This window comes from Prunus persica, chromosome G7 (assembly GCF_000346465.2).
Source record: "Prunus persica cultivar Lovell chromosome G7, Prunus_persica_NCBIv2, whole genome shotgun sequence".
Lineage (NCBI taxonomy): Eukaryota > Viridiplantae > Streptophyta > Magnoliopsida > Rosales > Rosaceae > Prunus > Prunus persica.
Window position 1 is genome coordinate 16001615 of NC_034015.1, and position 69699 is coordinate 16071313.

General features: G+C 36.8%; 12 protein-coding genes across 16 annotated transcripts in view; 6 read left to right on the forward strand and 6 right to left on the reverse strand.

The window, feature by feature from the left end:
- LOC18771302 (protein DA1-related 1) lies at nt 7076–12742 on the forward strand. Of its 4 annotated transcripts, none has more exons than XM_020568260.1 (12): nt 7076–7690; nt 8304–8445; nt 8675–8744; nt 9131–9380; nt 9878–10001; nt 10155–10238; nt 10942–11061; nt 11247–11459; nt 11559–11621; nt 11730–11848; nt 11933–11991; nt 12072–12742. In XM_020568260.1, the coding sequence occupies exons 2-12, from the start codon at nt 8344–8346 to the stop codon at nt 12401–12403; spliced, it is 1536 nt and encodes a 511-aa protein (XP_020423849.1). In that variant the 5' UTR covers nt 7076–7690; nt 8304–8343; the 3' UTR covers nt 12404–12742. The 4 variants fall into 4 exon arrangements, with proteins under 4 accessions (XP_020423849.1, XP_020423848.1, XP_020423847.1 ...); XM_020568259.1 differs by having other exon boundaries at nt 7078–7690; nt 8310–8445; nt 9080–9380; XM_020568258.1 differs by having other exon boundaries at nt 7079–7690; nt 9080–9380.
- On the forward strand, nt 12988–15485 carry LOC18769041 (pentatricopeptide repeat-containing protein At5g66631). The gene has a single exon (XM_020568257.1). It carries the CDS (start codon nt 13237–13239, stop codon nt 15196–15198), a length of 1962 nt encoding a protein of 653 aa, XP_020423846.1. The 5' UTR covers nt 12988–13236; the 3' UTR covers nt 15199–15485.
- LOC18770214 (serine/threonine receptor-like kinase NFP) lies at nt 16276–18353 on the forward strand. The gene has a single exon (XM_007204161.2). The coding sequence runs from the start codon at nt 16286–16288 to the stop codon at nt 18143–18145; it is 1860 nt and encodes a 619-aa protein (XP_007204223.1). The 5' UTR covers nt 16276–16285; the 3' UTR covers nt 18146–18353.
- Nucleotides 23281–24356, forward strand: LOC109950408 (serine/threonine receptor-like kinase NFP). Its single transcript, XM_020569008.1, has 2 exons — nt 23281–23294; nt 23384–24356. The coding sequence occupies exons 1-2, from the start codon at nt 23281–23283 to the stop codon at nt 24354–24356; spliced, it is 987 nt and encodes a 328-aa protein (XP_020424597.1).
- Nucleotides 24515–26577, reverse strand: LOC18771243 (lysM domain receptor-like kinase 4). The gene has a single exon (XM_020568687.1). The coding sequence runs from the start codon at nt 26513–26515 to the stop codon at nt 24605–24607; it is 1911 nt and encodes a 636-aa protein (XP_020424276.1). The 5' UTR covers nt 26516–26577; the 3' UTR covers nt 24515–24604.
- Nucleotides 27124–32140, reverse strand: LOC18769286 (lysM domain receptor-like kinase 4). 2 transcript variants are annotated; one of them, XM_007202588.2, is made up of 5 exons: nt 31893–32140; nt 30970–31077; nt 30822–30892; nt 30272–30728; nt 27124–29154 (listed from the first exon to the last, which is right to left on the reverse strand). In XM_007202588.2, exons 4-5 carry the CDS (start codon nt 30328–30330, stop codon nt 27321–27323), a joined length of 1893 nt encoding a protein of 630 aa, XP_007202650.2. In that variant the 5' UTR covers nt 30331–30728; nt 30822–30892; nt 30970–31077; nt 31893–32140; the 3' UTR covers nt 27124–27320. The 2 variants fall into 2 exon arrangements, with proteins under 2 accessions (XP_007202650.2, XP_007202207.1); XM_007202145.2 differs by lacking the exons at nt 30272–30728; nt 30822–30892; nt 30970–31077; nt 31893–32140 and having other exon boundaries at nt 27124–30248.
- LOC18769696 (probable calcium-binding protein CML41) lies at nt 37268–38275 on the reverse strand. The gene has a single exon (XM_007202844.2). The coding sequence runs from the start codon at nt 37987–37989 to the stop codon at nt 37414–37416; it is 576 nt and encodes a 191-aa protein (XP_007202906.1). The 5' UTR covers nt 37990–38275; the 3' UTR covers nt 37268–37413.
- Nucleotides 43335–47046, forward strand: LOC18769939 (probable vacuolar amino acid transporter YPQ1). Its single transcript, XM_007204333.2, has 12 exons — nt 43335–43780; nt 43927–43969; nt 44180–44206; nt 44652–44750; nt 44913–45019; nt 45162–45333; nt 45654–45758; nt 45845–45940; nt 46163–46183; nt 46299–46357; nt 46435–46525; nt 46629–47046. Exons 1-12 carry the CDS (start codon nt 43557–43559, stop codon nt 46731–46733), a joined length of 1149 nt encoding a protein of 382 aa, XP_007204395.1. The 5' UTR covers nt 43335–43556; the 3' UTR covers nt 46734–47046.
- Nucleotides 50851–52493, reverse strand: LOC18771408 (probable galacturonosyltransferase-like 1). The gene has a single exon (XM_007202203.2). The coding sequence runs from the start codon at nt 52231–52233 to the stop codon at nt 51163–51165; it is 1071 nt and encodes a 356-aa protein (XP_007202265.1). The 5' UTR covers nt 52234–52493; the 3' UTR covers nt 50851–51162.
- LOC18769344 (E3 ubiquitin-protein ligase RNF185) lies at nt 58413–60143 on the reverse strand. Its single transcript, XM_007202475.2, has 2 exons — nt 59929–60143; nt 58413–59317 (listed from the first exon to the last, which is right to left on the reverse strand). Exon 2 carries the CDS (start codon nt 59282–59284, stop codon nt 58607–58609), a length of 678 nt encoding a protein of 225 aa, XP_007202537.1. The 5' UTR covers nt 59285–59317; nt 59929–60143; the 3' UTR covers nt 58413–58606.
- LOC18769597 (elongation of fatty acids protein 3-like) lies at nt 63378–65157 on the forward strand. The gene has a single exon (XM_007202218.2). The coding sequence runs from the start codon at nt 63897–63899 to the stop codon at nt 64830–64832; it is 936 nt and encodes a 311-aa protein (XP_007202280.1). The 5' UTR covers nt 63378–63896; the 3' UTR covers nt 64833–65157.
- Nucleotides 69276–69699, reverse strand: part of LOC18769359 (calcium uniporter protein 2, mitochondrial) — a 2659-nt gene continuing 2235 nt past the window's right edge. The window contains exon 2 of the mRNA XM_007202057.2: nt 69276–69699. This exon is cut by the window's right edge and continues 357 nt beyond it. Coding sequence (XP_007202119.1) covers nt 69553–69699 — 147 coding nt within the window. The 3' untranslated portion in view covers nt 69276–69552.

A 69699-nucleotide genomic window follows, 5' to 3' on the forward strand; every position in this document is an offset into this window, starting at 1 on the left:
TTTGTGTGAAACCGGCTATTCTCAATCAATCACAATAGATTATTATGTAAAAAAGTTATCACACGTGACATGTTGTGTTTCACACAAGTGTAGGAACTTTATGCCGTCTTGAGGCACAAAATCTATGTTGCCAACCAAAAAAACCTACTAATTTTTGTATTTATTATAGTCTAATCAAATTGGAGATGTACCCTAGCTGCTTGTTTGTTCATTTTCAATCAAAAATAAATTTGTTGGAAATTGAAGTTTTAAAAAAGGGAGCAACCCTTACCTAATGATGTTATGCCCCAACCAACATTTTCCTTAATTCCTTAAACCCTTGGACATTTTTGCTTAAAAATTAAGCCTCGTGACTCACTCACTCCACCAAACCACGGCATTACTATTTTTAATGTTTCTGTTGTTTCTCCCATTGGCCCAATAAGTTGAATCAATTAACGTTAAAACGTATATTAAGATTAGATTAGTGTCAAAAGCTGTCTATTTCAAAGGTGTCATTCATGTCACACGTAAGTTTTTGAAGATTTGGGTTTATTTTAGAGAAAGAAACAAGCAAATAGTGTAAATTTAGAGAGAGAAAGGTGAGCAACATAAGAAATGCTATTAAATTGTTGATCACCACCTTCTTATAGTCCAAATTTTTTTTCCAAGCTATTAAATATTATTGATGAATGGATATGATTGTGGACTGAGTAAAACAATTGAATTAAAACCTTAATTGAAGTATGAACAGATGGGGACACATTTTGAGCACTCTTATTTTTCTACTTTCCTAGTCACTAGAGATAGGAAACCTATAATATATAGTCCATAATAAAATATATGCTTCACTACTTTTTTGGCAAAGGCAAGAGTAGACTCCAATTGAATGAAACAAGAGTGAGCTTGGATGTCACCATATTCTAGCTACTCTCTCTGTATATATATCAAAACTTTACTTTAATATATCGAGGTTAATGTTCGAATTCCCACGGTATTATAGTGTGTGTATTTATGTAAGAAATTCCTCTTTCCTATAGTTTAGACTATACTTGTGCTAAAAAAAAAACTTGAAATATTTGTGTTCATTTTAATAGGCCCTAGTGGGAAACTAGGCAAGATTAGAAAAGGCTAATCAAACAATTAGTATATGGGGTATTTTAGAATTTGATGGGTTGGTGCTTGCTTTTCGTGTTCTTCTTGGGACTTGGGACTTGGGACTTGAGAAGAAAACAGCAAAAGTCCTTCTCAAGTGGGTCACTTCACAAAGGGACCAACATTCTCATGGTATGTTGCTCAAACGAGCCTCCCTCCACTCTTTTCAAGATCATAGTAATTTTACTATCTCCTTAAGCTTTTTTAATTGTCTTTACTTTTCTGTTCCATTCATTCCTTCACTCACAATGTCACATGCATGTGATTGAAATTTCGAAGACAAAAAAATAAAGATGATGAAATATAAATGATGAAAATAGAGATTTTTTTTAAAAAAAAGGGGAAAGGAAAAGACAGAAAAGTAATAAAAAATTATGGGTGGCAAGGCAACAGCCTTGGGCTTGGATGAGGGCTTTTGGGCGTGATGGCTTGCTTGGCCCCATTTAGAAAACGACCTGAAATTATTGAGAGCAGTGACAGTCCACACTGTAGACAGACAGAGCATAGCAAATCACATTTTTAAAAGCATATATTATTATAGTGATCTGAAAATATTTAAAAATAAATAAATAATGAAAATGCCTGCGCTGCATGATTTTTGAAAGGCCATATATGTATATGCATATGTGTATCTCTAAAGGTGGTCCTCTTAATAATGTGCGTACGTATGGGTGGACAAAGGGGTCCACGTGGCAAGGCAGGCAAGGGGTGGCCGAGGCCACGTGGGAGCAGTGGTCCATGGAGTTTGAAATATGACACGTGTTGCAAAAAGAGATGTGACAGGCTGTAAGGGGGGGATAGTGCATGGATGTGAGAGAGAGTGTGTTATTTTTATAAAAATCAAAAAAAAATCAAAAATCAAAAAAAATTTATATTTTTTATATTTTATTTTTATGTGTAAAAGTGGGTAGAAATTGGAGATGGGGTGTGCACTTGCTGGGTCAGTCTTGCTTTGGTTCAAGACTAAAGAGAGACTACAAATACTTTTTTTTTTTTTTTGGTCTTTCAGTTTTTTGGATGGACATCAGGACAGAAATGGACCAATTTGGGGTTGGGTTGGTTTTATGTCACTTATGTCCAACTATTTCTCAATCATGCAATCAGAAATATAATCTCCAGTTATTTTGTAAGTTTTGGTCCTAGTTCTGGTGTGAAACTTTTGGACGAGGGGAATTACACATTAACCACTTCAATTCACCGAGATTAATCGAAATCAAAGTTCTAACGAAGGGATTTCAATTTTACTTTTGAGGGTTCGTTCGTCGTGTTGACTTTTTTTTTAAATCACAAAAAAGAAGGAAATTAAACAAACGCATAGATATCACTAAACCAATAGCTAATTCATTCGTGTTAAAGTTTCGGCGTCATCTTTTTTTATTGGTTTTATTATTCTTGCAAAAGAAGACATTGGGCTTTTTTGGTTGAGTTCATTTTGTTTCACATCTGATGGCCTTTCTCTTGAGTCAAGAATCCAACCCAACAAAATATATGTACGGCCGTTTCCTTGAACAAGAAAACATTTGAAAGACCAATTAGGGTTAGGGTTTAGGTAAATTGGGCCCTGCAACACAAATGACATGATAAGCCCGTGTCTGCTACTTCTCAATCAGAGAGTTAACTCAATTTTAGTGAAAGCATTACATTTAAGAATAACAGTGTAAAAAGCATTTACATCTACAAATGACAATATCATTTTCTATTGAACTTAAACCACTCTTTTTTTTCTTTTTTCTCTTGAAAACAACAACGGTAACCACTTCCTTATCTTCGAAAACGACAACGTTTTTTCAACTTTCTTGTTGAAAGGGTAGCTTCCGATGAATATCCGTCTTGAAGAACGGTAGTCAAAATCATGACGAGGAGTAGACAAATGAGAAGGCAAAGATGCAGAATGAGCGATCTTCCTCTCCCTATTAATATCCACCACACTTAAACTTCTAAAAAGTGCTTTGTCTGCTTCGGGGCACGGGTAGATTTTCCCAAAGCTTATATTTGTAGGGTTGATTTGGGCAGCGTCGATGCACCTGGTACTTTTACTGCGACTAAAGCTCTTCTTGAAGCTCTTTCTAGCTGCTGCTACTTCCATATTCTCTTCTTTCAACTCTCCCATTGTGATTTGTGCAACAAATACTTTCTGCGGCTTTTTTGTTTTGAGTTGCTTTGAGTTCGCTATCCTTTATATAGATAGATGTGGTTGCCTAATTTGAGTAGGAAACGACTAGGAATTCCATTCACTTTAGGATTTAGGTTATTAAACGGCAACCCAACACTCCTTTTCCTACAAGGAATTGAAGTAAAATGAAAAAGAATGTAACAAAACATTCAAATTTTTCGAGTCAACGTTATATGGGATTGTGCGGGGTTCATGTCCATAAGTCGTTTCCAATGGATTGATTGAACTTTCAATATGGCACCAGAGATTAGGGCCTGATAATTCAATTCCAGGGTTTTGGAATACGCCATTGTCAAACTTATCTTTTGGGCTAGGCCCAATAGCCAAGACTCTCCAATTTGAACACCCATAATTGACATACATATATTATTGTCTTTCTTTGTGTTTCCGTTGTTTGAAAAGAAGAAAGGACTCATTTTTCCACTCTTTTTTAGTTCATTTACATTTTATTTTATTTTATTTTAAATTAATTTTTAAATCAATTTTATTCTTTTTTGTTCTTTCTTTTTCCTATTTTACCCTCACGTTTATATTATTTCTTTTTCTTTATACTTAATTTTCCAACTTGCACTCTATTTTCAATCTTTTTTTTTCTTTAATCAAGTAAGAAATAACTAACACGGTATATTTGTCTAGGCAAAATTACATAGTCCACCTGCAAACACTCATGCCCCATGAATAGATCTTGCAATCATAGTTTTTATTTTATTTTTAAAGGAGACAAATTTTAGATGGCCACAAAGAAATAGAAATGCATCTAACTACCACATTTTTACATTTCTTTTTCAAGGTTCTTCTCCCTCTCTTCTCTGTCATAACCATTCGAAAAACATATATTGAATGGAAAAAAAATGATGAACTTGTGGACATGAATTGAGTTCTCAGAATTTTAGAAAATGAAATTGACTTTGAGACTATAAGTTTCAAATTCACATTAATGGAGTTCTCTTTGTTTCATATGAGATCATTTCATACCTTCATTTTGTTTTGGTACCGTCTCAGAAAGTACAAACAACCAGGGATTCAAGAGAAAGAAAAAATAAAAAAAATGAGAAAGAATTCTTCTCATATAAATAATTTGGCATTCCAAGTCTACAGGGGAATCCAAAAGTCTGAATTTTGTTCACTCTCATTGATTGAGTACATATGTAGAATGACGATAGAATAAGAAAGAGAAAGAACAAAAAAAAAAAATTGATTAAAAAATAAAAGGGAATGTAAGTGTAAAATGAAAATGAGAAAATCAGTTTCCAAATAAGAAAGAAGGAATAATAATCTTCCTACGAGAATTGATGTGTGAATTAAAGGGTAGTGAAGATGGTGATGCTGACAATGACATTAGTGGTACAGACGAGAATAATATGGGAGAGACAATAGTAGTGACAACACATAAAGATGATGACAATAGTTGTGGGACAATGCTTGCCTTCTTTTTTTCAAAAGATATATATATATTTTAAATTATGAGTTGACATATATATATATAAATAATTTATTATAAATATTATAAGAAAAATTTATACACACTTGTTAAATTTTGTTCAATAAGAAAGTAGTCATACTTTCAAGGAAGGATGCAAGTATTTTCTATAGTTAGGATCCTAGTTAGTAAAATACGAAGGGAAAAGTAAGAATAAAATATGTACGTGTTTTATTTGGCAAAAGTTTAGCAAGATACAACTAAAAAGTTCGGCCACTATATAATATTTTATTATTATTAAATAATATGTGAAAAATATGGGTATAATATGTGAATTTTGTTTGTATTATTCAAAATTTTATAAAAAAACACGTGTATTAAACATGAAAAATATGTACGTACGTATATTATATGTTTGCTTTTTAAAAAAATATATATTTTACCGAGTCTTTAATACGTGTATGAAAAATAAAAATATTATTAAAAAATATGTATACATGTGTATATAATATGATGATTACAATATTCAATAGATGATGTTAAGTGTTTTCAACTTATTGAACACTATAACAAACTTTTGTTCATGAATTTTAAACTCATGACCTCTACTTTTAAGATAAATACCATTAAAACTTGGAGTTGCATACTATTTGATGGGTGATATTGAGAGAGAGGGAGAGAGAGAGAGAGAGCACAAAGAAAATAAACGGAAGTAGGTGAAAAAGAAATATGGTGGATTTTTATATTCAAGGCTATCCTACAATTAAAAAGGGATCAGAAAACGCCACACATACTTTTTGTTTCTTTGTAATAGTTGGGAAATATTAAAGATCAATGGTGCTTCTAGCAAGCAACAAAGTTTGGTAAATTGGCGCTGAGATGAATAGTGATTCTTGTGGGCCATGTCATCACTTGGCATTAGGTTAATTAATCAGTCATATTTGGCTCCTCCAGTCTGGTACACCTACTAGAGAGAGAGAGCTTAAAAACTCAAATCTATTTTGGATCCACAACTTTTTCTTCTAGTGCTTCTAATCGACTAACTTCTCAAAAAATTATATCAATTATATTTTTATACAAGCGATATTAGAGAATGCGGAATTTAAACACAGAACATCAAGTGTAAGAATAAATCTTTTATAAAATTATGTTATATTTTTAACTCAAGCTTACGTAGTTTCATATTGGACTTCAATATTATTTGTTTTAAAATTAACTTCTTGTTCTGGTCCCCTTTCCATTTCTTTATTAGTCACAACCGCTATGTCTAGAGCTTGTAGGCTTCTAAAGATTAAATTTTCAATCATCCAGCCTACAATTAACCCTGGACAACATCAATCGGTTTCTTATGCATAGTTTGAAATGTGTGTTATTTTATTGTAAATTGTTAATCAATCCTAATCAATCCATGAATCGCTTTACCTAATTAACATTCAAGGCTCTAAAAGTGGAGAAGACATGTTATTTACTTGCATGCCATGTTCTTCTGTAACTGTGCATGGTCTTCCTTAATCTGAGCTCCATTGCATGGAGGTCATGGCTTATCATCACCAAAGTATTAAAATATTTAAATCCCTTGTCAGTGCAGATGCCAAGACAGCTACGAAATTATATTTGACACATCAGGATCTAAAACTTACTAAAAACAGAAAAGTAATATTGTAACCTGATTATTGTAGCTGGTAAATGTTTTAATATCAGAATTTGGAAAACAAATGTTTTAATATCAGAATTGCTAGTTGATTATTGACGTTGAAAATCATGGAACAATCGAGATTAGTTGGGTGAGCCCACAAGAATGACATGTGATGAAAGAAAATTTGGATTTATTTGCTCACTCACAGCATAGGGAGTGAAAATTCCATCACAATTTTCCTTCATAAAGTGGTGCATGTATGAAAACTTAAATTATAAACAATTAAATAAAAAACTGTTTTGCTTGAGATTCATGCAACCACCAAATTATATGTATATATATTTTAAAAATTAATCATGCAACATGGTGAAGCCATGAAACAAGAAAAATGGAAAGTGATCTAATTCTAGAAAGAAAGCATCATGAACATTTAATGAAAACAAAATTGCAAGTAAACTGCCAATAAATTTCATTCATTTCAAGAGGGTATTTGATTAGGGATTATCAATCAAAGTTTGGTAAAAGGTCTTTGAATTAATGAATGAAATTTCTATATGAAAATTGGGAAGGCAGATGAGATGAGCATGTGGCAAAAAGCCAGTTAGAGTTTAAGAGCTTAAGAAGCAATAGCAATGGCTCTGGGGGCTCACTTCGGTAAGCCATAAGATTGAGAGAGTACAATATTTTCACTTCACCTTCACAATCCACTGGGGTCACTAGGAGGACCAAATGGAGGATCAAACATCACCCTCTTGACTCTTTGTCAACCAGAAAGGTTTATGGGGTTTTTGACATTTAGTGGAGTGTGGTGGAGAATTGGTAGTGGACCCACATGGGAGAAAGAAAAGCACAAAGCTTTGAGCTTCAATTCAATTTTCTTCTATACAAAACCTTCACAATTGGGTCTGGGTACTGATTTCCTTCTATCTTCAGAATCTGTCTTTTTTGGTGGGCTTTAAGGAAAGGTAGAGATTAAAGTACCCTCTGATCAAAGCCCCCCAAAAGCTTCAGCCTTCAACTGTTTTCAATTTTCTATTTACCCTTTTGAAAATTGGACCTGAGTTTTGAGTAGGATTCAAGTACCCTTCCCATCACACTTGGTCTCTTTTTTTCTCTTTTATCTTTTTACTAAAATGATTATATGACTCTGTTCAAAGAAAGGTTGAGCGATTTGCAGGGCTGAAAGCTATTGAAGGGTATGGTGGGGAATACCATTTTGGGTCCTCTTAGTCTCCTATGGTGACTATGCGTCTTGGGAATTGGGAACTTTATCTGATCTGGGATTCATTATATTCTACGGTCTTTGCAGATTCTTAATCTGTTTCAGGTAGAGTTTCTGAGGCTTTATTATATTGCTGTTGTTACCTCTTATCTTTCTTCATTTTACTCTCAACATCTTATTGAGAAACCATCAAGTTGGAATGCTCCACCTGCTTTAATTTTTTTTCTTTATTTTCGCTGTGGGTGGTTGGAGTGTGTTCTGATATAAATATGTGGCCTGATGATATTGAATTATTGGTTGCTGCATGATATTGGGTTTTGGGAAAGGAAGCTCTTTGGGGATAATTGCATCTGGGGTGGGTGATACAGAGTTTTCTTTATTTCTTGCTGTTAATTTTTTGAGTCAATATAGGTAAATAAAGTTGTTCACATTGGATTGAGTTTATTGGAATAGGGTGAATTAATTTGTTTCAAGTCTGTTGAATGGTTATGTGGTTTCTCCTGTATGCTGTAATGAACTTTCTGAGAATTTATGACAGCATGCTACAATTTATCTCTCTTTCTTTCCTGTTTTAACACCTTCTCTTGGTTACTATTTCATGTTTGTCTATTTTTGGTTCAGACGGCATGTCCATTGAACAGCTGCCCTTCTCAGGAAGTTGTTCCCAGACTTGAAGTTATGATTTCTCTTTGCCTAAATGAAAGAATTTTGGGTGCAGGAACAGTTTGCCAGCTCACTGGCAGATAACATTTCTTGTTATGGGTTGGCTGACTAAGATTCTCAAAGGTTCTAGCTATAAAGGGCACTCTCATCGGAAATATGGGCATGATAGAACGTGGGACGAACCTCGTGATTCAGTGGTAATTACTCTTTTGACTTCTACAAAATTCCTTTTATTCCTCCTGCACATTGAATGACATGGTGGACTAGTTTTATGCTTACTAGATTGATATCTACCCATCACAAAGTTAATTTATAGAAATAGCCATGATAGTTCAAAGTCTGAAGGTTTGTGCATGCTGATCTTGCTAGCATTTTTTGTTTTATTCTAGTATGCTAACTCTCTGTTGTTCGGAACTTGGAATGCAGGAAGAGGATGTAGATATTGCTATTGCATTGTCCCTTTCAGAACTAGATCAAAAAGGAAAAGGCGTAATCGGTAAGTTTCACCAATGTGCAAAAACTAATTTGTAATTTTCATGTGTTGGTAAGTTTCACCAATGTGCATAAACTTGCTGAATAACTCGGAATTGCCCCTGTTTTCATACAAGGATTAATAGCTAGCTACTAGTGCTAAACATGAGATATCGTGCAAAATGCTTTAGGTGTGCAAATGCTTCTTGAAAACCGTAATGAACTATGACAAATTGCCATTAAGCATAGAGTGTAAGTTGTGTATAACTCCACTAAAGGGGCATAATCATAATTTTTTGGGTGTTGTCTTGGGTTTGATTTATAAGTCAAATATTATCCATTTGCGTGTATATTTTTCAGAAGATGAATCTGAATCAGAGGATGATGAACAATCTGCTAAATTTGAATCAGACAGTGATGAACAACCTACCAAAGTTCAGTCAGACGATGATGAGAAACCTGCCAAAGTTCAATCAGACGATGATGAAAAACCTGCCAACTTTCAATATGAGGAAGATGAACAAAGTGCTAAAGTTCAATTGGAGGAAGATGAACAACTTGCAAAGGCTCTTCAAGAAAGTTTGAACATGGGTTCTCCTCCTCGATATGATAATGGCAGTATATTTCAACCTTTTCCATTCTTCATGCCAGCTGGGTACAGGTGAATGCAGTCACTTTGCTATCTCTTGAATCTAGTCGAGTAAACTAACAACTGCAATATGCCAATTCCTATTATCTGTAAGTTCTTAATAAGTTTGGAAATGATTAGACGGTTCTAAAGATAAAGAACAAGTGAATTTTGGATTTCCTATATGGGAGCTAGCCTAGCTCTGTAGCTCACATGCTTAATTAGATATATTAAGCCATCTGATGACTTTTCAACCTATTTAGTATGAATCAAAACAAAGTGTACAAAATGGTAACTTATGTGAGCATCAGAAAAATAAGTTGATATATATATTCATCTTTGCTATACACGTCTCTTCAGTAACCAGAGAGTGCATAAGAATTTTTTTGGAGTTTTATTATAATTATTACAAATTGGACAGTTACATAAAACAAAGCCTCTTGACTCTTGCATTCCGTGTAATTCTGTAGCTGTATTTCAGAGATGCCAATTAAACCTTATGAGTTTTACTGAAACATTGTTGTTTGTAGTAGGATATGTGCTGGCTGCAAGTTGGAGATCGGCCATGGGCGATATTTGAGTTGCATGGGTACTGTTTGGCATCCAGAATGTTTTCGTTGCCGTGCTTGCAATCTTCCAATTACTGATTATGAGGTGAAAATCCAGTCTTGTCCAGTAAGATTTTTCTTTGGAATTGCTTGACGAAGTACTTGAATGCACAGCTGAGTTACCTTTTCTTTTTATGGGAACAATACCATGAGTGTTATGTAAATATCATTTAATTTTTGGATCTCCTATCTGTGACAGTATTCTATGTCTGGAAATCACCCTTACCACAAATCCTGCTATAAGGAGCAGCATCACCCAAGATGTGATGTTTGTAAGAATTTTGTAAGTGTCTCTTCTTATTGAGTTCTTTAATGCTATAAGCATTTCCATTTTGGTAATTAAAATACTTGTATTTAGTTGATGATGTTACCAGAGACGTTACCAGAAGGGGAACTTAGTGATCAATGTGTAGGCTAATAGGACATCCAGGAGCAGTTAATGAGTGCAGGAGTCTGATGATTTAACCCGATTAACCTCCTCTGGAATCCAGTTTAATGGCGCTGTTAGGAAATGATCATATAATGCTGCTGATTATAGAACTGCTCAGAGTTAGCAGGCTCCTGTCTGATAAGCTATAATTATTTATGGATCTGTATTATGGAATATTAAAAAAACTGTTCAAGGGTGCTTTGTTTTCTGTTTCTTCTTTCATTTTTCTTTTGGTGTGAAAGTTTCAAATCAGTTCATTGTTTCTTTTCGTGAATGCCCTTGTTGATGGTTCTTTCTACTGGCTGGACTGGTTTAAGGCAACACATATGCATTTGTTGAACAATTTATCTTTTTGATAAATATTTGTTGGACAATTTTTATATTAGTTTTCTCTATGTTTCTGGTTCTTGTTCTTTTCCTTCACAAATATCATCATCAAGGTTTCTTACATACAGTCTACAATTTATGTTAGAAAGAGTGAGGCCTGCCCTTTTAAAATTATTCCTCTGTGCATCATACACATCATTGAGTCTTACCTTTTGTTCTTTCTGTACAGATCCCAACAAATTCAAATGGTCTTATTGAGTATAGGGCACATCCTTTCTGGCTACAAAAGTACTGCCCCTCTCATGAACGTGATAGGACTCCTCGGTGTTGTAGCTGTGAAAGAATGGAGGTGAGTTCATGAAAACATAACCCCTCCACTTTGTAGGAAGACAACAAATCCTGAAGAAATGGAAAAGGATATAAGATTTACGTCAACCACTGACTGCATGACATTTTTGTAGCTTTTCCAAGAAACGTCTGCAGTTCCAAATTTTCATTTTCTGTTGGTTAATGATTTACCTCCTAACCTTGCAGCCAAGGGACGCAAGATATTTGTTACTTGATGATGGTCGGAAGCTATGTCTGGAATGTCTAGACTCAGCAATTATGGATACACACGAATGCCAACCCCTTTATCTTGAAATTCAAGATTTTTACGAAGGTTTAAACATGAAAGTGAAGCAGCAAGTACCAATGCTCTTGGTTGAGAGACAAGCTCTAAATGAGGCCATGGAGGGAGAAAAGAATGTAATGCTGATGATTTAACATTACAAGCTCTGAAAAATAATGTGTTTTTGCATTTCTTCAATCTAATGTTGATTTGATCTTTTCCTTTACTGTGGGCAGGGTCATCATCACATGCCAGAGACTAGAGGACTCTGCTTGTCAGAAGAACAGACTGTTACCACTGTAAGAATTTGTTCCCCTCAAATTTTAGCTGTAGAAGTGTCCTCTATATTTATGAAGCTATCAGTTCATTGGATAAGAATTGATTGTATATCTCTTACTATGTCACAGATTTTACGGAGACCAAAGATCGGAGCTGGCTACCGGATGATAGACATGGTAACTGAGCCTCATAGGCTGATTCGCCGCTGTGAAGTAACAGCAATTCTCGTATTGTATGGCCTTCCTAGGTAATATTTCGCTGGCTCCCTCTTTGGCCATGGTTATAGATCATGCTTCTAATTATATATGACCTAAAATTTGTATAAACACAGGTTGTTGACAGGGTCGATTCTGGCTCATGAGATGATGCATGCATGGCTAAGGCTCAACGGTGTGTGCCTTTCCTGCTTTTATGACATTGGTAACATTTCCTTTTGGTCCCTTGGGTTTACTGATAGAATGTTTTGGCAGGCTATCCGAACCTGAGCCCGGAGGTTGAAGAAGGTATCTGTCAAGTGTTGGCCCATATGTGGCTAGACGCTGAGATGTATTCTACATCCGGTAGTGATGTTGCCTCATCATCTACGTCTTCCTCCTCATCCTCTTCTAGTTCGGCATCATCTAAGAAGGGTAAACGGTCTGACTTTGAGAAGAAGCTTGGTGATTTTTTCAAACACCAAATTGAGTCGGATTCATCAACAGCATATGGAGAAGGATTCAGGATAGGAAATAAAGCAGTGCTCAAGTATGGTCTAAGGAGGACCCTTGATCATATTCGAATGACTGGAAGCTTTCCAGTTTGACTTGTAGAGTGATACAAAGAGTTCTTACCATATGAATCCGTACCTTGGCCTTGCGGTATTGATTTTATAGGACAGAAAATCCATATACATCATAAGAGAGAGAGAGAGAGAGAGAGAGAGAGAGAGAGAGAGAGAGAGAGAGGCAATGGAAATGCTCACTTGTATGTGAGTTGTTGTCATCTCCAAACAGTTTGGAAAACATATTATACAATGACATTATAATTACTTAAAGCTGTTCAGAAGAAATTCTAACAAAAAGACCTATCAGCTAATATATTATACTTTTTGTTTGTAGAAACTTAAGGGGAATTTTCCATTCCAGACCCAAAAAAAAAAAAAGAGAATTTTTCCATGGTCCCTAAAAAAATCCAAGCCAACTCTTTTGTAATACTGAGTTTTACAAACTTTGATAGTTTAAACTATAAGGGGGAGGAGAATTTCTCATTCACACATTACTAATGTGTTATGAGGTTTCGAACCTGAAACCATTAGTCAGCAAATCAATGCCTTTTTTCATTAAACTTTGTTGGTACAGACCAATACATTAGCGTGTTGGGCTTGAATAAATTTCTTTTTATTAATTTGTTCTTGTTGCACATTTTCCGTGCCCGAAGTAGTCCATCAATAATGTTGTTCGATAAACATGGATCAACGGTCAGGATTACAATATCTCAGAGATCTCTCATCCACGGTTGACGTTTACAAAGGGTCACATACCAATGTACCATCACCAACTACCCAAAAAGAACAGCGCTACCAATGCATTTTCTCCCGCCACACGGTGTTTGATGATGGCTTATAACTAATGCACACCAACTGTTCGACGTTTTGACATGCTTTTCAAGCAGCTTTTTCGCAGCACAAACCTGATCAAAATCCTAAACCAGCAGCAAACTCGTCCCTATGCTCGCGACCCATTTCCCAACAAGGTCTCCCTCTACCTCCACCGAGCCAAACTCATCGATTCAATTCGTCTTAGGCTCCGAGCCAACACCCCAGACTCACTCGCTCCTCTCGCAGGCGACCGTCTTCTCGACTCTTTTGTGGTCACTCAAGCCCTCCGCTCTGCTCCCTCCGCCGACTCTGCCCTGTCCCTCGTTCAATTTATCGAGCAGAACCCACATTTCGTTCATACCCAGAACACCGTTCATGCCTTGGCCACAGTGCTCGCCAAGTCTCGCCGAGCTGACGAGCTCAAGTTCCTCATTCAAGCAGTCCATGCCGGAAAGTTTCGAAACGTTCGGGTCAGCTTCATGAACCTTATGCAGTGGCAAGCTGCCATTGGAGACCTCGAGGGAGTTATTAGAGTATGGGATGAGTATAGAGTTAGCTCGGAGAAACGTGTTTGTGCCGAGTCTTATAACATTGTGATGCGCCTTTTTGCCCAGATTGGTAAAGACTATGAGGCCGTGAAGGTTTTTCATATGATGATTGAAGAAGGGGCGATTCCGAATAGTCGAACTTATACGGTGATGATTGAGCACCTTGTGAGTTCTGGGAAGTTGCAGTCTGCAATGGAGGTTTTTAATGTGTTGCCATTGATGAGGGTGAAGCGGACTTTGAACCAGTATTCAGTTTTGGTAGAGGCATGTGTTGGTGTCAAACAGTTTGATGAAGTTAAGATTTTACTTAATGAAATGCGGGTTGATGGAATATTGCCCGGTCGAGCTATGCGTTTGTCGTTGGAACAAATTCAAGAAGCAGGATTTGTTCAAGAGACTGATGAATTTCTAAGAGAAATGTTGCCCAATGAGGACATCAAGAACATAAGTTATTGTGTTGACAGTAGTGATGAGGATGAGGATCATGATGAGGATGCTACTGATGTTGGTGGAGGTGATGATGTTAATGAGGTTCAGTTAAAACCGTGGTTAGACCCGAGGGCTTTGGCCAATGCCTTGCAAAAATGGAGCCCTGATGAAGTATCAGCATTAGAGAAGGCAAAATTTGTGTGGACAACTAGGTTAGTATGCAAGATTCTTAGGAATTTTAAATCAGCAGAAAAAGCTTGGAATTTTTTCTGTTGGGTTGCTTGTCAGCCAGGTTTTACTCATGATATTTACACAGTACAAAGGATGATGGCCCTTTTGGCGCGCGATGGGCTTTCTGAATTGGTTGATCAACTCTTAAACAAAATGAGGATGGAGCAATTGAGATTGCCCTTCTGCACTATCAGGTTGATCATTGATTTTTATGGTATCTCAAAGAAAGCTGACGCTGCTCTGAAGGTCTTTCACGATGATAGAAACCTCTGTGGCCCTATATCAAACTTTAATTTGATGCTTCTGTATTCATCTCTCTTACGAACTTTGACTAAGTGTGGGAGGGATTCTGATGCATTGGATGTACTTGAAGAGATGATCTTATGTGGGATTGTTCCCAATATCCAGATATTTTCTGGGTTGATGCATCATTTTGCACTAAATGGGGACATCAAAACTGTGCAGAAACTCTTTGCAATGGTTAGACAAAGTGGAGTCCAGCCTGATGCTTATATGTTCAAAGTACTTATCCAAGCATATTGCAAGTGTGGGAGAGCTGCTCTTGCATGGAGGGTTTTTGAAGACTTGAGGAATTTAAATTTGATGCCTGACTCCGCCACAAAAGAGTTGCTTGTGAAGAGTCTTTGGAAGGAAGGCAAGCGGAGAGAGGCTGCCGCTGTGGAAGAGAGTTGTGAGGAAGTAAGTGACGTCCTTCCACTCACATTGCACGGTCACATATGGACAGTGAGTTCTGCAGATCTTACAAAAGTTTTTTCTATTTACTCCAATAGCTTCACATCAGCTGGTGAATAGAGTTTTAGATGGATTTGACAATGACCAATGATTTACTTCGTAGCGGAATACTTGAAGTCATACGTCTTGAGTTCAGGGCAGTATGTATAGCTACAGATACTCTTTTTGATGTTTGTGTTTGTATTGTTATGTAATGGCATTTATTTCTCTTTGCATTGGATGTGAATTTCAATCTCATGTCGTTACTCATTGATGAAAAGGTTACCATATTATTTGCTTGTATTGAAAACGTTAGTATAGCTTTTCATTCAACTACCATGAGCGCCTCTTGGAGCTTGTTATGTGTATCTCTCTAGCAGCCATTGAGCAGCAAATCTCTCGTATTCTGGTTGGACGGTGAGTCGCTTGATTTTGAAATCTTTTTTTTTTATTGGAAATAATAAACTGTCTGTTGTGATTGTCTTGACTTAAAAGTATGATTGTCATCAGATTGGTATTTTCCAACAGGCCAACCTATCACCCATCTAACCGTTTAGGTGCCTCGAAGCAAGCTGCATATGGTTGTTCCTTACCAATCATTTATCAGGTCATATACTTCAGATTATATCATGATATGATGCACGGTTGCTTGTGCCAGGAACAATCAGGATATTCTCTTGATTAATCCCAATTCACGTGGGGCCTTCAAATAGTTTTTGTGATTTTTGAGTCGCTGACTTTATATATAGAAATGGTAGGAGGGACAACTTGCCGTCCAAAGCTGGGTGTTTGTTTTAAACTAATCTGCCTTATTTGTATGGTTCTTAGCAGAAATGAATTTTTATTACAGGAAACTGAAAACCACTTGAAGCCTAGATGTATTTGGATCTATTTTTGTGTCTTTAACTTATAAAAATGACATCAATGATACTGCGTCTACTATTTTCTAATGACGACCAATGGAAGGAGGAGAGGAAATAAGACTCGTTCAGTTCAAAGCTAGAGACACAGGTCCCCTGATATTTGTATAAATTATATATTTTTTATATGGATTGAAAGCTTTCCCTACAATGCCCTTCGGCTTTTCCATCGACCTTTAGTAAGATCACGTAAGCAAATATTGCAATAGCTGGTTGAGAGCCTGCATAATCATAGCAAGGTCATACCAATGGCAATCTCCTTCCTCGGCTCCCAACCTCTCTATATTCTTCTACTGTTCTTCTTCACCACCCAAATTTTAGCTCAACCAGCACCGTCCAACTCGAGCACAAGTTTTTCATGCTCGGTAGATGCACCTCCTTCGTGCGACACGTATGTGTCGTACCTTGCCCAGCCTCAGTTTTTGAGTCTTGGAAATATTTCTGATCTATTTGGGGTCAGTTCTTTATCAATTACCAAGGCCAGTAATCTAGTCTCTGAGCAGATCAGATTGATTGCAGGCCAACTCTTACTCGTACCGATCACCTGCGGTTGCACTGGAAACAGTTATTTTTCGAACATCACCTATGAGATCAAGAAAGGAGATAACTACTATTTAGTTTCAATAAATTCATTTGAGAATCTCACCAATTGGCATGCAGTGCTAGATATGAACCCCACTCTGGATCCAACGCTCTTGCAGATTGGTGTCAAAGTAACCTTTCCTTTGTTCTGTAAATGCCCATCGAAGATGTATTCGGATAATGGAGTTAAGCACCTCATCACTTACGTATGGCAACCCAACGATGACACCTTTCGGGTGAGTTCCAAGTTCAATGTGTCACCACTTGATATCGTAACTGCAAACGACTACCGGAACTTCACCGCTGCTGTGGGCCTTCCGGTGGTGATCCCGGTGTCAAAATTGCCTGCTCTAGCTCAACCGAAACCCCCTCACGGAAGAAACATATTCAAGCAGCGGTGGTGGCTCATTCTAGTCATAACCTTGGGAGGTGTTCTAGCTGTTTCATCCCTTTTTGCAATGTTCGTGGTCTATAGTCGTCGTCAGCATAAGAGAAAGAAGGCCTTGAATGGTACTGGATCATCTCTGGAGAGCCCTGAATGGTTCAATATGAAAGAAGGAAAAAGGGATGAAAAATTAGAGCTCAAGTTCATACAGGACAAGCTTCTTCCTGGAGTTTCAAGCTATCTAGGAAAGCCAATCATGTATGAGATCAAAACAATTATGGAGGCAACCATGAATCTCAACGAGCACTGCAGGATTGGAGGGTCTGTATACAGAGCCATAATTGATGGGCAGGTCTTAGCTGTAAAGAACACCAAGGAAGATGTCACAGAGGAACTAAATATTCTGCAGAAGGTAAATCATGCAAATCTGGTGAAACTAATGGGCATCTCGTCTGAAGCACAAGGGTTTCGCTTCTTGGTTTATGAATATGCCGAAAATGGCTCACTTGATAAGTGGTTGTACCCCAAATCTTCATCCACTTCAACTTCTTTAGCTTTGCTCACATGGAATCAGAGACTAAGCATAGCTCTGGATGTCGCAAATGGCCTGCAATACATGCACGAACACACGCAACCGAGCATCGTTCACATGGATATCAGGACAAGTAACATACTTCTCGACTCTAAATTCAAAGCCAAGATAGCAAATTTCTCCATGGCTAGAGCAGCGGCAAACAATGTTGCCCCCAATGTGGACGTTTTCGCTTTCGGGGTTGCTCTGTTGGCCTTGCTTTCAGGAAAGAAAGGCATGGAGACAAAGGAAAATGGAGAGGTTATCATGTTGTGGAAGGATGTTAGGTGGGTTTTGGAAGCTGAAGAGAAAAAAGTGGAGAGGTTAAGAAAATGGATGGATCCAAATTTGGAGAGCTTCTATCCCATTGATGGTGCTTTGAGCTTGACAGCCCTGGCAAGGGCCTGCACACAGGAGAAGTCTTCAGCTAGACCAAGCATGGCAGAAGTTGTGTTCAACCTCTCTGTTCTTACTCATTCGCCTTCCGAATCGACATTCGAAAGGTCTTGGGCTTCTGCTTTGGAAGCAGAAGAAGTTCTTCAAACTATCAATCCGATCACTGCCCGTTGATTCAGTGACAAGGAAGCTACAAACTTTTAGTACAATTAGATTTGTGTTTACATATTCATAATCATGTACTGAAAAATAATCTGCAGTTCCTTTACGGGCTGAATGATGGAATTGAGTGTATATTTTTCAGCTAATTTCAAGCTTTCTTTCTATATGCAAATATCATATTATGGAAGCACACTAGTTAAGATTGTTGTTTATGAACTACATACTATTAACTAATTTGTTAAATACATAATCTAGCAACAAAAGCCTATATTTTTCTGGAACCTTTAATTATTTACACAGAATAATTCTGCTTGAAATAGAATGGAAGTATGAAAGTACTTCAGCCGTGCCATAGCAGGCCGCATGTACTTCAACAAGTGCTTTTACTTTGGGAATTGAGGAAAATGAACTTCAGTTAGCTAGGTAGCATGAGAGTTTTAACATAAAAATGTATTTGGGTTTTGGTATGAACTGATTTTAGCAGACAAAGAAGAATTTCAGATGAAATAGGCCAAAAATGCCAAATCACAGCCTACAAAAATGATTTAAACTAGAGGAACTTGTAAATAAATTTATTGAGAAATACCTGTGTAGATACATGTGTGGACTCACTCTGCATTGTATTTGCAAAATAAATAAAAAAACTGCCTAATATTCAAACTTTTAATTCATAAGTCATCTATATAAAAAATCACCAAAATTGAACAATTTTATGGTCATTTGATTATAAATTAGTCATTATAATATTTTTTGAAAAAATTGTGTTTATATATATATGTTTCATCAAAACTACACACATTAATAGTTTACGATTTGTATAATTTTCTCAAAGAAGACGTATGAACGAAGACTCCAAAAATAAACGGTTTGCATAATTGAATTTGAAATACAATATAAAATGAACACCACAAATAAACTTGTTTAAACTAAATGTTCATTTTTCAACTTCTTTTGTTTTTTTGGTTGAAAAAATTCAATGTGTCATGACCCATGGGCTACTCAATAGTAGCATTGAATTTTGACCAAATTAGACAAATGGACAGGGTGATTTTCTGATCATGGGCTTTGATGTCCAATCAATGTTCATGCCACCTAATCATGCCATGACCCATGGGCTACTCAAACATTAGTTTGGGAGCATGTTTTGTGGAAATTTCAAATTCAAATTTATTTTATTTTTCAGTTGTGGGGTTTGTATTCTCTGATTTTCCAATCAAATTTGGGTTCACGTACATGTCGTTTCCGGTTGTTGACATGGAATTTAGATGGAGGCGAAACTTTTATGAACTGCAGTTTCACAGACACATCTATTCTGCAACACTAGAAATGAATATTTTCTGTCTCTCTCTCTCTCACACACACACATATATATATATATATAAACTTGTTCCTTTGAGTGAGATGAAATTTGTATTGATGTCTAGTTTCAAATTAACTGTCCAAATTTTCAACGAAATTTTTTTTATCTGTTTTTTAAATTAGAGTTGTTGATATAAGTTTATATAAATTAGAGTTTGTATAAGAATGCAATTAATGGTCTACTTTAATATATATTTTAAAATAATATATGTTATTTTTACTTGGTAGATAAAATATTGGAGGAAATTAAAAGGCTATATTTAAGATTGTTCATAATGAAAATTGAATAATCATTGACGTCTATAAATGGGGATAACGAGATGTCTAGAAATCCAAATGAATTCATCTAAGAGTCTATGTGTCTAATGAATTTGGAGATTTTGTGGAGAGAATTTGAATTTCTTTTTTTTTGGAATCTGGAGGTAGGAAGACAAAATTTATAAAGTGATAATTGAAAGATAATCGTCAACTTACTTGACATATGCTTCAAGCAGTGGCGGACGCACAAAGGGACAAGAGAGGTCAAGAGATCTTATGACAGCCAAAATTGTGGATGTGAAGGTCCTCAAGCGACCACATAGTGTTCGACAAAAGGCTTTCCATTGCTATTGCACTCGATGTTTCTTTTTTCAATTTTTTAAAATGATTTGACTAAAACAACGTCGTTTTAAGCTGGACCTTAAAAAATATAATAAAAAGATTACGAGCTTCAGCTGATCTGACGGTGAACAACATGGGCTTCAGCTCATATGCAAGACAACTAGAAGATGTGAATCGTTCAACAATGGAATAAAAATAACAAATCTTCTCTTTTTTGGAAAATAGAAAATGCTGAAAAAACAATTATCGAACCTTCATAATCAAATGTAGTCTTCTTCTTTGCATATTCCACACTGAAACAACGTTACTTAGTTAATAAAAATCTTATTATTAAAATTAAATCAAATTTAGATATTTGAATTACTAATTCTACGGAAATTGTTTGTGGTTTTATCAACGGATATCAATCTCATTTTCATCATGAATATTATCTTTTTATTTTTTAGTGTTATTTTTAAAGATTTCTTCCTACCAAATTAGAACATGTTTTACTCAAAATATGCCCACATTGTTGGGGATTAAAGGTCTTCCCAATTTTGAGTTGAACCATGCAAACTTTTTCGTGACAACAATGGGGAACTACATTAAATTTATTTCAATTTTACCTTCATTTCTGTGATTGTTTTAAATTCAATATGTAATATCAATATTATGAGAAAGAAAAAAAAATAGTAGTTTGATGTGACCATAGGGATTACTCAATTATATTTGTACTTACCCCATAAAACTTTTACTCAAGGTCAGAAGAGTTTCTTTCAACAAATTTTAACGTTTTAAAAGATTGTTTCATTTTCAGAAAACAAAAATGAGGCAAAAACACGTTCAGTGGCCCAAAAATAGATAACATTGAGAATGTTTTCCTAAAATGAAAACAAGTTCATATGTACTTATAGAAAACAGAAAAAAGTTGTTTTCATTCTCATGGAAAATGTTTTCATTAAAATAACTCACATATTATTATTCCAAATTGTACTACCATACACGTTTTTATTGTTTTTATTTTCTGAAGATGTTTTCTAATTAATCTACCAGACGCATTTTCATTTCTTGAAAATACAAATTCGTTTTCTTGTTTTAATTATCTGAAAATATTCTAAGAAAACATTTTCTGAAAACGTTCTAAGAAAACATTTTCTGAAAACGTTCTAAGAAAACATTTTCTGAAAACGTTACCGAACAGGGCATTTAAAGTGAACACTTTTTTTATAGTGCAAAAGCAAGATTGCATTCATAAACAGAAAAAACAAAACAAAACAAATATCGGCACCTCATTAAAACCTTCCTAGGACATTAAAGTTAAACTTATATAATTATATTACTTCTATATCTTTAAAACTTAAATTACAAGAAACTAAAGAAAAAACAATATGCAATTAGTGAGTTCGCTAAGAGCACTTTCAGATGTTCGAACTACCAGGGCAGGAGGAGGCCCAAGGCCCAGGCACGAGTTCCAGCGGGCTTCAGTTGCCCTGGCAATTGGTGGGTCTCACGTAACCTGGTAGGCCCAAAGGCAAAACGAGCCCGAGCTCATGCCTAGGCTAACTGACGTCAGCAACGTAAAAAAATTTTAAAAATTTGAAAAGAAATTTGAAAATTTTCAAAAAAGTCAAAAACATTTTTTTATACATACCTAACAATTTTATTATTATTATTAATTCATAAATATAAATCATTTAAGTTTTTTTTAAAAAAAAAAATTTATAGTGAATAGTATTTTTCTTTGCCATGGCAATGAGTGGAAACACAACAAGCATTTTGCAAAGGATGCCACTATTCATGTGAATAGTAATAGCCATTGCCATTTACCATGACAAATAGGTGGAAGTGCTCTAAGAGCCATTCCAGCGGGGAGCCCAACCCCGAGGCTGGGGGCGGGCCGAGCGAAAAATCCATTTCCAGCGGGCCATTGCTGCCCAAGCAGACTGTGGGACCCACGAGCACAGGCTGGCCCTAAGGCAGGTTTCGCCCGAGCTCGAGCCCGAGTTTTGGGCTGATGTCATCGCTGACGCCAGACTGGCGTCAGCCCACTCATTTGATTTTTTTCTGTTGCCATGTGGCATCGTCTGGGCTCTCCGTTCAGATTTTTTCCTCCAATCCAACGGTAGCCAATTTTTTTGCAATAAAATACTGAATAAAATATGGAAATTTTTTTTTAAAATACCCAAAAATTAATTATTTTTTTTAAATAAATACCAGCCAATTTTTTTTAAAAAAAATTTATCTGAAAAATTTATCTGATTATGAGATATGAATAGTATTGACACTTAGGAACCCGAAAATCTTATCTGAAAATATTATCCAAATTAATTATTGAGGTAAAAAAATTTGTGAAAAAAACAAAAAAACGAATAGTAATTGCCCTTTGTCATGGCAACGGGTGGAAACGGAAACGGCTTTGGCTTTTTGCAAGGGTAACTACTATTCACGTGAATAGTTGCTGCCCTAGCCCCCCTCCGGGCCATGACAAAGGACAAATGGGTGGAGTTGCTAAGAGCACAAGTTGTACCATTGTTAAAAGTACTATTGCATTGTCTTTGTCAAGCAGCTATGATCAAATCAAGCCAGAGCCATATGATATTGAGAATAATAATATAGGGTAGTGAAATGATGATGACATCAGTACTTGAAATTTTCTTACTATTATGTGAATATTTTTGTTTTTTTATTATGTTAATTTAGATTCCTATCAAATGCAAGACCCACCAGAATATAGGCTGCAACCATTGGTGCATGTCAATTAGCACCCAGAAAACTCAAATAACTTCTTGTCATTTTCAAGTTCAACCATTGTGGTTCTTCTTTCCAGTTAGCTACATTACTTTTGACAACCAAGAGCATGATGAGCATCCTCTTGCCCTTTGGTAATATTATGAAGCCAGGAACTGCATTTGTTTATAGATATTGACCAACTGAGTTTGCCAGTCTGTGTAAATAAAAATAATTGCCAAGACTGAAGCTACTTGCCATGCATTTTCCATTGTGGATTCTTTTCATGTAATAAACTAATCACTTGTGATTAATGACTAATCCTTTGCTGTCTGTTTCAAAAACAATTCATTACATATTGTCTGTTTTCAATGACTAGGTATCTTAGGCAAGTTTCCAATAAAGGGTATTTATGCATAGTAATTTGAAGAGTAATTTTTTATTTTGGTTCTGCGATTTATTATTAGTTCATGATGTAGTAAATGACACACACGAGGTGAGTTTAATTTCTTTCATTCTATAAATAGTCTAGATATCTCTTCTTCTGATTGGATTTTTGGCTCTCTTGCTGGTCTTTACTCGTAGATCAGTATTAAAGAAAAGGAAGAAATCTTTCAAGGTCAGGAATTATGATCCTCATCAGGCCACTCAGGACAAGTTACTTTCTGGGATTTCACAGTATGTAGGGAAGGCAATTATGTATGACAAAGAAATGATTATGGAGGCAACCAATGACCTTGATGAACTCTGTAAAATTGGGGATTCAATGTACAAAGCCACCATGTATGGGGAGGTTTTAGCCATAAAGAGAACCAATATAGATGTCAAAGAAAAGCTGAGTATCCTGCAGAAGGTAAACCATGTGAATCTGGTGAATTTGATGGGAATTTCGTATGATGCAGATGGGGATCGCTTCTTGGTTTATGAAAATGCTGAGAATGGATCACTTGAAAATTGGTTGTTCCCTGACTCTGAAGCTTCTTCAGACTCTCTGGCCTTCCTCTCTTGGAGTCAGAGAATTCACATAGCACTTGACTTTGCCAACGGCCTGCACTACATGCATGATCACACTCAACAAAGCATTGTTCACTGGGATGTCAGAGAAAGAAATATCCTCGTAGACTCCGACTTCAAGGCCAAGTTTGCAAATTTCTCAACAGCTAGACCTGTTACAAACTCATCGATGCCAAAAGTGGATGTTTTCGCATTTGGGGTTTTACTGTTGGAGTTGCTTTCAGGAAAGAGGGCCATGGAAACAAAAGAAAATGGTGAAGTGGTTATGTTGTACAAAGATTTAAGGGAGGTGTTGAAGGTTGAAGAGAAGAGCGTTGAAAGGTTACAAAAATGGATAGATCCAAAATTGGAGAACTGTTATCCTCTTGATGGTGCGCTGAGTTTGGCAGCCCTTGCCACGACATGCACACAAGAAAATGCTCAGGCAAGGCCAAGTTTGGCTGAAGTCGTTTTGAACCTCTCTGTACTAGCTCAGTCATCCCCTAAGACAATGCATAAATTCCAGTCGAAACTCGCTGATTTAGGCTGGGAGAAAGTACTATGATTTATAAGTCATCTCTAGATTTTGAGGTACTTAATATCTGTGTGTGTTTCTATTCTTTCAATAATTTATGTAAAAGTTTTCTGTCTTTTCTTTTTCTTTTCTTTTCTCAAATTTTGATGGAAATAGGAGGTTGTTGTTTTAACTTAATGGCAATAATAGTTGACAACAAAACAATTTTTCATGTCATGCAATGGTTACACATACATGATACAGAAGAACAGTACTTGTGTGATACATACTTTTTGCTACTAGACTCTTGTTTTACAAAAATATTTTGCTTTTTCTGTATCCAATTGTATTTTTATCAAGGATGAGAGTACTTGATGGATTCTTGGTCTGCTTTCTGGCTCTTCAGCCAAGCAGGCTAGACTTAACTTTATCATTCGTACTGCAAACTCCATGCAATGCTCCGCATTTAAATTACGGTCTATTAGCCTATCAGGGTGAGCTTCTGCATTTCCTCCTCCCATTAACGTAAATATTGCTTCTGCATTTCCTCCTCCCATTGTTGTGCATACTGCTTCTGAAAGAAGCACTTCTACACCATCCTGCAAGAACACAGCTTCTTTTCCTGTTACCAATTCCAGCAGAACAACCCCAAAGGCATATACATCAATTGCAGGTGTCACCAATCCATGTTCTATATATTCCGGTGCCAAATAACCTTGTGATATCTGGGCATACCGTGTAGATGAATTCCTATTTGCTTCCTTCTCCGCTGATCGTGCGAGACTGAAATTTGCTATTTTTGCCCGTAAATCTTCGTTGAGCAAAACATTGGTGCTGCTAATACCTCTGTGCACATAAGCAGGATAAATGAAGTTGTGCAGATAGTGGAGCCCATCGGCAATGTCCAAAGCAATCTGAACCCTATGATTCCAACTCGGAACTTCTGGACAACTTTCTTTCTTAAGCCAATCTCTCAAGGAACCATTCTCCATGAACTCATACACAAGATAGAAATCCTCACAATGTTCACATGCACCGAAAAGGCTGATCAGATTGAAGTGGTTGATCTTTTTCAGTAATTTCACCTCCTCAGTTGCATCTTTGCTCATCTGTTTTATGGCTAGTACTTTTCCATCGAAAAACCCACGATAGACAGAGCCACCTAAGCAGTTCTTGTTGCTGAAATCCTCTGTAGCACCTTTCAATTCTTCGTATTCGAAGACTTTCAACCCAACATCAACTTCTTCAGCAATGGTAACAAAGAAACTTTCGTGCAAGACCCATTTCTTTTTTCCTTCTATATTATTTTGAGAAACCCTTTTCTGGTGATAAAGAAACACCCCAAAGATAGCCAAACAAAGAACTAGCACAAGAATTCCAATTCCAATCCAAACATATGCTTTCTTTGACCTTCTGTTTCCATGAATCGGAGTAACTGGAAGAGAAAGGCGTGGTGGTGGCCCTGGTGGGTATTGAATAATGGTTTGAGAGCTTGAAGGCTCCACTGACAGTGGAATTAGAATTGGTGTTAATGCATACACTAGAGGATCATCCTCTGTAAATCCATTCGCATAAGCTACACTCTTGGCACTTACATTAAATCTCTCACTAACTACAGGGACAGAGTCGCCCCAGCTGACCAAGTAAGTCAACAGAAATTTTGTACCATTGAAAGTTTGATTGCTTGTGGGACAAGCACATCTAAGTGGTACCTGTAACTCAAAACCAGGTTGCAAGCTTAATGCACTATAATTGTTTTCGTGCATGAGAGCATTACAAGTAGACATATTCTGATATGTATCTGTTGCTATCGTATAGTAGGTGTCACCAATACTGGGAATAAGATAAGAGGCTTTAGCCTCATAGTACTCACCCGAACAAGAACAGACTACAGGAACAATCACCTCTTTGCTTTGAGGCAGCACAAGTGTATGATCTGAGATGTTGTTGATTCGGGCAAGCTCAGAAGGGTCTGAAGCGGTAAGGTTTGATATGGCAGAGACTGAATTGTAAGGGGGTTGAGATTGAAAAATCAAGAAAGCCTTGCAGGATTTCTTTTCACCATTGCAGGTGTAAAGAAAAGTTGGGAGTGATCCTCTGTCATCACTGTCAGCACAATCAAGAGCTGAGTTTTCTGCATAACTTTGTTGAGCTTTGAGTTTTGGAGTGATTAACAGCAAAAGTAAGAACCTGAGTATAGAGCAATCCATGATCAAGTTTCTTTCTGTGAGAGAACTTTTGGCAGAGGAGAAACTTCAAGTCTTGAAGATGCGAAGAAGTCTTTGGCAATATAATTTCTGCAACATCAGCATTACCGCGTACATATTGTTTTGAATAATAGGTTTTTGTAGTTATGTTGACTAACTAGGCTTATCAGGTGGGAATTTTCCCAGAAAAACCAACCCAGGTTGGGGCCCAAGTTTAACTTATGTTTGATTTTTATCTTATTTTAAGAAGCAATACTTCATTTACTAAGGGAGTTTAGGGTAGGACTATAGGGGGAATCAATGCTTTGCATCACTCTTGACTTGGCCAACTCTATTTGATTGAAAAAAAACCCCTTCTAGAAATAATTCTCCAATAAGAGAAATGAATGCCATAGACCTGGTTATTTTATTTAAAAAAATCTATGGTAAGGTCTTTAACTTAAGCTTCAAGGTATAACCAATTCCATAATTCATATAGTCTGCAAGAAACTGATCATTTTTCTTCATAAAAAAGTTCCTGTCACTCCTTCCTTCATCTCTTCTAGAATATTTACCCCAGGTTTTGTCTTTATATGATTACTTCTGCATACCCATAAGCCATGATCAACTTCTTACGCCTCAATAATTAATTATTTTGTTATTAATAGATCATTCTGCACATAGGACATTGTTTAATGGACTATAACCAGATGTATAATGCAACAAATTACCTTATTTCTTTAGAATAATGAGGAACAAGAAGTATCGGACGAATCTTAACTGCCGTATTTCTAAAAGAACAAAACTAGCAGTAAATTACAATACTAAACTAAGTAGTTGATTGAGACCCTGTGCCAGTTCCTCTACCATCAAGAAATCCCTCTGTACCTTGGTAGCCTGAGATGTTGCTTGACAATTCCCAACTGAGTGAATTGCTCATAGTTCTTGAGAGAAACTGTACCATCTCCTCCATTGCCGGGCGAGCAGCTGGGTTTTTATTTAAGCAACTATGGACCAATCTGATCACAAAAAGAGCAAGTTCCGGAGGATAACTCTCTTGCATAGAAGGATCGATGAAGTGCCTCAAACTCTCCGGTCCATCTTCGTCGTTCAGAACAGAGTTTAATACATCAGACAATTGTCTATTTTCCTCATAAAGCACAGCAACCTCTTTTCCAGTGAGTATTTCTAGCATGAGAGCCCCAAATGCATAGACATCAAGCTTTGTGGAGATCAAACCATTCTCCAAGTACTCAGGAGCCATGTATCCTATTGTTCCAACAATGTGATTTGTCAAAGGAACCTCACCTTCCGGCGCTTCGGTTGACCTTGCTAGACCTAGGTTTGCAATCTTGCCCCTGAAGTCACTGTCAAGAAGAATGTTACTGCTCTTTATATCCTTGTGGACATGGGGAGGAGTGGTGAAGCTGTGGAGATAATTAAGCCCTGAGGCCACATCCAACAGAATCTGTATTCTTTGTGTCCAATTCAGAAATTTCCCATCATTGTTGCTGTAATAGATCCAATCACTCAAGGGTCCATTGACAGCATACTCATATATAAGATACCAATGTCCATCATGAAAGCAAACTCCTGACAGGCAAATGAGATTAGAATGGCTGGTTTTGTTTAGTAAATTTATCTCTGTGGACACATCTCCATTCATTTTCTTGATGGCTGCCAAATCCCCATTGATGTTTCCACGATACACAGACCCCTTAATCAAATAAGTGGAGCTAAAGTCATCTGTTGCGCGTTGCAGTTCCTCAAATTTGTAAACTTTGAGGGATTGAGCTATGCCAGATAGAGCCTCTAAGAAGTCCTGAGATCCTTCTTCCTCCTTTTTCTCTAGTGGTTTCTCAAGTGCCTCAAACCTCTCCGAGACAATAATTGAATTGAAACCCTTCGTACCTCTGCTTCTGCGAAAGAATGTGCAGAAGATAATGATGCCTATGACCAACACAAAAGCACCTCCTCCAAGAGCCCCAACAAAGGCATAAACCCATTTTTTCGTTGAGTTATTAGAGGAAGTTGAAGGTGGCGCCGGAGGTGATGGTGATGATGAGGGTGGCTCTATGGTCTGAGAACTAGATGGAGGGTTTTGCAAAGGAACTAAAAGTGTGGTGAAGGGATAAATGGTAGAGGCTTGCTCAGAAAGCCCATTAGCTTCAAGAGTTCTTCCGGTATCCGAATCAAATGTAGCACTAATCTTTGAAACATAATCCCCTTGAGCGATTATGTAAGTCAAAAGATACTTGGTCCCCACATCAGTTTGGTTCTTTGTGGGACAAGCACATCTAAGAGGAACACTAAGTCTAGTACCAGAATACAACTCTTTTGTAGTGAGATTAGTATTCTGGTTCATCATAGCTTGACATGTTGAGAGGCCTTGCAAAGTGTTATTTGCAATCACAAAATATGTATCACCATGCACAACTACATGAGATGTGTTTAGCTGATAGAAATCACCTGAGCAGGAGCATGTGATTGGAACAATCACCAACTTGTTCGTTTCAAACGTTGCAGTCTCGGAAACCGAATTCATCTCCGCAATCTGAGACGGGTCAGAAGCCAACATAGCAGAGATTGCAGAAACACTGTTGTAAGGAGGCTGGGATCTGAAGGTGAGGTAAGTTTGGCAACTTTTGTTCACTCCATTGCAGCTGTACCCAAGAACAGATTTTGAGTAAGTGTTTGTGTTGTAACAATCTGTAAACGCCTTGCCCTCATAAGGCTGCTGAGCAACAATCAAAGAACAGCAACTGAAAGTGGTGAGAATGATGGCAGATAAGATGAGAGAGAGGAAACTCATTTTACTTGGAATTGAAAGGTGTGCTCTGGCAAGAAAAAAAAGGTTGAGACTTTAGTTGGAATATATTCCAATGTTTTTGTGGGGCCCTTGAAACGGACGTTTCTACCATGAAATTTCCTGGTAATTATTTTTGTGTTGAATTATTGGCACTAACTTATACCAAGCAGGGTGGATTGAAGAAGATTGTCTAGTTGATTTTTTCTTAATAGTTGTCTTGGTTGACCAGCCTCCCCATTATCAGGGTTCAACTTGTATAAACAAAACATGATATCTATAGCAGAATGAATATATGATCTGTAAGCGGAGTTTATCTTCAATTAATAAAAAGATTTTTCTATTCTTACTGACGAGGTTGGGTTTGTATTATAATACTAATCTTCGACACGTATCGGTATTGATTAAGAGATCCTTAAGTCATCTGCAAAAGGTTTGGTCTTGAAGTTGAACCAGTAAGATCAGTTTCGCAATTTTATAAACCTCAAGTTTACAGTCATGTCTTTAAGACTGCATTACCCTGTCAAATAAGCTTATTATATTGTAGGCTAGATAAACAATTCGAGTAGTCCCGTTGAGGAGAAGAAGTTGCATGTAACGGAGTGTATACCTTTTTTTCTCTCTATCACTCTCCTCATGTGATAAGCCAGAAGAGGAGATAGAGAGATTGGGGTACACACCTTGGTATAGGCAAGTTTTTCTCTACCGTGAAGTTTGAAATCAGAAGTTTTTCAACTAGTGTTGCTTTCGTTAGTCATTTTCCACGCCAAATATGTCAACTAATGGTGCTTGAAGGCTGCTTTAAGTCTCTGACCTACATAAGTTCCAATTACTCACTAGTCCCCCCTATTTCTAATCTGAAAAATCTGATGCAGAAAGACCCGCAATTCTAACATCCTTTTCACTGAGATTAGTGATAAAATTTTATGAGGCTCATTAATATATTTAAGTTACCAGAGAGACATTAAGAACACCTTTGATTAGCATCGGAGTTCTTGCCCTGTGTCTCAAGAATGCTGCAGCTTATGGCCATTCAATCCAGTTCACCCAACTCCTAGGACAAAATCAAAAATATAGAAACTAAAAATCTTGGTTAATATAGGTGGAATATTCATTAACATCTCTGAGTCCATCACTGGCCAAGAATAATCTGGAATCACATTTCCTGATCTAGAAGGCATGTTTTCTCCATTTTCTACCAAGTTTCTGAGCATAGATACAATATTGTAAAGAAGAAGAGAAATGCAATACAGAAACAATAAGCAAAGCAAGGAAAATTACAGCGACAGTTACTAAAACCTCCAATTCCTCGAATCTCTGTTACGACGAGCAAAACTCCAATCATTAGACAAAAGATGCAGCCCACGATGCTATCGCGCAGTCCGTTTGCCACCAAAGTAGGTGGGACGACAAATAGGAGAAACCGAGAAACTGCACACGTACATAATCATCAGAAACCGAAATCTAAAATAGCAACACAATCTGTAGACATAAGCGAGACTCAAGAGGATATAAAAAAAAGACCTGGAAAAGTTCGAGGAAAGATGAGGTTTGCAGCAACAGCAAGAAAGGAAACCCAACAACCAAATTGTCCCCTGCATACTTAGATGTGTAAGTTTAGTGGACATGCGGGCGTAATATATGAAATTAAAATGGAATTGGCAAGAACCACCTCAAAATTTTGAATAACACCGTCGGGAAGCTCGTAAATAAGAACAGTACAAGAAGGCTACTTTGCATGGCTGATCTCCGCCCTACTCGGTTCAAGATTAACAAAATTCTGTACACAATGTAGGATACGGCAAAAAAACCACAGTAAGAGACAGGTTGAAAACAGAGCACCAACACGTGAATAGTGAGAACCAATTCGAATGTAATATATCTAAAGGCTCCTGAAGACAAAAGAAGTATGTGGTTCTGCAGTTAGCTACATATGTCACCGAGAAGAGGTAATCTTCATCTTCATTGAGAGAATATCAAACAACCTAACATACTCATAAACAAAGCCAAAAATATATGCAATGCCCCAGTAGCATTCACATACAACATAATTATATCCTAGCAGTCTTACCCCAGAGATCTGGACTTTTGAAATTTGTATAGTGAAACACAGAACAGATTAATAGACAAAAAAAAAAAGAACACAAAACACGGATTGCTGTTCCACAAGTGCTAAAACATCCTCCACAGACCAATCATATCATACTCATAATCATTGATGACAAAACAACAGTGACAACCATGGACATTAGACGAAAACCAAAGCAGTCGTGGTTCAGGGATCATTCACAAGAGATTAATAATAAATTTAATTGAAATATAATAGGAAGAAAGGAAATGACTTTGCTTTAGTCATCATTAAGAATTTCACGGCTTGCCAAGATAAATTAATTGAGTTTAAAATGGGGGTTCTCTCATATTTTAATGTTAAACCAATACAGAATACAAAATCAATATATATATTTTTTTTAATGCAGATGTAGCCATTCTTTCCACCACCATATGCATCCAATCCAAGTAAACCAACCTAAACCAAAAATAAAATAAGAAAGAAGGAAAAAAAAACAGGTGAAATTGAATAGTGAAGTGACTAACAAGGCAAAGATGGTTCCACCCCATTGAAAGGTGGCACGAGCCCTGCTGGCGCTTGATCCTGCTTCTGCTTCTGCTTCTGCTTCATATGCAACAGTCGCAGCCACCAATTCAGCAAAACCCATCTTCTCCAAATTCCCAGCCTTCAATTCTTTTTCGCCATTATTTCTTCATGGTTTCTTTCTCCACCTCAAGACTACGACTGGGAAGTGGGGGCTGGAATGGAAGGTTGGAATTTTTTTAAGTTTTTGAGTAGCCCCCCCATGTGTGTTTCCACCTAACGATAGCTGCACGTGCAGGGCACGCCTTGGGGGGCCATGTTTTCGTCTTTGCTTCCTCGTACAGTTGTGCGTAAAGCGAAAGCAGAGCTTTGATTCCCTTTCAAATGGGCCCTCCCTAACAATAATGGGTTTTCACTATTTGAGCCTCGTGTTTCATAGCTGGCCCTCATTTTTGAAGCCTCTTAATTCGGTACATTATTTTTCTAGTGAGTTAGGGCTTATTTGGGAGTGATTATAAATAGGCCAATAATTATTAGTAAATTTAGGTTTTACCCATAAAAAAACTTTCACTTTTGAAAAAAGCCAAAGCTTTTTCAAAAAAGACAGAAAAACCTCTCAACTTTCAAACAAAAGACATGCAAATGTAAAGGATTCCTTAGGAAATCAAAAAATAAATAAGGGTAATTTTGTCCATTTTGGCTTCTTTTAAAATTTTTCTCTCTCCTTTGGGCTTTTCCAAAGTCTCCCTATAATTATTTTTGTAGAAAATCATTTCTCCATATAATTACTTTATAAGTGATTTTAAGTGCCGTTTGACATTTCTTATTTGAGACTATAAGTGATTATTTTGAAATTTTTAAAAACTCAGCATGTTTGGTAAAAGATAAACAAATTACTTTTTGTAAATAATTGTTGTGAGAGTAAGCAATTAGGCAAAATAGCTAATGAACTATTTTTATTTTTTTTTATGCGATAATCACTCTGGATAGCGCACTGGATTTTAATGAAAATTTTGAAATTTCGAAAATAACCCCATCTATTTCAAGCTCGCGTCTCTTTTCTGCTTGTTTCAGTCTTCTCCTTCCCATCGCTCTCTTCCAAGTTCATCAGAGCTCCCTATTCGCCTTCTCTTCCACTTATCCTTCTTCCTTTAAACCCTAGAAATATTGATTTCACAGTCACTCATTCTCTGAAAAAACCCAAAAAACAGACCTTGTGATTTCAGATTATTAATTCGGCAATAACAACTGGAAGATAGAATAATTGGAAAGGCGTGAGACAAAGCAGCCATGACTCGTTTTTCCCTTTGTTACTATCTTACTGATTAAGAAAAGCCTTTAAACACTATGGGCTCGTTTGGTATACCGTATTAGACTCTGGATAGGAGTAAATAGTCTATGTCAGGTGTTTGGTGTCAACTTGTATTATTTAATTACCCGACTATTTTATACGGGTTGGGCTTTTAATACTCTCCTTACCTGACTAACTAATACAACACACACACCCCGGTTTAGATAATGCACGCTTAATTATACGGCTAGAGAAAAAGAACGCGCGTTCTACGAAAAAAAATCAGACGCTCTTTTCATCTTTTTCTCCCTAGGGTTGTTCTCTACTATCTTCTCCACAAGTTATTTTCTTCACTCTTCTCTAGGTATCCATCTCTCACTCTCTCTCTTTTTCATACTCTCTCCAATATGCTTTATATATTTCAATTTTTTTAGTGGAAATTAGGTTATGAATTTTTTTTTTTTGGCATTTTTTTTAATCGAATGTTTTCTTTGTATGTGATATAGTGATTCGACGTTGTGGGAATATTTAGATTGTTGGTATTAAACAGAGTATTGCCAATTTTCGTCCAAAAACAAAAAACTGTGATAGTGTTGGTAGTTTAGTTGAATACATACACACATGACGACTAGGAGAGCAAAATTACAAAATTAAAATTGTATGAACCTGAATTCTAGGAACCATTTTTTTTTTCTTTGTCAATTGCTATTAGAAAAGCAAAGATTGACTTGTCTATTAATGACCAAATTAAGGCACTACGGCTAATTTTGGAGAAAGCAAGTGATGAAAAAACATTCCTGACATTGGATGGTGCTATGAAAAAAGCATTTGTTCTTCTCTTACTTAGGGCGAGGGAGTTGTGATTCACTCTTTGATGTAGTTTGGTTTATGAACAACTTTCTCTTTTGCTCTTAGCACTTTAATATGTGATCACTTTGAATTATACATTATTTGGTACTGTTTTTATTAACGTATGCGAGTATGTTGGAATTTTTATGAGATACTACAATTATGATAATGGGTTATATGAAAAAAAATCTTGGCAAAAACAATTGAAAAACAAATCTTGTCATATGAATCTTACCAAAAAAAAAATTTGTGTCATTTGAATCTCAATTTTCATTAAAATTATCAAAGATTTTTTTTATTTTTTATTTATAAATAGTCTGATCTGATGTTATCCGAAACATCACCAAACACAGTATAACTTAGTCAGATTATTTATCCGGAACAGCACCAAACGCCTTATAATATTATGGATAAATAGTCAGTACTCTCCGGAACAAATTAATACTATCCGACGGAAATTAGTCAGTACAGTCCGACGTACCAAACGAGCCCTATGAAATGGTAAAAGTTTTTACATTGAACAAGAAACAATTTGCTTTTCTTAAAGGTAACCCAAAAACCAATATGGACCCCATAATTCAATTATTTAAATGGACAATTCCTTGTTCCTTTTTGTTAAGAACCAAATTCTTATTTCTTATTAGAGAAGACTCGAGAGAGTGAAACCCAACCCATTTCATTTCATACTACAAAGATAACAACTTGAGTAAAAAGAAAACAAATGATGCTTTTTAATTAAATGCTCCATTTCAAACCAAAGACCAGTACCTTAAATAATTTCATTATTTCGATCCAAAAAAAATTAATAATTTCATTATTTAAGTGGAGAATTTTAAACACTTGCATAGAAGAATTATTTCACCATAATGTTCTTTTTAGTCATTATACACAGCTTATAGTATTTTCATATAAAAATTTATCAAGCACTCAAAAAATGATTATTGTACCAACATCACTTTTACAAAATGTTTATCAAACGCCAAACAGCTTTCCTTCATAGCTGATTTCTCTCACAGCAAATCTGACAGCGATTATTTTCACAACAAAGCAATGTCAAACTGGTCTTAAGTGATTTTATGAATAAGCACATGGGAGGTGTTTCTCCCCAAAATAGCTTTAAATCACTTAAAGTGATTATACGGAGAACCACTTGGTAATGGCCAGTTTGGTATTGCTGTGCTGTAAAAATAATCACTGTCAGATTTGCTGTAAGAGAAATCAGCTATGAGAGAAAGCAGTTTGGCGTTTGGTAAACTTTTTGTTAAAAGTGTTGTTGGTACTGATTCCTCGTATAATCATTAAACACGGCGCCTCTTCAAAACTGATTCCTACATAATCAGAAAATGAAAGCATCTCATTAGCTGCTTTCCCTTATAGCTTTCTCTCACAACAATTTTTAACAATAAGTGATTTTTTCATAGTTTACCAAACGGGCTAGGCTTCCCAAAATTATTAAAAAATCACTTATCACCCAAAATAAGCAATGCCAAACTGACACTAAGTGTTTCTCTTCATAAATGATTCTAGACTTTCCAAATCACTCTCAAACAAGCCCTTCATTAATGTTTATCTTTATCTGAGTGTGAATTTTCCCTATACATCCGAATAAAAATAAATTCAAAGACGAAAGTACACTTAGACTAGGGTGGACTTCAGCTCCACAACTCCCAAGACAAAGTCAGCCATTCATCAATACATAATAGACCATAAAAAGAATTATAGCTCACTTGTGTGAAATTCATGCTTTCGTCCTTAAATAAACCTAATTTTTAACCGAAAGAAAACTAAACTTAATCAAGCATCTTGATTCGTAATCGAACAACCTAAGAATCAAACAATCTGACAAATTTCTGGGGCTTGGTTCTTATCCCTTGGCCTGCTTCAAAACTTCAAACCGACCTATGAAGTCATTTTGACATCAATTGTGCCTCACGTATGTTGGACACATTTGCGAAGGTTCGTACTGGTCATCATCTAGTAGGTTTACTTTAAATTGAGACCTTTACATATTATCTTCTTCCTTTTTTTTTGTCCCTTTTTTAATATTATAAACGATAGTCTAAATTATAGAAATAAAGATTTCTTATACACGCATACAACCAGAATGTCATAGGAATTCGAACTTGAGACTTCTAATTTGCAAGTCACGGCATTTTTTCACTGTGCTAGACCTCATTGGCTACGTATTATTTTCTTAAGTAACCAATAATTAAGACTAAATAATATAATACTTATCTAACAATTAATATCGTAGAATAAGGATATGTAGCATTTAGTTCCTCCACTTGATTTTTGACACAGCTAATCTTATTGAATTTTCTAAGCCATAAACCTAATTCAAATTGTGTTGTGGCATGCATCTCCACCTTCCACTTTGAACTTACCAACATTGTATTAGCCTATGAGGAGGACAAGAAGAGAGGAAGATAATATATATGGAAACGAAATTGGATTGATTTAGAGGAAGAAGAAATTTGTTTACTGTGGGTTTCTCTGTCCAGGTTTTAAATTTTAATTTCACACAGTTTTGAGTGCTCTGTGATGTTTATGATTGTCACGGATTGACTCTACTTTCCTGGTAGCTAGCTTCAACAATTATGTCACAAAAAGAAAACTAAAGGTTGTTTCCTGGTCTATAAAGCTTATATCTCAATTTTCTTTTCCTTTACTTTTCCTCAGATCCTCATAACTTTGCTTCAGCTTTAAGCATTTTACAGATGGCATCATGGGGCTCTTCAATTCTGAATATATGCTCCTCCTAAATTTGCAACATATACATATATCAATGTTGCAACAAAAGCTCAAGCTTCCTTGAAAACAAAGCAAACCCACATCACGCTTTGTCCGCAAGTATCATTGAAAACTTTAGAAGAACTACCTTTGTCCTGTTCATGTAAGAAATTTATGAGCCAATTTAAGTTTATTAATGAATTTCAGATTTAATATATTGAAACGAAATATGATATTACTAGTCATCTTTTCTACTCCAGAATTTGTCCATGTGGTTTTCCTAGGAATATGGATTAACGTGTCTATCAAAATGTGAATCTAATATAGACTTTTTAATGGGTTTTAGATTATAAAGGCTAGGTCCATGCTCTCAATTAGTGATTTTGTTTACGTATGTATAGTGTCTTAAGTGTGTGTATGTTTCTTCGCGATTCGGTTTACAGTTTCGCTTGAGCTCTCATTATGTTTGTGCTCAACTCAAACTCTTACCACTAAAAAAACGGCAAATTTAAGTTTAAGTATTGCAACATGAATATAGAAATGTTCCAACTCCATAAAGAAAGACCATGATAGAACCACACAACACATCCATGCATATACATATTTACGACTAATTAGACATTATTAAATCATCAACCATGAACTTAATTAAGTTAAGCCATCATTCGATGAAACTCATTAAAATCAACCACCCCATTGCCATCAGTATCAAAAACTTGAATCATGGTGACACACTCATTATATGACTTGGTGTCACCAAGCCTATGCAGCATCCTCTGCAAGCTTCTAGGGGTTATGACCCCCTTCTCCAATTCAAACATCTCGAAGGCCTTCTTCAAGTCCTCGTCGTCTCCTCCTCCTCTGCTCATCAGCTGCAGAAAGTCTTCAAAGTCTAACAGGCTGTCTCCATCTGCATCAAGATCTTTGATCACAGCCTCAGCCTCCTCATGAGACATGTACTCACCTATGGACCCAAAATAGGCTCTGAGCTCGGAGGCTGATATTTTGCCATCGCCATCTCCATCGAAATAGCGAAAAACTTCTCTAAGCTCATCTTCCCTGCTTGTCCATCTTGGACTGATTGGCCCAACTGGAGCACTGGTCGGGGACAGAGGAGATTTAGGGCTAGATTTGGATGATCTTCGACCAGGGAAGCTGAGCTTGAGACTTTTGTTAGAGAACCATTTGGAGGGTTTGGAGATTGCCCTAGTGTCAGTTGTTGTTGCCATTGGTGGAGAGAAATTATTAGAACTAGAGAGTTGGTGTTTTCTGTGCAAGAAACTATGTACAAGTGTGTCACGTCTTATATAGGCAGAAAAAAGAAAAATGAGAGGTTTGATTTATGAGGTTGCTAGCATAATTGAAGCTTTTGAAGTATTGGGAGCTGCAGTGAAATTGCAGAGGCGGTGAGGAAAACAATACGATTGCAGAGACTTTTTAGGTGGAGAGGACTTAAGGGAGGAAGGTGCATGGAAACTTCCTAAAGGTCCCAGAAATAATTGATTGGTCACTGACGTTTGGATGGTTCCCATACGCTTTAATTTCCATGGGGCCTATGAAACTGGTGGCTCAAGTTATACCAAAAACAAACAAAACAAAAAATGTTTTATGTTGGTAAAATTCTTCACTCTTGGCCTTAATTTCAGTGCTAGTAAGGTTGATGAAGTTTTCAATTGGATGTATAGCTTTTGACCTTAAAGTCGACATAAGGTACCTTAAAGTTGTTATGTTACACGTAGTATAAACATAAATTTGTGATATTTTTATATCATCAATACTTGTTGTAGCTTTACTCAAAGCAAAGTTAAGTTTGATCATAGACTCATGTGTAGCTTTATGTAAGAAAAATACTTTCCTACCTCGGCTTCATTGGTTCTTTTTTTTCTATCTCCCTCCTCACGTGAGATAGGAGAAATGAAATCAGAGCATGCAAGTTTCTCTTACAAAGACTGTATCCTATGACCACAAAATAAGATAGGGCTCCCAAAACCTTTACTTAGTTTAAGATTTTGGACCCAATTCAACACAAAACAAAAATATATCAATTTATTTGTGTAAGTACAAAATTTGATTAGAGGTTAATTAGACAAAAGAAAATGTTATACTTTAAATTAATTTAATTTAAAAGGAGGAAGACTCGAATTTGAGTGTAAAAGAATAGACTCACAGACTCACTGCTCAAAACCTAACACACAATTAGACAAAAAGTTTGTTTAGGCTATGCTCCACAGCCCACTTCTCTCTAACTTCTAGATTTCTTTTTTTTTTTTTTAACTCTTTTCTTGCGTCTTCAAAATTCTCTCAGTTAGTCCTCTATCATTGTACCAGGTAAGACTGTTTTTGGTAAATAAAATATATAAAAAAACAAATCTAGTACTGCTGAGTTATCTCTCCGATTATGGATTCCAAGGAAGAAATTGAAAAGAAATTGATAGATTGTGCGTGAGGGTGGGTGGGTCTGGCAGTTCTTATGTGATGTGATTAATTATGGTAAAGTGAGGAAATTTTGAAGAGAAAATAGTGATGATGAAAATGATGTTTTGGACCTAAAAATTTTGTAGGCCAAACGAAAAAGAGGAAAGAATAATATCACAAGACTCGTCGAGATTACGACATTACACCAAAATTATTTTGCGTAAACAAAGATTTAATTGGGTCTGTTTTGACCTTCAGATGATTTCAATAGTCAGAAAACTAGTGTTGGCCTAAATTTGTTAGAATTTCACACTTAATTCAACCCATGAGCAAATCTAAGACAAGTCTATTAGCATTGAGATAGAAAAGATTTCTTTCATTGTCAATCCATTGCCATATATGCCTTCAATAATGGAAGCTAGCTGAACAATATCTCTTTCATTGTCAATCCATTGTCTTAATGCCTAAAAAACAATGTACATGTGGGTTTCTGATGCGTTTGTGGATTCGAAGATTATGGCCTGGCCTTCTGTAAGGCTTTGGATGTCTAGCCCATGAGCCTTACCCAAATTAACCTTGAAGAATTAGTTTGAAGCCCATGGCCCTTACCCATTTCGAAATGGCAATTTAATACATGAGTTTATGCATGAGCATGGGTTTAGGACCTTATGGTATTTTCTCTATTTAAGAGATGTATTTTATGGTTTTGTAGAGAATTATTGAATATTATTTTTGTTTATTGTTTTTTTTTTCAATACATGTGATAGTTTAAACTACAAAGAAAGGGGAGTTTCTAACACACTACTAAGGTGTCATGGGGTTTGAACCTGAGACCACTGATCTGCAAGTCAACGCCTTTTTTTATTGAACGAGACCTTATTGGCTTGTTTATTGCTTTTGAAACGACCTTGATTTTTTTTTATTTATGTGTTCATGTGTTCATGTATAGTGTGGTTCTTATTGAAGTGAGCAGGACTAAACTGATAGTGGCTGGAATGCTACAAGCGGAATTTCCAACTAACGTTTACCAATTATCAATTGAATCCATTGTTTCGATCGGAACTGTTCGTCGATAGCAAAATAGAGAGAGAGAGAGAGAGAGAGAGAAGACGCGAAGTTATATATTTTTAAAATTAGATCCGAATGATATCTCTTAAATGCATTAATAATATGTTAATTAAATAAAGAAGCATGTTGGTGTAGTGGTGAATTGTTGAGCATATGAGTTGGAGGTGAGGAGTTTGAAATCTCATGATTCCAACTTCTAATATAGAAATGTATATTCTAAGTTTCTTCAACTTGGCAAAATGAAAAAGTAATGATATTTACCAAAAAACCAGAAGACAATAAGACATAAAGGGATAACGCATGTTAATGGAGTAGCAAACACTCCAGAGTGGATCCCTGCATGAGGACAATATAGCTACCAAAATCAAAAAGATTACCAGGCAGGCTCCACTTGGTGTTATATATATATATATATATATATATATATATATATATATATATATATAATATGCAGAAATGAAATTAGAAAGAGACTTAGACAAAGTTTATGCTATTAATTACTTGATGTGGACTAAACACAATGTATATTTCTTAATCATAGACAGCCGTTTCTTAATTTTATTAATTCATACCTATCGTATTCAAGCAGCACCAGTTGCCGCAATGCTACAAGAGACCTTTTCCTACAAAATCAAACCCAAGTTGCCCAAGTAAGAGCAAAATTTTAAAAAAAAAACGCAAACGTTACTCTCTACATCCCTTTCAACTTGTTCGCTCTCTCCATACATAATTTTGTGGTTCAATTCTTTTTATATCACTTCACCTTAAAATTTCAGACACGCCTCCTTAAAAAAATCTCAAACGTTATCGATTCTGACCAACAAAATTTAAAAAAAAAACACAGTAGGGAAATTAAGATAAGCACGAAGTGACATTGACACACGTGTGCGATATGATTACTAGCCAAGGTGCAGCGAACCGTGGCCGTGTGTTTTGTCGTTTTGCTTACGTGTAAAGGGATCAGATTTAAAGGGTTGTTATTCTCATCTTCTTCACAGCTGTTTTATTTTTTCTTTCCTTTTGTTATCTTCTTCTCTGTGCGGAAGACTGCTATTTTGTTTATGAAATGGAAAACGAAATGATGAAAAATAAAAGGAAAAGCTGTTACCAACTTTATTGACATTGATGACACGCACTGCAAAGGGACCCGGACTTGTCAGAATTAACATCCATGCCCCTCCATATCATAAAATTTATAGTACGACCCAGATTAATTTTAGATGTTTGCTCTTAGCATGGATGAACCTGGATGAGTATGGAAGCCAGGTTCGAGTGAATTACTGGCGATTTTAGAAATTGTTTTGTCTGTATTATGCATTTGAATTTGGTCTTCATGGTGGGTTTGGTTCACAATGCTTGTAATTTTGTGGCTGCGCTAGCTGCTTCAAAATTCAAAATTCAAATGCATGCATGTGTTGTTGCTGCTGCTAATTAATCACTTTCTTCATGCAGTCAATTAAACAGACGCGACGGTTTGTCACGAAAGTCGTTGATTTGTTTGATACATATAAATGATTAAACGATGTCGGATTGCATTGGAATGGTACATCAACCACGTACTGTATCTGAAACATATAAATATTTCTCATGATTTAGATGTTCAAAATACAAATATTTTCCCATCGATTTTACGTATGACAAGATCAGTACTTAAATAATTACGTGTTACGTGATATAATAACAATATAAGTTAATTTATTTCCTTTTTATAGCATAAACTATATATATCGTAATTGTAAAGTAGCTGCAACTTGCAAGGAAGAGGAGTAGGAAATTCAAGATCTTTATTTGATACCATGATACGAATGGGTGCAACGACAAGATCACAGCTTGGCTTAATAAATAAAAAAACCCGAGCAGGAGCATGACTTCATCTTTAAAGCATATTAGATCAAAGAAGAAAACAAATAATATATGAATCTTGGATCATGCAATAGCACTCAATTTGTAATCATATATTTCCATGCAAGGGGGGAAATAAAAAAAGAAGAGAGAGAGAGTTGAAGGAAAAGAAAAGAAGGTAGAAATAAAACAATCATTTTCATTGTTGTTTTAACCAAGCTAGCCATGTGTACTCAATTTATTTATTTATTGTCCTTACATTTAATAGAGAAGATAATAAAATTGATGGTATGACTATTTATCCTAACGAAAGTGAAGTTGAAAGACCACTCAAAAAAATTTAAAATTGAAAGACCAAAATACAAATCGAGTTAAAATTTAAGAACCATTAAACCTAAAAACCTTAAAATATATATTAATACAGACTGTAAGCGGTGAAACGAAACAGAGAAAACAAAATATAAAATATCAAGTGATCTTTTATTTAAGAGTGTTGACATGTTCATGACATCTTTGTCCCCATCTGCATTATTAAACTTTACTATGAACCCCCAAATCATGTCTGCTACATAGCTAGCAATGCAAGCATGAGGATAGGCATATGCATGAAAAAGATTCGCACTGATCGGGTTGGTCATCCATTGAGTTTAATACAAATTACTAAAAATAATGTATGAGACTTGTAACTTAATTGGTTAAGAGTATTTATCAATGTATTCGAGATTTTAAGTTCGATTATCTCTTTCTTTATTAAAGATAACTCGACTCATGAGATTGTATGAAGATATAGTATGACTCAAAGATTCTTGATTTCTTTGGGGAAAAATTTTATAATCCCTCCATAGAGAAACAAAATTAAGGAGTTGAAGATATGACTTCCCTAATTAAATCCCTAATATTTTTCTTGTTAGTTTGAAACACAAGGAAAGTCATTGATTTACATATGAAGCTGTTTTGAGAAGAAGAAAAAAACTTTTGTGCAATATTACTAAATGCTTTTGTCCATTTGAAGCATACACTTAAAAAGAAGGGAAACGCTTGTGATAATCTAGAAACACTTTCTCAGTGTAAACTTTTTCAGACACTTTCTTCTTATTTATTAATATTAATTTTTTCCTAGGGGATGAAAAAAGCATCATGGTGAAGAATATGCTTACCACACATTGCCCTCTACGTGTAGATAAATACGTTTTCTTTTTTCCTTGAACAAACAGACACAGAAACTTCTGAGAGATACTAGGCGTTCCACATGTTTAGCTTTGCCCCGTTTACAATATTTACAAGTTGACCCAAGAAAAGACAAGAATAGAGAGACACTCTAGGCCTATATGATTCAGTACTTCTGTGTTTTTGTGTCATTTTACTTCTCTACTCTCTCTCTCTCTCTCTCTTCTCTTCTTAACAACCACCTTCAGAAGCTGAAAGACCACAAACAAAACTCAACAGCCAGCTAGAGGCAGAGAGAGAGAGAATGCCACTCTCTTACTGTGTAGCTGAGAACAAACCCTGTGATCGTTGGGTGGAGAAATATTTCAAGGATTGCCTTTGCAATCTCAACGATGACATCTCCTTTGCTTTTGGGCTGGTCAGCTTAGTCTGTTGGGGAGTCGCTGAAATCCCTCAAATCATCACCAACTTTCACACCAAGTCCAGCCACGGAGTCTCTCTTGCTTTCCTCCTCACTTGGGTTGCCGGGTTCGTTTCCCTTACCAACTAGCTCTTCCTTCAGTAGTATTTCTCTTCTCGTTGTTGAAAGATAACCCAATTTCGAATCTCTCCTTTAGCATCTTGTTTTTTTTAATTTTCTTTCTTGTTGTTCTGTGTCTTTTGGGTTCATGTAGGGATGTGTTTAATCTAATGGGTTGTCTTCTGGAACCAGCAACGGTGAGTTAAGCCATACTGCCATAGTTTCTTTGTTCGTTAGCCCTGTGGTCCAGAGAACCATCACAGTGGGTGGTTGGCTCTGGTTAAACCACTATCTTTATATTTCTATGAGCATGGCGCTGGTCTCCATCTTATATATATTGTCAGAAATTTTCTTTTTTTCGGGCCAACTTTCTCAGTGTTCTAATCTTATGCCATTTTTGGATGCAGTTGCCCACCCAGTTGTATACAGCTTTGGTAATTGCCCCTTTCTAATTTTGGGTTATGTTCTATGTTGCACCACGATGGATTAAAATATTAAACACTAGCTAGTTCTCTTTGTAATTGCATCCTGTCACAAGAAATGATAGCACTACAATATATGACACACTTTAAATCTACTAAAGGAGTAATTATAGTGTAGTACGGTCATGTAGTATAATTTATTCATGCGTTATAATATGAGTGAACGACATGATTAATATTTCTCCCTCCACTTATATTATAACGCGTGAACAATAGGACCTATATTTATTTTGTTTGGTAACTTTGTCCAGATGCCCGTCAATTAGGGGAATGACTAGGCATGAAGATAGGGTCATTAATTAATTTAATTTTATGATTATTTAATCACTTGAGTTACTTTAATTTTATGATTAATTTATCATAACACTTTTTTTGTCCTTGTTGTTTATATAAACAGCTATACACAACAAGCACTATTGTATTAGTGCTGCAGAGCGTGTACTATGACTACATCTATACATGGTGTAAATGTGGAAAAGTCACATCTACCGAAGAGGTACAAATTTTCATTTTCTTTAAGTACTTGGTCTTTCAATCTATGAATTATTTAGATAATAATTAATTGTTATTATATGTGTAATTAAGAGTAAACTAGCTAGATAATCCGTGAGGCTAATTAGTGATCAATTTAATATATGTTTTACCCCAACTTGTATAGGTTGATGAAGAGAATAAAAGACCATTGAATCCAAAGTTGGCTGATTCAGGCATTCCAATACCAACTGCTTCACCCAAACCCACTCCAAGAAAAGAGTTCTACTATACGTACGTACTCCTTCTTCTCCTACACCTGCTACGCAGTTTTTTTTTTTTGGGGTACCCTTTTAGCAAGATGTAATTTTCCTATTCATTTCTCATGCAAATCTTCGTTGATGATGATAAAACCAGTTCTTGTTAATTTTCACAGGTCAGCAAGATCGTTGGCGGGCAGCGGTACGCCACCGTTTCGGACCTACATGAGGGCAGCTAAAAGTGGTCCTTCTACAATGGCACTATATAGTGACTCATCTTCTGAGGACGAGTCAGCTCCAGTTACATCCAAGACATCTGTTACCCAGCCTAGGCCAATCCCAAGATCGGTGAGCCTTAACAACTACCAAACTTTGATCACTATCTACTTGACCAAAATTGTTCTAATTAAGGTTTGGAATATGTGCAACATCAATCCACCCTTAAATTCTGCCTCTTACTTTGTCACATCTCGTTAATTTTATAACGAACAGAGAACTGTCATATTGCGTGTCACATCATTTAATAACGAAAAGTTAAGAGAATAAGGAGTTCTTGTAGTATGTATACTATTCTTTTCAAAATTATATGTAATTAATAACTAATCACAAGTGTTTCCTTTACTAAGTACTCCTTTACTAATTTTCACCATTATTGTGTGCAATTCCAGGTAGCTAGTTATGGAACATTTCTAGCTACATCGCTTAACTTGCCATCGCAAACAAAGGCTTTGACACAAGTATACATAGGAATTACTGGGAGGAAACTCTTGCAGGTTTGATTGGTGACTAATTAATCACATATATGTATATTAATCAAAGTACTAATTAGGTTTAATACGAGGGTACCCTATATATGCAGGAACACTCAATGGAACACAGTGCTTTTGGGCAATGGTTGGGGTGGCTAATGGCTGCTATATACATGGGCGGTCGACTCCCTCAGATTTGGTTAAATGTATGTGCCTATTTGTTTTGTTTATATCCTCTTATTATCCCATTGTTAGATAAAATCTTCTTTGATTCTTAGCCGTCAAATCATCAGATAGGAAGAAATAACATATTAGTATATTCTAATCAGTCATATCTCTGTCACTTTCAAAGTGTAATTTATAATTCCCTGTTTACGATTTTATTTGGAGGTTTCTAACTTAGTTACTGTGTGATTTACATTGGCCAGATTAAAAGAGGAACTGTGGAGGTAATCATTTTATCCCTTGCTTGCTTTCAAATCATATAATATATTTAGTGTATAATAATCTGGACTTGTAACAGCTATTGCAGTAATTTTATTACTTTTACTTTTATATATGCAGGGTTTGAATCCTCTAATGTTCGTCTTTGCACTCGTCGCAAACGTCACTTATGTCGGAAGGTTACAAAAATCTCTCTACTTCACCGTCTTTCGATCTATTTGTGCAGGCTTCTTATTAATTTGTTTGAATTTTGCAGCATAGTTGTAAGAACCACAGAATGGGACAGCATCAAAGCCAATATGCCATGGTTGCTCGATGCGGTAGTTTGCGTGGGACTCGACTTATTTGTATCCTTTTTCTTACTAGGTTTACCGACCACTTTGTGCGAGGTTGTCATCAATAATATGATTACAATGTTTTAATGTTACGCCTTAACAAACATAACAACAGATAATTTTGCAGTACATATATTACAAACATTTGAGGAAGAGGACCCCAAGAGGTGGAGAAAACTACACATTCTACAAGGAAGCAGACAAAGCTGTGGTTTCTTGAATGCGCATTGCAAGGATGCATGAGATGCATGTCTGCTGCTGCAAAATCAAAATCTAGAGACCCCAATGTTGACCTTGTGTACCTCCTTTTGCTAAGCTCGGCCTTGCTGGTCATGTTCGAGTCGAATGATCATAATTTGTATTTCAACTCTTTTTTTGGTTTGTTTTTTTTATGAACTCATGAGTTAGGTATAGTGAGAAGTACCGAGAGCCATTAGTCAATGTCAAGGTGTGGATTAATTAATAGTGCAAGATTATATATATGTGGCTGTGGTCTTAGATTGATGATTGCTCTGTTTCTTTCCCGTGGAAAATCCATTTTCATCACCTTTTTTTTTAATTTTTCCAAGGTAATCTTATGAGATATTTGACAAAGGGAAAGCAAAAGTACTTCTAAAATGTTTGGTGGGTGCTACCAATGGAAGTTTGTATTCGTGCTGGTTCAACTTTATATCGTATTATCCTTTCCTTTATATCCGATTTTGGTTTTGTCCATTTGGATAGTTGGAATTGATTAGGCAGATGGACATTAATTTCTCTGGTGTAATCTTGTATGTACTGGAAAGACAATTGAACCTCTTATCATGGGGGCTACTTGATTAGACCCATTACGCACGTTGGAGCTTTACCAGAAGACAATACTGTAGCTAGTAGGGTGGGCCAAAAACCTTCGAAATCGTTCATATTGGCCGAATAAATCAAATTCAAAGTTGTGGATTCAAGATTTTAAAGTTAGCTGGTTAAAATTTACATACTAAATTTGATGATATAGGTGAATTTAGTTAATAAATATAATTAAAAATATATACATGTATACAGTTAGAGAAACGTAATAAATGTTCCTTACCCCTCAAATACATCTCTAAAGTACAAAGTAACAGTATTCAAATATAAAATGTAACCTACAAAACCATCAAATTCAACAAAATTCTTAAAATGAAAGCCTTAATTTAAACTCTAGAATATTCAATTTCAAATTAAAACTAAAATTAAAGATGCAAACATGTATTTAGGAGAAAATAAAAGAATAGGAGAGAATTAGAAGAATGGAAGAAGAGACAGAGAAAAGGAGAGATACGAAGAAGTCAATTGGGCAAAAGACATGTAGGGTTTCTTTTATTTGTTTTAATTTTGGGCTGGGCTACTAAAGATACGTAGGTTTTTGTTTTGGAAATTTTGGGGCGTTAGCCCAGCCTTAGACTGAAAGAAACAGTAACATCATCATGAGATGCCAATCTGATGCCAATGACTCTTCCTCACCATTCTTTAAGTCATTTACTACATCCATGGTGTTACTTTAGATCCTTTTGCAACCATGCGAAATCAGAACACGCTCACCCACTGGTAGCTTCTGAGGGTCAAAATCATCATTAAGCCCATTCAGCCTTTGTATGGGCCATCCAGTGGATCGTGAGCTGACCCTAACTAGGTGGATCATGGCTTGACCCAGACCTGTAAGTGGGTTCGGCCCCATGATGAAGCTTGCCAATGTGTCCAATTAGGCTCAAATCTTAATCTTGATTTCGTTTTCAACCCACAACCTTCAACCCCATTCTTCATAGCCCTTCTCTATAAGATTTCCTATAATCCTCAAAGGGGCTGAGCTGAGCATATGATTTTGGGTTGCTTTGTAAGAGATTATCAATGAAGGAAAAAGAAAAAGGGTCTTATTAGCTACATGGACAATCCAAGAGTATATTCAAATTATATATGAACTCCTTCATTAGGTAAGGAGGAGCAAATACAAGATTCAATATTTGGTGCTTCATCAAGGGGATGTTAGTTGCATTGGTGTAGGTCTTTGGTGTGCTCCCACGTGGTCCTGATTTTAAGAACTTCAAGGCCCCCATAGTACCCATGGCATGAGTTTCCCTCTTCCCCCTTCCTAACGATGGCAACAACGAAAATTAATAATTTTGGTGCTTCATGTGACTGGTAGTTATGTAGTCTGTGTTTCATGTGTTCAAATGCATATATAGAAGCTTAAAAGTAGCTCCATGTTCTGTTAAACCATCCAATGTTGATTAATATTTACTCAAACTTATAGTCTTTCACTATCTGCACCTGACAATAATTGACATTGTAATTCGCATAAACTTCCCACGTTAGGTTGTGGTTTTATATGTAGAGAAAGATTTTAAAAAAGCCTTCGATAAGCTGACTAAACTTGAGAATCTACAACATTTAATTAATGTATAGTTTATTAGTTTAATTATATCTAACAATATGATTCAAACTGAATAATTAAACATTATTAGTTAATCCCAATAAAGTGGACGCAATTAATAGCCCGGTGCATGGCTGCCTCTCCAAGGAGAGAAATGAAAGCCTAAGATCCCGCAGCCGGAGAAACTGGAGGCACACTTGGTTCTCCTTCCAGGCTAATTTAATTTCTCCTTCACAGGGGCCTTAGATTGCTCCCGGAATGAAGAACATGCCCACATTTTCAACATCACATCGTTTGCTTGATTCACTCACGTGCGAATGATGTAATAATATTCTACTTCTACTATTACGTAAGTCTGAGTTTATTAATTTAGCAGTGTTATTTCTCTTTTCAATATTAGAAGAAATCTCAAGTTCTTATCACTTCCTCTTTCGCTTACAAAGAGTTATAATTATTTGGGTGTCTGAAACTGAAACCAAGTCGATCTCCTTCCAAATATCCAAAAAAGTGGCAGAGTCACTGACAAATTCTATCTCCAAACCTTCTTTTCTTCTTCAAAAGTAAGTAGTTTTGAATCAATAATGGTGCAAGGACGAACAAAAACAAGAGGAGAAAAGTAGATCTCCTTTACTTTATATACATATACTGGTTCACTTCCACAGTATGAACCTGACCTGGCGTTATAAACAGTAAGTATGCATGTCACCCATATTTGTATTTTAGCATTTAAAAGCAGCCAAAAATAAAGTGCATTAAAGCAGCGACAAGATGTGTAGGAATTTTGCAAGTTCAAACTGGTTTGAGTTCAGACTCGAACTCTAGCAATATCTAGATATCATCATTGGTACTGGAGAGGGGTTCTAAGTCTTCTAGGTTTAGCTTATGGTAAAAGGGTGGAAAACATATTATAGGTCAATGTAGTCAACTCTACGCCATGTTCTTTAAATGAGGGAGTAGAAGAGTCAATTTAATGCGACATTATATAAACATTTTTTTTCTAGCAAAAGCCGTGAGAGGGTTATGCGAGTTTTTGTGCACATAAATGTGAAAGCCACCAACCAAGTAACCTATCCTTCCTTCTTCAATGACGATTAGAGGGTACGTACTTGCAATGAGATACCTGACTTCAAGGGTTAATTTGTTTCCAGTTTTACAAATGAAATTAATGACATAGATTCGAAACCCGTTGGAAGCACTTTGTGATTAAAAACAAGCCGAATTCCAATCAGGGATTAATCCCACTCTTTGGATGTGGGACATCTCGTGGTATTTTCCAAAAAAAATTAGTGACATAGACATGTAAAATGCAATATTTATTAATTGTAAGCATGACGACACACCATCCCCATCTCAAACATGACATAACAACAATAAATAATTGACCAACATTTTGTTTCTATTTTGGCTGTACTTCTCCATCAACAGATTGGCTGCATATGGCGCTTTCAATTCACTCAAGCTTCCCACCACTCTCTCAAAACAAAACAAAACAAAAACACTAAAAAAGTATCAAAGAAAAATAATTGCACTTAACTTATTAATTATCTTTGCACCTGCATTTCATCTGAGGCATCTGACCTGAGATTAATCAGCCACACACTGACTGACCAATCAAATCTAAAGCTTCAATGCCACTTATGATAGTTAAAGCAGAGAAAGCGAGAAGAAATTCAAACCAGTGCTTAAAGGTAAAAGAGCACCAGAAAATAAAGCAAGCAAGAAGAAGATCGTAATCTAGTTTTATGTCTGTTTGCATGCTAAAGTTTCGAAATGTACTGCTACGTGGTAATCCATATTACAATCGTCCAACACAATCTCTTTTTTTCCGCTACTTTTCCACTCCGTAATTGCATGCTAGTGTAACTTTTTAGTCCTAATTTTATTTTCGTTTTTAAAATATACATGCGATATTAAGGAGAGGAGATTCGAAAGCATAATTTAAGTACATGAATTGCTATTAAACACTTGAGCTACAAGTCTCGAGAACGAATGAATTCAAAATCAGCATTATTATACATAAAACCCAAAAAAGGAAAAATAAAAATTGTATTGAATTCGAGCAGGAAAAATAGAAAAGGAAATATATGGTTGTAAAATTAAAATATGTTAATGCCTCCGTATAATGTACAAGAAACTCCAACGGATCGATGAATTTTTACTCACCATCTAAAACTTTCCAGAGTCCAAAAAACAGGGAAATTTTTTTTCTTTTTTTTTTCTTCTTATTATAGCGTTAATTAATTGAATTTGATGATGATCCCAACTAAGCCTCCAGCGCGAAGGGTGTCTGTAACAGATCATATGGGGCCCACAGAGCATCCAACGGGCATGGCCGGTTGGCGTCGAGCCGCACCCACGGCTTCCCCTTCCCGCTCCAATGGAGCAGGCTCACCGGACCCGGGTGCAAATCCCGGCACAACCCGCGAAAGTTGTCCCCGCCTAGGCCGTGCTGGTTCCACTGATGGTCAACGGCGGCGATGTTTCCGGCAAAGACCAGGAGGAACGGCGGCAGTGACCCGAGCTCGTAGATCCGCATCCGCTTCTGGAGCTCCATCCACTCTACTATCCGATCCGTGTACCCGCCCGCCCGCCACTTGTCCAGATCGATGACCATGACGCCGGTGTTGAAGTAGCAGGCCCGGCGGTTCTCGAACGTGAGGGAGAGGGTCGGGTTGGCCCAAAACGACGGAGTAAAGTAGGAGGTGAAGTTGGCGTTGCAGTATTCCGGTGCGGCGAGGACTTGGGTGGGCTCCAGTGGGGTCGACGCCAGCTTGGATATGTCGTCGACGAGGATGAGGTCCGAGTCGAGGTAGACGACTCGGCGTACACATGTCGGGAGGAGATTGGCCAGGTAGTTGCGGGCGTAGTTGAGAGGGCAGTCGAGCGCGGAGCGGATCGAGGTGGAAATGAGCCCCAACACGGCCGAGTCGTTGAAGGGGTAAACTCGGAATTTCAGGTAGGGGAATGAGGTGGCGATGGTTTGAGTTAGAGCTTGTGAATTGGACGAGGAGGAGGAGGAGACGAAGTGGAAGATGATGTTCTCAGGGCAGGAGGAGTGCTGGAGGACGGAGAGAATGGCGGCCATTGAGCCGCGGAGGTATGCGGCGTCGAGGGTCATTGCGACGTGCACTGCCACGTCAGAGCAGACGGTGGAGGAGTGCTCGTGGGTGTTGAGGGCGGGGCAGGTGGCGGAGTTGTAGAACTTGGGCGCTTCCTTGAATCTTTGAGGTGTCGAGGTGGCGAGCGCTTCCTTGAGTCGCCCAGAAGAAGCCGCGGTGGCCGCATTGGTGCTACTAGCAAAGAGTAAAATCAAGTTGATAAGGAAAGCGAGCATGTTAAGAAAAAACTTATCAGGTTTTGGAGAGAGAGAGGTTTGGTTTTTGATGAGGAGGAGGCAGAGAGAAAGAGTTGTGTGTGTTTGTGTTTAGAGTGTTTGGATGGAGAGAAGAGAAGAGAGTTGTGCGATTTCTGCGTGGCTTAGAACCAACGTTGGTTTCAAAACTGAGCTGCTGGGAAAGGCAAGTCAAGGGTCGTATTCAAAAGACAAAGAACATGACAAATAAAATGGAGTCAGAAAGAAAATTTGGCAATGACTATATTTATTTCTCCACCAAGAAAACAATGGGATTATCTTTTCTTCCTTGTATGTGCTTTTTTACCAAATAATTGAAACCTAATTTATTTATTTATCGGTCGAAAATTGAAAACAATGACATCACAACCCTGAGCTGGACTAGTTTTTAAGCAAAATTTTGCATAAATTTTTTCAGATTATTATTGTTGTATGAATTGAGAAAAACTTAGATCTTGTTGATAACCCTAGCTAGGTGACATATCCACTTCAGGGAAAATTCCAACCTCAGCGACGTCGTCTGTGCTTCTATGCAACGTTATATATCAACTCTCCCCAACAAGAAAAGGCCTTGTTTTTCTTTTCTTTTTTTTCTTTTTTCTATCCTTATCCTTAATTGGATTCTCGTTGTATCACTCATCATGCTTCATGCTTAATTTGGTATCAGTTATTGCTGTTAATGTATTCATTAATAAATACACAACACCAGCTTAGTAACTTTATTTTTCTATATCAGTAACATTTTTATCACAAAATAATAATATTATTATACAGAACTTCATTAACCATCCCAATACTTATCCTTACACATTGACAAAACTATTTTTTGGGTTAAATTAAGAAAAAAAAGAGTACTATATCTATTGACAAAATTCCCTTTATTACTTATAGGTAGTGTTTTCGGGATTATGGTAGAGCATTAATTTGATTATATTGAATTGAAGAAGATAACGCTAGTTAATCCAATGATATGTTTGGTACTACGCATGATTAGACATAATTCAATCCTACTTAACCCAATCATTTATATGAGATTCATAATTCTACTACATTTGGCAGTAATAAGATTATTGTTTTTAAGTTACTAAACATTTGACTAGAATTATAAATTTTATTCAATCGAGCTCACAAAACGGGCCTAATAAGCACCAGTTTTACGTAATTCGAACGTCGGTGGTTGCGTTACCCCTGTATGTACAAGTTATAACAGCAAAAAGGTCCTCGAATCCCTCTTGATCCCCTAATCATCATTAAGTGTTAAATAAATTAAATTCTGACCTAAAATTACTAAAGCAAAAGGGGCATAGAGAACCATTTGAATTTTGAGCTGTATAATTTCTTATGCTCGATCTTTGTCTTTGTTCCGGGTATTGGAGGGAAAACACTTAATGCAAAGCCCCACATAAGCAATTCATGTCTGTCTCAATGATGGGGGCACTTAGAAAAAATTTGTGTTCATATTCTCAGCCAGCCACCTCATTATATTGTACGACCTGATATTTTTTTTTTTAGCTTTTAACTTGTCAGGATAATTAACTACAGTACAGCAAGAGAGTTGCCACCTGGCCCTTTGAGTAGGACCCAAAAGTGACACCTGGACTGATGATCTTCATTGAAAGGGAAAACTCGGCTGCCTGGTTGGTTATTTTCTGAAAATGGATTTGGACAGCCAAACTAGAAAATAGTAGAAAGTGTTTTGCGTCCTTGTGATCCTTCTAACACTTTTTAATTTTGTTCGGATCTCTTTCCCTTTTAATTCATTATTACTAATTAGCTAAAAGCAAATTAATGATTAAGTTGTTCCCGATCTTTTTGAACATTTCTCATTTGACTTTCTTCATCAACTTTAGCATCCAACCTTGTTAATTAATATGAAAACCATTTTAATTAAGTCTTTTTGAAATTATGGTTACACGCTGTGCGGAAAGTTTTGGCCATATAATTTGTGGTGAATTAGTTATAAAATGTACCACGTGATCGTATTACCGTAGTATTCTATAATCATTTTGCATAATAAAGATTAGCTAGTATAAAAATTTGGGATTAATTCGCTCAAGTCATCTAAGTTACACTTTCCAAGTTAATATTTTTTTTAATGCAAAAAGTCGTCTTGCTCTTATGCTAATAGACTCAAGAAAATAGCAAGATCTAACCTAAATATAGTTCTCTGTTATTGGTTTGTCGGTAAGAGCAAAACACAATGCTATGAAAGAAAAAAGAAAAAGAAAAAAGGTTTACATTACATGCTAAATTAAACTAAATTATTCCATTCAAAATACAGCCGCGACTATATCATTAATGGCATGTGCTGATCACATGCCCTGCAATTATAAGTCATTTGCCCTTTAACAGAAAGCATGGAGAAGCTCCTTCCATTATTTGAGCTTTTCCCATTTTTATACAAACCACGAGCCATGTGCGACAGCTGCATGAGAAACTCACAAAGCACTTTCAAATTATTAGGGTTTCTAATGTCACAGTCTTTTTTTTCTTAATAAAGAGATATTGAGAAAAGCAGAATTCAAATACATGACTTTTTTCATTTTTTTGCTAAAGAAAAGTTTAGGGGAAGATTGGCTACTCTCTCACCACTAGTGTCAAGACAGATCCACAACCTCGAGTGGAAGAACTTAGCGTGGGACCCAATTGATAGTTGCCATCAGTATGGATTTATGTAGAAAATTACAGATTGCACACCAACAAGAACTACTAGCAGCGGGACTTGAATACTGGTGGGGCTACACATAGTACAGGAACCTTACCAACTAAACCAACCCTCGTCGGCAACGCAAATACAGGGTATTCGGTACACGGATAACTAGTCTTAATCACTTGACTTATATCACAGTCTTCTTGAATGGTCTAAATAACCAAAATCAAAGTCCAATTTTAACATGAGCGAGATGAAATTTAAATCTTTATCTTAGAATAACAACGTAATTTGAAACGAGAGAACATCTTCTATTGAAAAAAAAATGGAAGTTTAACTTGTAGGGTTCACATTTTGCTTCTGGACTTTTCCATAGAGTTTTATTTTACAGATGATTTGTTTCCTAGGGCATGTGTCTCCAGTCACTGTGGAGTTGTGTCACCGACACAAACGGTGGGGCCCAGGGCCACAAAAGGTGGGGCCACGGCGGGGGAAGGCAAAAAGGGTTACCAGAAAGTCAGTCCAATGGCCAATTGGCAACCCTCCTTTGTCTGAAAAAGCATGCAGTAATGCTAATGTTGCTGGGTGTCCAGGACTTGAAAACGCGTTTTTGTATATATTGGGTCAGAAACTACGTTAAGACAAATGGATTTTGATTGTTTTTTAACCTAAAAGACAAAAGCCCAGTGAGATCCCAGGCGTCTACATGGGCCCAATCACTTCCCCCATGGGGCCCTCCCCCATCATTTCAAGGCCTGCACAAATGGATGGCTGAGTTTTACTTGCTCTGTCTCTGCCCTTCGGCATTCTAAAACAGCTTTCGTTGTTCAATTACACCACTGTAAAAAACAATGATAGAAAAATTCGTCTGGTAGCGAGTTTGTGTTCTGGCGGACACTGATTTGATGATTTGAAAATTGGTTTTCAATGGTATAGCCAAACAAGCCCTCAATTATTTAATCATATGAGATTATGAAGGGAAGAAAATCTGTGTGTTTTTCAAAAATTAGAGATCATGGTTAGTGAGATTTTCACTCTCGTTTAATAAAATAACTTGTTTCAGCTCAAATGGTTTGGCAGAACAAGTATGACCTAGGTTGGTCAACTTGTGGAAACATGCCTAAAACTCAAAGGTCACTGAAAAGTTTGAAGCATGCAAAGAAACCGTACACCACCAAGGACTTTAATTAAGCCTAACAGAACAAAACTGAGGTTGGGGGGAGTCGAAGAAAAGGAAGATGACAAATATGAGTTAGCTAGTTGTCCCAAGGCCGTGTTTCCGTCTTCTTGTATCCGAATTCGATCTTCATCTTCTCTCTGTATATTATATAAAAGACGATAAATATTCATTTAATAAGTAGACTAAGCAATCAAATATTCATTAGTTAGATTAGTCTTGTAGATAGTCATACACTCGTAGTATTAGACCAACTCACCGACGCGGTTTGTTTGGCAGATCGATGGCAACAATTGGATCCACGTCTGCTTTTCATAGTTACCTTCTCTCAATGATTGGTTCGTACGTACTTGAAGTTGAAATTGCTTTTTGTGCTTTTCACTTGTCTGTTCGTTTGACAGAGGTGCTTTCACTTACGTTAAAGGAAAAAGTCACAACACAAATGACATGTATAGGCTGATTATTGAAAAAAAGATAGAAAGAAAGATATTGGTTTTAGTTTTCAATTTTCAATCAAACCAATCAATTCCAAAGTTTTTTATTTGGTTAAAAATTCTAGGGCAAATCAAACTTACAAGGTTATCAAAGATTTTAGTGGAAGGAACATAACTTATCACAATTTTCAACAACTAAAGAGCTATGAAAAGGGCCGAGCCTAGTAGCGTGGACTTGTAACTAAGCAGGTCATTAAAGTGACTGGTTGCTTGATTGAAACCCTCTCAAATGAGGCATAATGGTGTTAGGTTGTTCACCTAAACCTTGATCTTGGTGGTGAAGTCGCACAAGGCACGACCCTTACTCTCGGGGCTATTAGGGTCTCCTCAACCACAAAGGTTGGGTGGCAAACCTCAAAGAGCCAAGGAAAGGAACATTATATAATTTGCTCTGTGGTGCCACTGCCAGTAAGATCAAATCAAAGGGGTTATAATGGAGATATGAATTATCATTCTGTCCCCTGTCGTTATTCTCATAACCCATTCATCATTGCAAAACAACACACAGGAAAAAATGATGTTCACAATTATTTGGCTACCAACCATCACATGGATGTCTTACGCACACAATATCCGTACTACAACGCCCAACATTAACATATGCTTGCTTTTGTTTGTTTTTTGGCCAAACGTATATGCTTTCTCAACTTGCATTGCACCTCTTCCAGCATTGAGAGACGAGCAGTACCAATAGATCAAGAACTAGTTAAACATACTTTTCTTTTTAGTTAACAAGAAGATTACCCAGTTTTCTTTCCCCGTCATACATCCGAAATACAGTACAAAGAAAGAAACCATTTCACCTACTAACCCAATTGAATTGAAAATGACACTAAGTGGCTCTCACATCTCTTAAAAGTAGAAAAAGGAGATTATTAGAGGTGCTTGATACTTTCCCTTTGTGTGGCCAAGCAAAGTGTGGCACTCACATCATTTAAATCAGTTTAAAAAGGAAAGGAATATAAACAACATTGCTTGTCCCACTACCTAAGGACACAACTTCACAAAGTCAGGCCGGGAGTGTACCACAAGAATATGATTCTATTTTCTCTGTTCTTTCTTCCATGAGATATCGAGCAAAGTAAGGTCCCTGTTGTGCAAGTTTTCTTTGTAGAAGAGGGGTAAAACCAAAGAGGAGAGAACATGAACAAATACAATTTTGATCCTATGCTATAGAAACAACCCTAAATTTTACCATCTTCAATACTGGGAGATCCTTTGAAACTGGAATTGGAAATGGACTGAAATGTACAGGAACAACATAAGAATGTTCGAGTTCAGAAGCCGGAACACTAACAACAGCCAAAACATAAGAAATCTCTATTGCCCACCAGCATCAACAAAACAGACAAATCTCATCAACCATATGGCAACAGGTAAAGGCCAATAGTAGGACTAAGTAGAGGTGAGTAAACAGTACTTGTCTGAAAAATATTAATTCAAATGAAAACGGTCATGGCTTCAGCAAAATCAAATCAACAGCCAAAAACAAAATGGACCTATGGACCATCCAACAATGTTTTTCCAGTTCCTACCTAGCAGGCCTCACTCTCACTCTACAGCTAACTTTGAAGACCTAAAATCCCAAAACATGTCAAAATCACACAACAGTCAAGTTCACCACAGAGAGAGACTGCAACCATTTATTATGAAATTTTATGGCTGTTGCACATGGTAAAATACCACAGGAAGTTAACAAATACGCCAAGGAAGTAAAACCTTCCCGCATTCATGTCGGTGGATATACATAGGGCATATCTAATTTTGAAGTAAAAGAACCCACAACAGTCATATTCACAACACACAGAGAGAGAGAGAGAGAGAGAGAGAGAGAGAGAGAGAGAGAGCAACTGCAAGCCATTTATTATGATATTTTTATGTCTGTTGCAGATGTTTACAACAGCTAACAGAATTGGCCAAAAGTACTAACAGGTCAACCTTCTCGAGTAGAAATTAAGCTAATGTATTTACACATATAAGAGCAGCAACACTAAACAAACACATTGGCTTCAAAGTTTAAAACGGCAAATGATTTTACCAACAAATCAGCGCAAGGATCACAAAGACACCAATTAACAAAAACAGATTCTTCAAAACATTGTCAACCTGCTGCCTTTGACTTGCCGGCTGAGGGAATCCGTGAGCATGGCCCCCGTGAAATGAACTGAACCCATAAGGGAAACCAGAAGTTGTTCCATACACAGTAGCATCCGGGAACCCATGATAATGAATGTTAAGCAATGACGGTATCAGACCACCAAATGCAGTGGCCAATGTGAAGTTACCAATCCTCGCAGTTGCCATTGGTACAAATCCCCCCATGAATCCAGAGCCATAATTGGTAAACTGATTGGTCTCCGGAGGCGGGGCAGTTTGAGGCCTCTGCCCAGCTGGGCGATTTGGAATATTGATGCCTGGATATGACTTTGATCTTGGATCAGTTTGCGTCTTGCCCCTACCATAAAGAGGAACCAACTTCTCCTCTTGTACGAGGGCCTTGCAAACCGGGCATTCTTGGGAATGCGAGTGATGGTGGAGCCATCTGTACAGGCAAGGCCAGCAGAAGAGGTGACCACAAAGGGTTATGATTGGGTCTTGGGCTAAGTCAAAGCAGATATTGCATTCAAAATCGCCCACATCATTGGCATTATTGCCCGAGCAAGACGGGCTTTGAGGTGGCACGCTTGTTGATTCCCCAAAACCACTTGCCATCTCAGTACCCACAAAACTTCAAACAGCAAATACCTGCAGTTTATGGAAATACCACTTTTTTTTTCATTAATCATAGAAATCGATTATTATTACCACAAGAAAACAGATTCAGATACAGATGGAACACATAAAATACATACAGATACAGAGCATATTCAGATTGTTCAGAGAGATGCTCAAACTATCACAAACCAATAAATAAATTAAGCACAAACATATGAACTATTCAATTTCCAAAAAACAAATAAATTGAGAAAAACACCAAATATTTATCATTTAGAATGAAATCGATGAAAACCCTAAACTGAATCCCTGAGCAAGATTAGATCTCCCAGAAACAATTCACATAAAATAAACATACAAAATCTGGAGAAATATAAGATCATAAAAATATTCAGAACCCAAACCGACTCACTAAATTATAACCGGTCAGATCAGAGAAAAGAACAAAAACTTAAGCAAAAGGACCGCACAGATCAGAAAAGTGGAGTGAATTTATTCAGTATATAAAATCCAACAAACAAACAAAAAACCCTAGAAATCATTCAAACCCAAACAAGAAAAGGGAATAGTAATAATCAAATCAAGGTAATAAAACAACTGGTTGAATATAAATTACAGAAAGAAAAAAAACTAAAATTTACCTTTTGGTGTGTAAAATTTGATCGAGTCTCGTTACGAATAAGAGAGAGAGAGAGAGAGAGAGAGAGAGAGAGAGGCAAAAGATGAAGTGTTTACTGGAAAGGAAAAGTCTAGTTCTAATATTAGGAGGATGCGACCGAGAAACTCTCTATCGTGGCAAGAAGAAGATTCCAAGGCTTTTTCCAATTTTGCCTTTTCTCGTCTTCCACGCTGGCGGGCTGCCCGCATTAAAATTACGTGCGTCTATTCTATTTCCCACCAAACTGGGGATTTCATCCGACGGTTCTATTTCGTTTTCTCGTCGGAATCGGACGCTTTATGGTGTTTGATGGTGATTGGGTTTCCAATGATATTTTGTCCTCGACAGGCCTACCGGTATTTCTAAAGGCTTTTACAAGCCCAGCCCGTTAGTAGTTGAGACCAATGTCCAAATCAACAAAATAATGAATCTTGCAAGGCGTTTGTAGTTTACAACTCTGCATCTGAGGTTTTGTGTTTGAATTCACCTTTTTAATTTTGCTAAGTTGTTGAAACTCATAAGCATTAGTATTGGAATTGTTTTTATTAGAAGTAGGTAGAACTTTTTTTTATTAAAATTGAAATATATTTTTTAGAAAATAAATACTTGAAAGTGGTTCCTTCTAGACATTCAAAAAATGACTTCTCCAATTCCAAAAATTTGAAAACTCAACAAGATACCCGCCATGTTAAATTAAAATATTATACTATTATATTAGTGTGGATTTATTTATTACTTTTTAGGCATAATAATTGAAAATTATCAAAAAAAAACATCACAAATGGAGAAATGTTATTCTATTTAGAATTTAACATTTCGGATGGGGCGAATATCAACTATATTTTGTACATGCTAAAAATATCTCCATAAAAAGTGCTCTTAATACCTCAAAAAGAAAAACAAGGCCTCTCTCCTTTTTTGGGCCGACACTAGACTAGTTTGGTTTGATCGTCAACTTGCAACAGTGCTAACCCAATTAGTCCCTTCCTTTCACGTATTTAATTGAGTAGGCCTAACCTTATGCACCTCTTGCAGCCAAAAGAGCTTTGTCTCATTTTAACAGAAGCTGAAAGTCTGAAACTGCTAAAGAAAACCGACTGAATCAAAGTCTGTCGTCTCAAATACCAACTGTCAATTAGCAAGACGCAGCCAGCCATTATGGACGTTTGAAATTTGGTTAGTCCAAGACCCAAGACCCAAGACCCACCTTTTTCCTTACTTTTTGAAGCCAACTTGACATCTTTATACAAACCAACTTTGTGGATGTCACAATCTGATCAACTTTACCATTTTTTCTTTACTCGCAGTTTTCATCAGGAATTTGAGTGGTACTTACTCAAAGTATATGGTTTGGGTTTGGCATAAAAGCAACATTTTTTTAGTATTGATCTTTTGCCTAACTTAGATTGAGGAGTGGTTCTTCTGTGCATTTGTCGTATACGACATCACACTGGTAAGAGTGGGACTACAAATGAACTACCTTGAGGATACGATATCACACTTATATAAGGTCATCTCCAGCTATAGACCATAAGCCATTTGTAGCCCTCAAAACATGTAAAACTCATCTACAACCATGAACTTAAATTGAAGATGATCGCACAATCATGTAGTCCAGACTGCCGATATAAGAATTTCTTTAAATTGAGCGATCTCATTCTAGAAAAGATGGATTGCAAAGTTGCAATAGTAAAGTGTCATTTTACAGACTTTCAGACATTAAAAAGAAAATTGCATAGACAAACAAATGCAATATTAATATGGGTGGGTGAGTGGGTTGACCTAAATTTCCGCATCAAGGAATCCACATATTGTGTAATGTTGAACGTGTTGGAACTTGCTACAATTTTGGCATCTCCTTTTCACCTTCACTGCCCCCGCAAGATGGCCCAGAATGATCAGTCACGGCTGCAAAGAGTATCCATGAGCAGTGCATTCAAAGAATATATGGTTTTTTTTTTCTAGAATGTAACATTTTGGATATAATTGTATTTGATTAACGGTCTTGATCACTAGTATTAAATCATAGAATAAGTTACTATGATGCATATTAGTAAGGATGCGTAAAAGTTGTCTGAACAGTTCAAACTAGCCGAACCAAACCACTCGGAGCAATTTGATTCAGTATTACATGCAAATAGAAAAATTATTATGTTATCGGTCGGACTATAAATCAGAACTACTTTAATCTTACAAGTGAGGATAAATTAGAATTACTTTAGCCTTATAGGTGAGGCGATAACCTCAACCTAAATGTACGTAATTTACCCAATAATAATGCCTTTGAAGCACCTTCTTCTTCTTTATACATTAGCCAGACTATAAATATCAACGATAATATACATTTTCTTAATTCATGAAAGCATGGATATGGCCTTAGCCCTTAGAGTCATTATCTGATTATGACCACGTCACTTATTACAAGAGAGTAGAGGACCCCATGCCATTCGTCACGTTCAAACTTTTGGGTGACAAACAAATTGATTGCAACTTAGGAAAGTAGGCAATATGCTATTTATTTATTTAAAGTACCTATCTACTGCTCTCCGTGAGGGGTATCCTCAGCAAAGATGCTCTTCTTTCCAACTCCCCAAATCCATTTATATCCTCCACTCCACCCGCCAATTTGTCATATAAATCCAACAAATTAAGAAACGGAAAAAAGGCACCCGCATTAACTTCTCCACCCACAAAATTGTGCAATCCAAGCAAGATAACATTGCTTTCACGAATTCTATCGTTAATCGTTAATGCATTGTAAGTACCACATATAAAAGATATAAGCGGCTGATATAGCGTATGATTTGGAGAATAAAAAAGTTAGTAACATCATATATAATATGTGCACATCTTTCAGTGTCTAATCGGATCATTTTTCCGAATGCTGCCACACCAACAAAATGTGGTGGATGACTTTTCTTCTGCTGGATGTGGTCTGTATGACCAAAACGTGTCCCATAAACTAGTATGATTTTAATAGATGTTTAATTTGCCCGAACTTTTGACATGTCCTTTGAACCAAGAAAGCCCTTACAAAGCATCAAAATCACGGCGGTGATGAACATCAATCAATAAAATCACACTCTCATATAAATATATGAACCATAAAAGTAAAAATGGTCCCCATAACCCCCAACCCAACACCAATCTCAAAAATATCTTCCCAACTATAAATACATGTACATTTACTTCTTATCATCTTTACTTGGGGGTTTAAAATTCGAGTCCCCCCCCTCATGCATTAATCAAAAGAAAAATATGTCTATCTATTTCCTCGTAAATCATTCAAGAAATGTGTTGTGTTAGGGTAAGTTGCGCGTGAATGCATAACTGATTTGTAGTTGTTGATGTGTATCATCAAAGAAATGTGCTATGCTAAGGTAAGTTGTGCGTGAATGCATAACTGATTTGTAGTTATTGATGTGTATTATGCTTACTATAGGACGCATAAACCTCTATAGTTAGAAATTACATGCGTGTGTGGACGACTCATTGAGTGTATCACCAAGACGAAGACTTAGTTTAGTCTTTCGCACACGTCGGAGCCCCGTATCCACCACAACACACACACACACGTCCAACCAAACCCGTCCACGTGTCTTCCAAAACTGCAAAATTTCCAACACTACTTCTCGGCTTCATGCCCGCCAGTCATTTGATTCATTTCCATCCCTTAATTTAATAACCATACACTACTGCCTCTCGTTTCTCTCTCTCTCTCTCAAGAAACTAAAACAACCCCTAAAATTCCCCACCCAAAATTTCCAAAATAAAAAATAAAAAAAACCAGAAAAATGTGAGTGAACGAATGAATGAATGACTCCATGTGAGACAGAGCCTCCAGACCCACCCGCCATAGCGTGAAGGGCCGTTTCCCGTCGTTTCCCTTCCCGCTAAACGACGTGACACGTCACCTCCACCGTCTGCTCCGTCCCCAACCCGGCAGAACCAATGTCGGGTCAACCCGTGATCCAGACCCTAACATTCTGGCTCTCGGAGCACCCATCCATCGTTGGCTTCCGCTGGAGCCACGCCCACTCCTGGGGTTCTACGTGGTCCTTCCTCTTCACCGCCATCGCCGTCTACCTCACCCTCTCCCTCCTCCTCCACTTCTCCCTCCTCGTCGTAAACCGGTCGGGTCGCCCCGTCCCGCTCGGGCCCATACCCGCCGTCCACAGCCTCGCCATGGCCCTAATCTCCTTCACCATCTTCGCCGGCATCACCCTTTCCTCCGCCGCCGAAATCCGCGAGACCCGGTGGTTCTGGCGCCGCTCCAAAACTCCTTTCCAGTGGCTCCTATGCTTCCCGCTGGGGACCCGCCCGTCGGGTCGGGTCTTCTTCTGGTCGTACATGTACTACCTCTCCAGATTCCCCCACATGCTCCGCACATTCTTCACGATCCTACGACGTCGTAAGCTCGTCCCTTTCCAGCTCTTCAACCACTCGATCTTGACCGTGATATCGTTCCTGTGGCTGGAGTTCTCTCAGTCGATCCAGGTTCTGGCGATACTGTTGACGACGCTCGTGTACTCGGTGGTGTACGGCTACAGGTTCTGGACGGCGGTGGGTCTGCCAAGCGCCTGCTTCCCGGTCGTCGTGAACTGCCAGATTGCGCTGCTGGGCTGCAACGTCGCGTGCCACGTCGGCGTTCTGATGCTACATTTCATGAGAGGCGGGTGCAATGGGATCGGGGTATGGGTGTTCAATTCGGTGTTGAATGGGGTGATTCTCTTGGCCTTTTTGAATTTTTACGTCAGAATTCATCTGGGTTTTGATAAAAAGGGAAGGACCGGCGGCGGCGGTGGCGGCGAGGTTAAGTCTGTGGCTGGTGACCGGTCTTGTTCTTCTGGGTTGGGAGGGAATGACAAGAAGGGCAAGGAGCTTTGATAGTGTGGGTTAGAGTGTATGATAGTTTTGGTGGGGTGGGGTTGGGGCTTGCCTTTTTAGATTTTCTGTAAAAGAGTCTATAAAGTTAAGTTAATTATGTATACATTTCTTTTGATAAAGAACAAAAAATAAAAAATAATGTATACATTTACAATGGAGGTAAAAGTAAAAGATGAGGGTTTTTGGTGTGTGTGAAAAGGTGGGGTCAGGTAAGTTCAGTTCTCTCATTAGATTTTTCTTTTTCTTTTTTGATACCTGATATGATTATGTTTCTCATGAATCATGATTGATCAGTAAAATCTTTTGATGGGAATTCGTAAGAGTAGTGGCCTCTTTATATTACTTTTTGGTATTTTGATTGTTTGTGATAGGTAAGTAAATAGAATGCTGCTGAGGTTATATATATGATCATATCATTTGCCAGGTTGTTAGATGAATCCTTGCTGCAATTGTGTCTAAAATGGTTCAGTTTATAAATGGTAAGAAAGGATTCTACTCTCGTATCGGAAAGCATCGATGTTAGGATAATGCGTCATGAAGTCTCAAATAACCATTTCATTTGATTTAGCGGCTCTCAGTTTTCACTTTGTTAAAGTCTTGCTAATTGTTTAGAAAAATAAATAAGGCCGGAGAGAGGAAATACTTAAGATTGGTGTTGTGTGATTACTTTGTGTTTGTAAAGTAGTGAAAGGATCTTAATTTACCAGTCTCCAATCCAAGACGGATGATGTCCTAAGTTGTTGTATCAACTTGTTACAATAATATTGGTTCAATGGTTTGGCTGCTTTGGCATCTACAAAGGAATATCTGAGTCAATCAAAAGCCAATGGTAGTCGTAGTTGTATATTGAATGCATTTCTTTTTCGCTTTTTGTTTTGTTTTTGGTCCCATTAATTAATACAATTGATAGCTTTGGTTTGGACTGATTATAGGATTAATAGACATGAATTTAGTTAAGTTGGCTAGAATGGATGTGCTCCCTATTCTGCACCAAGTTCAAATTCCCCTTTGCATAGTTTAGATTAAATTAAGTAGAATATTGCTTTTATACCATAAATTTCAATTGATTGCTTTGCAACACTACACGAGTTTAGGTTATTTTTTTGAGGAGGACGTTAGGGATTTGGTACCTCATAAGAGGCATGTCCTGAAATTCCATATGGATCCATCCAACAATTTGTCATAGATTTTGAGCAAGAGAAATTGTGCAAAAATGCCCTAATTCTGTTTTTACGTGGGCTTTGAGGTAAGTCGAGTCATATTTGTTGTATAAGCTTTTGTAAATGAATGATTATCATGAGAGCATATTGCGTTCATGTAGCAAACGTGTGGTTGGATCATAACAAATCGTCTCAACGCTTACCATGCTATTCGGCCTTTAACGGGTATTAATGCAATACCCTAGCTACTTCTCTTTACGTGTGAATTATGCAAGCATTTGATCAATTCTAAATCAATTTTTATTCAAGGTCAGTTTGGACTTTGGACTTGATCAGGACTTTAAAGGTTTACTTTTTCTTCTTCAACTACTCTTAGTAAGAGCATTCACAACGTGGAGGTGTAAAATGGGGGATGTAAAATTATTTTTATATTTTTTTATATATTCGGGAGATATAAATGCGATTTTTGTTTCAATGGGAAAGATGTTAATTCAAAGATGTATATTTGGTTTTTTGTAATTTTTTTTCGTGTTAAATTTTTAAAATTAATTTTGTGTGTGTTATGTTTATTTTATTTTTCCAAACAAATAGACCTACAAAAATTAAATTTGGTGACCTACAAACAACATAAACATATATATGTAGAAAATCATAATTTATCTCCCTCTTTTTTTATGTGGGTCCCACCAGCAAAAGGTGTAAAAAAAAATGTAATTGTGCATCTAATTTTGCATCTTCCGTGGAAAGAGTAAATGTGCAACCATATACATACAACCATTGCAGCACTTTCAAGATGTGACAGGTGTAAATCTGATATACACCCCCTTTTACATATGACCACTATAAATGCTCTTATTATATGGTAATGCTAGGCTTATCACATTGTGTATCATCTTTCTAATAGAAGTAGAGCCCACTAATACAATAGAGCCCACCTCTATTACAAAAGTGATACACAATATGATATGAAAAATATGATAAATCTAGCATTTTTCCTTATTATAATATACGAAAGAAAAGGATCCAACTCGGGTTGCAAAATAACGAACACTCTATCTCGGCTAATAACTCACATCAATACGTTAAGGGTTTGCTTTGAGACCTTCTACAAAACATCTTCAGTGAATGATGGGCCTAAATGTGACTAGGCATGTTTTGAAAAATGGGCTGAAATCTAGGCTTTTAAGTGACATCTAAAATCAAGAACTCTTGGTCATCTTGATTCTTGATGATGTATTTCAATTTTTGGTTGGTCAATTTAACCCACTTGGAACTTTGAAAGGTATCTTGTGAAAGAGTCAATTCATTCCAACAGTCCAAACCCACGAAAGGGGGCGGAAAACAGAGCCACAGTAATAATCAGAAGAGTAGTGCCGGCACGGAAGACCATCCTCGCACACACAAAACAAGCACCAAAGAGCAGTGCAGAGCTGGGCCGGCACAACCTCTCACAACTGCCAAACAAAGAATGATACAAAAGAGAGACCCCTACGAAAATTATTGTCAACTTGGTACGAAATTGACTCAATGATTTAAGGATACATCACCATTATTTTCGTTGTGCATCACGCGGAAACTTTGGTTGGCCCCCCAACCACAACCACAACCACATAAACAATTTCTTACTTCTCTCTTAGCCTTAGGGTTGGGTCAACATAATTTCAATGTGTATAATGTGAAGAAAAAGAATAATACAAACAAAAGGATCACAATCGTATAGGAAATTGCGGATAAATTGCTCTTTGGCTACATTATGCAAATCGCAATTTGACTTACATATACAAAAAATAACTCAACAAAAATACAAATTTAAAAACTTAAGTACACGTATAGAACTGTGTCTTTAAAAAAGAATGAATCGTTACGTATAATAAACTAAATATTTTAAATCCTAGACAAATACAATCATAAATTAAGGGACTAATTGGAAAAAGATGGCCTAACATAACTTACACAGCCAGCCCCATGCCTATGTCATGACAACTGTGGATAGATCATGTAAAGATAACCATGATTCTATTCCATTATCCCAAAATCCCCACCCCATTTTAAAATCAAACAGAAGGGAATAAACTGAAGAATCATATTATTTAAAATGTTAATTTTCATATGGCTGGTAGGCAAGGCAACATTAGGTCGGTGGCAGGCAATGCATCACAATATTAAAATTGGCACAAGGCCAAGAACTGGATAGGATTGAGGATTGAGGATTGAGGTGGGTTTGGATGCATGTTACATTAACAAAGTGAATGGGTCCAAAACTTTGTCACCTACCATACCGACCACTAACAGCATGATCAATAGAGCCCCAGCTTCTTGGAGGTTTCTTGGCGGTCCGCTATTTTCTTTTTTCTTTCATCAAGATCAAGATGAGAACCCATGAACCTTGACCTGACACGTGTCTTGGGGACTGGATGGGCACGTCAGACAATGCATTCGCATGTGATGCCATCCCATATCAAAGACCTAATAACAAGGCAAGGGGGGTGTGAAAAGAGATTGAAGACTTTGGCCTGTCCAATTCAAACCTGCCATTGTCATGTATGAACCAAGTACCCAAATTTTCGGGGATTTCAATTCAAAACCAATTCACTTTTGTTGCATGTGGTGCCCAAACTGCCTTCCAACTCATTTGCTCATGTCATTAGGTTTGTTTAGAAGAAAGATTATTCGAATGTCATTATCCCATCTAAAAGCAATTGGTGTTGAGGGTAGAAAGTCAAGATTTTTTACGTCTAATACATGAACAATACGTACTAGATGACATAGAAACATGTAACATCACTCGGCATGACAATAAATTATTCGTTCTGATATCATATTAGACGGTGAATGTTCAATTTAGAATAAATTAGAAAGGGAACTATGTGATTGTGATACATTTTTTGTTTAACATGGTTTGAAGCCTTTAATTGGGGTGACAGATGATCTTTATTGGTGTGCTGAAATTGCTGCAAAGTGAGACTCCAAAATTTGGAATTTTGTTTCTTTTTTTATTTATTTTATAAAAACCCATTTAGTAGAAGCACATGCAGCCGATTCATTTGAATGACTTCTCTCAATGACTATGAGGTAATCTCAGATCAGAGGACACTAACTTGGAAACTACATAATACATATTTATTCATATACAGTGGATCTCTTTTCCGAAGCCTCACATATAAAAGTAATTTTTTTTCACCACAGAAAAAGTGACACTTTAGCTTTTTTTTCACTTTTCTTTATGTTAAAGTTGTCTGGTGATTTCCAGCTGTTTATCTTTTCGTCTTCAATCTTACGCAGGTAAAGACAAATGAAGTAATAGTTTTTTTACAACAATTTCATAGACGAACATAGACTAGTTGTGAATCAGAGTGACTTTTTTTGGGGGTAAATTGATTATCATAAAACTACAAACCTACACACTCTCCACATCATTGTTTACAGAAAGCCGGAGACTAAATTCTAAAGTTAAATCTTGGGGGAGGGGGGGAAGAGGGGGTTAAAACAAAATTGGGATTTCATTTTCAATCATATTGTTATTTTCGTTTTTGTTTGCTTCTTCTGTTGCCTCTGTAATTTTAACTGTGTATTGAACCAAACTGCACACTCTTTGGCCCGTCAAAAGCAGTTGAAGCGGGCAGTTCTGAAGAAGACGATGACGAGTAAGGATAACAAGCTTTTCTGAGCTCATTGTACCTTCCCTCATCGAAGTTCTGAAGCTTCAT

What these genes read in the sequence shown, in the direction of transcription:
- LOC18771302 (XM_020568259.1), top strand. Translation starts at nt 8,344, where the DNA reads ATGGGTTGGCTGACTAAGATTCTCAAAGGTTCTAGCTATAAAGGGCAC. An exon ending in AAAAGGAAAAGGCGTAATCG is followed by an intron (nt 8,745 to 9,079) that starts GTAAGTTTCACC and finishes TATATTTTTCAG; the next exon opens with AAGATGAATCTGAATCAGAG. An exon ending in TTCCAATTACTGATTATGAG is followed by an intron (nt 10,002 to 10,154) that starts GTGAAAATCCAG and finishes TATCTGTGACAG; the next exon opens with TATTCTATGTCTGGAAATCA.
- LOC18769041 (XM_020568257.1), top strand. Translation starts at nt 13,237, where the DNA reads ATGCTTTTCAAGCAGCTTTTTCGCAGCACAAACCTGATCAAAATCCTA.
- LOC18770214 (XM_007204161.2), top strand. Translation starts at nt 16,286, where the DNA reads ATGGCAATCTCCTTCCTCGGCTCCCAACCTCTCTATATTCTTCTACTG.
- LOC18771243 (XM_020568687.1), bottom strand. Translation starts at nt 26,515, where the DNA reads ATGGATTGCTCTATACTCAGGTTCTTACTTTTGCTGTTAATCACTCCA.
- LOC18769286 (XM_007202145.2), bottom strand. Translation starts at nt 29,303, where the DNA reads ATGAGTTTCCTCTCTCTCATCTTATCTGCCATCATTCTCACCACTTTC.
- LOC18769696 (XM_007202844.2), bottom strand. Translation starts at nt 37,989, where the DNA reads ATGGCAACAACAACTGACACTAGGGCAATCTCCAAACCCTCCAAATGG.
- LOC18769939 (XM_007204333.2), top strand. Translation starts at nt 43,557, where the DNA reads ATGCCACTCTCTTACTGTGTAGCTGAGAACAAACCCTGTGATCGTTGG. An exon ending in TTAAAAGAGGAACTGTGGAG is followed by an intron (nt 46,184 to 46,298) that starts GTAATCATTTTA and finishes TTATATATGCAG; the next exon opens with GGTTTGAATCCTCTAATGTT. An exon ending in AACGTCACTTATGTCGGAAG is followed by an intron (nt 46,358 to 46,434) that starts GTTACAAAAATC and finishes TGAATTTTGCAG; the next exon opens with CATAGTTGTAAGAACCACAG.
- LOC18771408 (XM_007202203.2), bottom strand. Translation starts at nt 52,233, where the DNA reads ATGCTCGCTTTCCTTATCAACTTGATTTTACTCTTTGCTAGTAGCACC.
- LOC18769344 (XM_007202475.2), bottom strand. Translation starts at nt 59,284, where the DNA reads ATGGCAAGTGGTTTTGGGGAATCAACAAGCGTGCCACCTCAAAGCCCG.
- LOC18769597 (XM_007202218.2), top strand. Translation starts at nt 63,897, where the DNA reads ATGTCGGGTCAACCCGTGATCCAGACCCTAACATTCTGGCTCTCGGAG.